The sequence below is a fragment of the Chiloscyllium punctatum genome, chromosome 19, assembly GCF_047496795.1.
Source record: "Chiloscyllium punctatum isolate Juve2018m chromosome 19, sChiPun1.3, whole genome shotgun sequence".
NCBI classification, from domain to species: Eukaryota; Metazoa; Chordata; class Chondrichthyes; order Orectolobiformes; family Hemiscylliidae; genus Chiloscyllium; species Chiloscyllium punctatum.
This window is the reverse complement of record NC_092757.1, coordinates 60,237,602-60,309,690: the sequence shown is the minus strand read 5'-3', so window position 1 is coordinate 60,309,690 and position 72,089 is coordinate 60,237,602. Positions and strand designations below refer to the sequence as shown.

The window sequence follows — 72,089 nt, the reverse complement described above, 5'->3', positions numbered from 1 at the left end:
CCTGGTACTGTAGTATGTGTACTGCCACCCTAACCTTATAGCTGTCTCTGTCTGAAGGACATTTGCTGCAGTGCTAGGTGTGCAATATATGTTGAGAGAAATAACGTGAAGGAAAATCCAAAAAAAAATTCCTGCACAATTTCAGTCAATCTGGCAGGACCTATGAAGAGAGAAACAAGAGTTAGTATTTCCCGCCCGTCCAATATACCTCTTAAGAGTAAATAATGCAGCATGTTCTTGTGAATTGTGTAAATCGAGAAATTTAGAGGATTTGAGACTGAATAATAGGGTCAAGAGATCAAATTTGGAAAGATTTTGTAAATCAAATGGCAGAGACAACGCAAAAGAGAAAGCTATTAAAGTGTGACATACTAAAAGGAAGAATATTGAGTGTACAAATCTAAGAGTAAACCAACAAATAAGACCTAGTAACTGGAAGCATGGTGTGAAACAGATGAGCTGTGCACAAAAAGAAATAAGTTAGTATGATATGGAGCTATATTAGAGACTCAGCTGCAGGGTGACTTGGATGGAATGAATATTGGAAGGTGCAAAAATATTTGTCAAACCAAAAAACTAGAAAAAGGTGGCGATGTGGAACTGTTAGTTAGGGATGATAATATAGTAAACTGATGGGCAAGGGTAGCTCAGATGAGGAGTTCAAAGTATATTTTTAGCAGTGTCTTAGGACAGATGTTCTGCAGCTGACCAGACAGGAAGCCTTACTAGAACTGTTATCATTCAATGAGATCAGATTAATTAAAAATCTCCCAGATTTTGACACAAAAAGAAGGCATTCATTTTTGTTAATTCCCAGGTACAGAAACATAGAAAATAGGAACAGGAGTAGATCATTTGGCCCTTTGAGACTCCCCTGCTATTCCGTATAATCATGGCCATTCAACACCATCACAGACATTATTGCCATCTCCAATCACTTGGCTTTCTTGATTTAACTTATTTGAAGAATGTCACATGAGTTGTCTGGATAAGGGTTCACCACTGCCTGGCCTGCGATTTAATAATCTCTTCATAGCACTATTTCTCCCCCAGTGTGTAAGCTATTTCTATTTCAAACTGACCAGCAAAAGCAACATTTTCCACATTCTCTTTTTGCCTCTGCCTCCAATTTGAGATGGTGGGGTGACCTTGGCCACACTCCAATCTGGAAGAACTGCTCCAGGGTTTCAGATATTGAAAGATGAGCACTAATGCATCCAATATTTCCAGGGCAGTTTCCTTTAGTACTCTGGAATATAGGCTATCAGATATGTCACTCCAGTAATTTCCCCACACCATTCCCTACGAATGCTGATTTCCTTCTTATCCATTCTCTCATGAGACCCCTTAGTCCCTAACATTTCTGTGAGGTTATTTGTGCTCTCTTCGTGAAGACAGAACCCATCTGTGTGTTCATTTCTTCTGCCTCTTCTTTAATCCACATGAGACACATCAGAAACTGTAAGGGATCTACATTAGTTTTAACTGATTAGTAGTTCTCCCTTCACAAGAAAATCACAACAATGATGATTCAAGTTAATAACATTAAGTGTCTATCAACAATGCAAGAAACCTCACCTGTATTGAACTTTCTGCCTGATCAAAATAAAGCATCAACTGTATTTTATAGGTCGGTAAATTTATAAAGTACGGTTCCTAAGATTTTGAACAGTTTCAAGATTGGACACCAAATCAAAAGCAAACCAGGGTAGCATTCTTCTTTATTTTATAAGAAGACTTTTATGGTCAGATCATATATAGGTAACAGGTTTATGAGAAACAAATTACACTGTCAAAACTCTTAACAGGTTTTGATCAATATTTCACTTGAAACACAAATAGGACACTGGCAAGATATCAAGTCCAAGGACAGTCTGTAGATAACTTCATTAATGACCTGTATTTACTACATGCATCATGTAAAAGACCGTAAGATATTGGAGCAGAATTAGGCAACTTGGCCCATCAAGTCTGCTGTGCCATTAGATCATGGTTGATATATTTCACAACCTCGTTCTCCTGCCTTCTCCCTGTAATGATTAGATTAGATTCCCTACATTGTGGAAACAGGCCCTTCGGCTCAACATGTCCACACCGACCCTCCGAAGAGTAACCCACCCAGACCCATTTCCCTCTGACTAATGCACCTAACAGTATGGGCAATTTAGCATAGCCAATTCACCTGACCTGCACATCTTTGGACTGTGGGAGGAAACCAGAGCACCCGGAGGAAACCCACACAGACACAGGGAGAAGGTGCAAAGTCCACACAGACAGTCCCTGGAAGCTGGAATCGAACCTAGGACCCTGGTGCTGTGAGGCAGCAGTGCTAACCACTGTGCCACCGCATATCTATCGTAAATAAACTTGATAGCTTGATGCTTTAGCTTGCTGCAGCAATGATTCCACAAATTAATCACCCTCTGGCTGAAGAAATTCCTCCTCATCTTAGTTTTAAACTGTCATTCCTTCACTCTGAGGCCATGCCCTTGGGTGCTAGTCTCACCTATTAGGGGAAACAACTTCTCCACATCCTCTCTGTCCAGGCCTCTCAATATTCTGTAAGTTTCAATCAGATCCCCTCCTTGTCCTTCTAAATTCCTTTGAGTACTGTCCCAGAGTCATCAACTACTCCTCATGTGTCAAGCCCTTCATTTCTGGGATCGTTCATGTAAACTTCCTCTGGATCCACTCTGAGGCCAGTGCATCCGCCCTTAGGTACAGAGCCCAAAGCTGCTTCAGTATTCCAAACGTGGTCTGACCAGAGCCTTATACAGATTCAGCAGTACATCCCTGCTCTTACATTCCAGCCTTTTTGACATGAATGCTAACATTGTATTTGCCTTCCTAACAGTCAACTGAACCTGGGTGTTAACCATAAGAGAATCCTGAACTAGGTCTCCTAAGTTCATTTGTTTCAGATTTCTGCAGAGTTTCCCCATTAAGAAAATAGTTTACACCTCTATTCTTTCTACCAAAGTGCAGAAACTTATACTTTGCCACATTGTATTCCATCTGCTACTTTTCTACCCACTCTTCTAGCCTGTCCAAGACCCTCTGCAGCCTCCCTGCTTCCTCAGCACTACCTGTCCCTCCACTTGTCTTTGTGTCATGAAACGATGGAAACATTGGTCTGAACAGGTGATGTCTGAACTTCCTCAATCAAAAAAGGATCTAACTCGACAGCAAGCTGTCCAAAAATCAGTTTTACCACACCTCTCCTTTTCACAGAACACTTGAGAAATCTCTCAAGTCACTAGCATGGTATTGAAATGCACATCAATAGATGGCTTTTAAGAAAGTTAAGAATATGCTCACTGCCACTCCACTGATGTCATAGCCCATTACAACTCATCATATTCTATGATTATTGTTGCAAATCCCTCAGCCTTATGTATATCTTGCTTCAAGATTGCTGTTGGATGTTGGATGTGAGAAATGTTCTGGTTGCTTTTTGGACCTCCGTGTCAACATTGAGACCAATCATCAATATTTAGTTTCTTTATTAAATGTAAAGGCATAAGCAAAAATTCACCTCTTATACACAACAATTATGCCTCACATGAAACTCAATGTCCAAGGCAAATATCAGACATCAGCTAATGCTTTTTCCACAGCTGAGGTTGATATTTATTGGCATTTGATGACAATGATTATCGAGTTGAAGTACACTCTGATGCATAGACTTGACCAGCCTCCTGAAATAAACTCAATGTCATCAGGAAAACAACAAAAGAAAGATCCTGCAGGCATCAGTGTGTGCAAATACTGCACCCAAGGATTGTCTGGAGCTCAGCAGCCTGGATGATGAATTGAGTTGACTGAGCTTTTATTGTCACGTACTCAAATGTGTGCAGTGAGGTTTGCAATGTCACCGCTTATGGCGCCATCTTAGGTACAAGACACCTAGGTACAGATAATTATGTATTTGGTATAAAATTGAATGAATAATAAATAAAGGTCCAGCATAAGAATAAAAAGGAAATAACAGTACTCGATTTACAGTCCTTTCACCTTACAGTCCATGCCAGCACCCCTCTCCTCTAGACCATACCACCTCTAATTAGGGCCTCGCCTCCCTGCGATGGCCTCTAGTCAGGGACTTGCCTCCAGGACTCACCTCCCCGTTATGACCTCCAGTCTGAGACTCGCTTCCCGTCATGGCCTGTGTCCAGGAGTTGCCTCCTCCATTCCCCTCTGAGGAAGTTTAAAAAGTTAAAAGTTTAAAAAACACATACAAGAAAAGAGAAAAATGATGGACAGAGCGGATGAGCTCTGGCATGGGAGGTCCAATCTGCCGTCATGTTGGCACTCCTCGTGCCTTTGTAGATTTACTTTGAATACAGATAATGTTTCTCTAGCATTGAGGATTTGCTGTTTTCTGGTTATGGTAATTCCTTGTTCATTTGAAAATAATATTCTTCAAAGGATTCAGCAATGACTTAGGCATAACTAAGTGCAGACAAAATAGCTTGTGGAGCTGTTTGGTGGCCTGGGATCTCAAATAGTTGGAGGACCTTGTTGCTAGTTGTATCAAGGTGCCATGTACAGAAATGAAAGAAGGTAACTTCTCAATCCTAAAGAATTCTGTTAGACCTTGAGCCCATTTAGAAATGGACTCTTTAATGTTTGAAGACTATTCTTGCCTTATTGTACTCGATTGCTACTCCAGGTGGTTTGAAGTTAAAAATCTAGCATTGTTGACTATTACAACAGTTGTGAGATCCCTACATTCCAAATGGTTATTGTTTCCAACAACAGACCAAAGTTTGCTAAGAAAATCTTTAAAGCACTTGCAAAGACACTGGGGTTTCAACAAATCACAGGTTGATTTAGATGCCCTCACTCATGGAGAGGCAGAACAAGGGTTCAGACAGTGAAAAGTTTGCAAAAGAAAAGCCCATCTATTCTTACTGATCTGCTCGCTCTCCTCAGTGTTGTCCCCATCAGAATTGTTGGTGGGGGTAGGAAGCCACTTAAAAACTCAACATTCTACATTACTGGGCCCAAGTGACAAAAATAGAGCAATTCAGATTGTTTCTCAGAAATGTATCTGTTATTTACAACTAAAGGACCTATCCATTGCAACTGTTATCTCCACATGTCATTGCTCTAGTCTTTCCATCTCCCATTCTTACTGCAGGAACTACCTACTCAACGAGAACAAAATCTGGCACCACTAGTATGGTGCCATGAAGCACCATTACCCTTGGGATATATTCCCCATTCCAGGCAAATGGAAAAGGCTTCAGGTCCCTTAAATATCTGATCTAATGAAAGGCGACAGAGAAAATATAAACTTACGAATTTGACTGTGTGTTTCTACGCCTTGTCATAGACTGTCCTGACCCACAAATCAATAAACAGGAATTAAGTTAAAGGTTTGGGAAGAGGTGAGAAATAGAAAAAAAGTTTCAATAAATATTGTAAAAAAAAAAGTAATTTAGGTAACTCAGTTCAAAATGTTTATAAATCTTAATGTTCATGACAATGGAAAAACGTTTAAGCAGGGGTTTTGTGCAAAGGGTTTTAGGCCCCTGCAGCAACCTTGAGAACAGGAGTACACCATTCAGCCCCTCGAGCCTGTTCCACGAGTCAATGAGATTATAGCTGACCTGTGGCCGAACTCTATATACCTGCCTTTGGCTCATAATTCTTAATATATCCACTTCACAAAAAATGTATCTATCGCAGATTTAAAATTAAGAACTGACCAGCATCCACTGTCATTTGTGGAAGAGTTCTCCAAATATCTACCACACTTTGTCTGTAAAAGTGCTTCCTAGCATCTCTCCTGGCCACATTCTCTGAGAATGGTGCCTACTTCTAGAATCCCCAACCCATGGAAATAATTTATCTTTACCTACCCTGTCTTTTCCTGTTAGCATCTTGAAGACTTTGATCAGATCGTCCTTTAACCTTCTAAATTCTAGAGAACACAGGCCTAATTTGTACAATCTCTCCTTATAACTTAATCCCTGAAGTCCAGGCATCATTCTTGTAAACCTATGTTGTACTCCCTCCTAAAGTGTGGTGCCCAGATCTACTCTCATCATTCCAAATGACATCTAAGCAGGGTTTTGTATAATTGCAGCATAACTCCTACTTTCTTGTATTCCAGTCCTTTCTCAGCAGGCCAAAATTCTGTTAGCTTTCTTCTTTATTTCCTGCATTTGTCTGGGACATATTAAAGACTTTCATACCTGAGCCCCTAAGCCTCTTCAGACATTCATTGTATCTAATTTCATACCATCCAGGAAGTACCCTGATCAATCCTTTTTAGTCCAAAATGGATAACTTATGCTTGCTTGCATTGAACTCCACCTGCCACAACTGTGCCCATTCATTTATTCTATCAACATCTCTTTGCAGCTTTATGCTATCAACGACACTGTTTACAATGCTCCCTAATTTTGTGTCATCAGCAAATTTGGATATATGACATTCTAATATGTGACATTATCCAAGTCATTAATTAATAATGTTAATAGATCCTCGTGGGACATCACTGGTCACATCCTGCCAATTTGAGTACCTACCCATTATCACTACTTTCTGTTGCCTGGCACTCAACCAATGTCTCTGCCATGTCAGTAATTTCCCCTCCGTTTCATGGGCTTCTCCCATAGTTAATAGTCTCTTATGCGGGACTTTAGGAAATGCCTTGTGGAAATCCATGTAGTCAGCATTCATAGACATTCCCCTGTTCATTACCTTTGTCTCCTTTATCGCTTGGGTCACCTGCAGTCTTCAGAATTGAAAATCAAGTTCAATAATTTTAGAATGTGAACACTCTTCACTGTATTTTATCCATTCCACGCTGTACTAGGTTTCTCTCAGCATAGTCAGTCCATTTTCACTTACTTATGATCCCCATTATCAGCTTTTCTTTTTCCTCGCCTACCATTATCCATCCCTTTGTCTGCCTAACTGGAATTCTGTTTTTTTCTCTCTCTGGGCTTCATTTCCATCTATCTGCTCCAACTTCCCTCCCATCTTTAGTGCATGTAAAACCTTTTTTGAGCTACTGTCAGTTTCGAAGAAGAGTCACTGGATTCAAAATGTCAACTCTGCTTTTTCTCCACAGACCTGCAAAGTTTCTCCATCAATTTTTGGTTTTGTTTCAGATTTCCAACAATCTTTGATTTATAGAATATTTTTCATTTGCCTCAATCATGGTCAAGAAGTCGATACCATCCTTAACAAAGCAACCTACTTGATTAGCACTCCATCCACAGTCTTTAATATTAATTCCCTTCACGCTGATTCGCTATGCAGTTGTGTGTGATACTGCGGGACTTGGTCAAGGCATCTCCAGAAGCACCTTCCAAACCTATAACCTCTACCATCTAGAAGGACGAGGGTAGCTGATGCATGGGATCAACTCTAAACCACACACAGCCTTGACTTGGAACTACATCACTATTCCTTCAGCTATAGCTATTCCTTCCTATAGCTAAGTCAACATCTTGGAAATCCTTTCCTAACAGCATTTTGGGTATACTCACACTCCAGAGACAGTCGTGGTTTAGGAAGGCACCTCACTATCACCTTCTCCAGGGCAATTAGCGATGGGCAATAAATGTTGGCCTAACTAGGGACATTCACATCTCTTGAATGAATTTTAAGAAGTTGAATATAAAAATAGAACATAGAACAGTATGGCACAGGAACAGTGCCTTCAACCCACTATGTTATACTGAACATGAAGCCAAATTAAACTAATCCCTTCTGCCTGCCCATGGTCCATATCCATGTTCATGTGCTTAACTAAAAGCCCTTAGATGCCCCAATCATACCTGCCTCCATCACTACCCCGACCAGCATGTTCCAGACATCTACCACTCTCTGTATAAAAGACTTGTCTCTCACATCTCCTTAGAAATCGCCCCTTCTCATCTTAACTGCCCCAGTATTAGACATTTCAACTCTGGGGAAAATATTCAGACTGTCAACCCTATCTATGCCTCTCATTAATTTAGAAACTTCTATCAAGTCTCTCTACACCAACCGCCCCCGACCCAAACCCCAAGCCTTCACCGCTCCAGAGAAAACAGTCCTAATTTGTCCAGCCTCTCCTTATAGCTCACATGGTCTAATCCAGGCAGCATCCTGGTAAACCTCTGCTGCACCCTCTCCACATCCTTCCTGAAATATGGCAACCAGAATTAAATGCAATAGTCTTAAGTGCAGTCTAACCAAAGTTTTATAAAGCTGCAACATAACTTCCTGACTCTTGTACTCAATGCCCTGACCAATAAAGGCAAGGCGCTTATGTTTCAGTTACAAAGGGCACCAGTGAAACTCACATCTGGACTGCTGAGTACAGTATTGGTCACTGTATTTAGGAAAGGTGATAAATGCATTGGAAGCAGTTCAGAGAAGGTTTACCACTCTAATACCTACAATGGGCAGTTCATCTTATGAGGAAAGATTCAACAGTCCAGGCTTGTATCCACTGATTCAGAAGAGTAAGGTTGCTAGATTGAAACATTTAAGACTGTGAGGGTCTTGCCAGGTTGGGCGTGACCTGCTGTTTTGTCTTATGAGAGAGTTTAGAACTAGTGCTTGGTGTTTAAAGACAAGTGTCATCTCTTTAAAATATGGATAAGGAGAAATACTTTTTCTCAGTGGGTTGTGAGTCTTTGAAACTCTCTTCCCGAAAAGGTGGTGGACGCTGAGTCTTTGAATATTTTAAGGCAGACTTAGATTCACATTTAGCAAAGATTTCAAAGCTTATTGGGGACTGAGTTGAAATAAGATGTTAGACCTCATCGTTTCAAATGAGAGTTTGAATCATGGAATGGTGTCAGGTAAACTTTATTACGATTTACAGCTTCATTTCTCCAGACCAATAAGGCATACAAAAAGTTTTGCAATGTCTTAAGTAACAACTTCAAGTTTAGAGTGCACTTCGCTCCTCCTCCCCCCCCCCCCCCAGTTGTTTACTGTTTTGCAGTGGCTCTGAGTTATCCCTTTGTAATGGACTCTCTGTTACAGCATCATAGAGAGTTCAAGCTTCCCTCAGCAATTTCAATGTATTTCCAGTTAAGCTAATCACATCACTGAACGACAGAGATGGGCAGTCTTGTGCTCCAACCGCACACCCCCCCCCCCCCCCCCCCCCTTTCCACAAAGTTCTTCCTGATGTTTCCCAGACTCTTATTTCCCTACTTCAGGCTTTTCGTAGTGGATACTGTATTCAAGTGACATTTGCCAGCTGCACCGTATTAACAGCCAATTAATTGAATACTTGCCCATCGCTTAAGGACCTTTTAAATTCTTTATTGCAGGAAAAACAAAAGAATATTGATTTTTACTAACTGTTATAATATCAGTTCCAACAAATTTATGCAGCTACACCTAATACTAGAATTCTTTAGCTCACAAGTTGTGTTTTAATATGTTCATTCAGTCTACATTCCAATGTCTGCTAATTTCTGGACCTCTGATTCATTTCTCCCTGTAATGATGTGGGGCTGCTTTTACTATCTGCAACTGGTTTGAATCTGTTCCCTTAATGCTTTTAGTGATTTTTTTTGTATATATGTAATCTATAACTATTTCAGAATCAGTATCTGTAATTATCTGAAGAATCTTAACTAAAACCTACTCTTAATATTGTAACAGATTGATTAAATAATTCAAGAGAAACAACTAATTAGTGTGAAATGTTCTTACCTATGTCTTATGTATAACTAGCATTCTAACTCAATCCAGTAACTTTGATTCTACAGAGCTACTAGTGTTCAACTTGTGAAGACAACATTAAACAAGTATTTTCCCAAGTGCTGTCGGCCATTTCGTGCTGTTCAGACACGGGCAGTGCTAACATGAGGATTCATGTTTACAATCAGATCAGCCATAACCCCCAAACCTAAACCTATCGCAGGAAAATATAGTATTCGAAATATGCAGGACAGCTTTCCCACTACTGTCATTGAAAGCTAGGATTAAATAATTATCCAAACAGTGAATTTGTGCAGCCTAAAGTTACGAGGGCAAGGTCATTTACAGAAAATGTAGAGTCATATAGTCATACAGCACGGAAACAGACACTTCAGTCCAACCAATCCATGCCACATGTAATCCCAAATTAAACTAGTTGCACCAGCCTGCTTCTGGTCCATATCCTTCCAAGTCTTTCTTATTCATATATCTATTCATATATCTTTGTCTTTTAAATGTTGTAATTGTACCCGCATCCGCCACTTCCTCAGGAAGTTCATTCCACATATGAATCACTCTGTGTGTAAAAATAATTACCTCTTATGTCTTTAGTAATTCTCTCCTCTCACCTTAAAAATGTACCCCCAGTCTTGAAATCCCTCATCCTAGGGAAAAGATAACTACCATTATCCCTATCTGTACCTCTCATTATTTTATAAACTTCTGTAAGGTCACCTCTCGACCTCCTATACTCCAGTGGAAAATGTCCTAGCTTATCCAGTCTTTCTTCATAACTCAAACCTTCTACACCCAGCAACATCCTGGTAAATTTCTTCTGAACCCTCTCCAGTTCGATAATATCCTTCCTATAACTGGGTGACCAGAACTGGACACAATACTCCAGAAGAGGCCTCACCAATGTCCTGTACCACCTCACCATGACTTCCCAACTCCTATTAGAGTCATAGAGATGTACAGCACAGAAACAGACCCTTTGGTCCAACGTCCATGCCGACCAGATATCCCAACCCAATCTAGTCCCAACTGCCAGCACCCGGCCCGATTTCTCCTGGAGCATCGGAGGTTGAGAGGTGACCTTAAAGAGGTTTATATAATCATGACGGGCATGGATAGGGTAAATAGACAAAGTGTTTTACCTGGGATGAGGGTCCAAAACTAGAAGGCCTAGGTTTAAGGTGAGAGGAGAAGGATTCAAAATGGACCTGAGAGGACGGTGCGTGTATAAAATGAGCTGCCAGAGGAAGTGGTGGAGGCTGGTATGATTATAACATTTAGAAGGCATCTGGATGGATATATGAATAGGAAGGGTTTGGAGGGATATGGGCCAAATGCTGACAAATGGGACTAGATTTATCTAGGATGTCTGGTCAGTATGGACGAGTTGGACCGAAAGCTCTGTTTCTGTGCTGTATATCTCTACGAGTCTATGACTGGGCAATGAAGGCAAGTGTGCCAAACACCTTTTAACCACTCTGCCTTTATGTTACACAAGCCTCAAAGAATTATGTACCTGCACCCCTAAGTCCCTTTGTTCTACAAAACTACCCAAGGCCTTACCATTAATTGTATAAGCCCCAGCCCTATTTGTTGTACCAAAATGCATTTATCCAGATTGAATTCCATATGTCATTTTTCAGCCCATTGACCCATTTGATCAAGATCCCTTTGTAATCTTAGAAAACCTTCTTCACTGTCTACTATGTCGCCAATTTTGATCTGCAAACTTACTAACCATACCTTCTATATTCTCATCCAAACCATTTATAGATATGATAAACAAAAGAGGACCCAGAACTGATCCCTGTGCAACACCGCTGGTCAAAGGCCTCCAGTTTGAAAATCAACCTTCCACATTAATCTCTGTCTCCTGCCATTAAGCCAATTAGGTATCCAGTTGGCAAGGTCACCCTGAATCCCAAGTGATCTAACTTTACTAATTAGTCTACCATTCAGAACCTCGTTGAAGGCTTTACTAAAATCCAAATAAATAACGTCTACTGCTCTGTTAACATCAATCTTTTTCGTAACTTCCTCAAAAATCTCAAAAAACGTTTGTGAGATTTGATTTTCCTTAAGTCAAGGAAAACCATGCTGACTATTCCTAATCAATTTTTATAATCACCTCCAACAATTTAACTACAACTGAAGTTAGACTAGGCACAGATCTTCTGCAAATCACCTGTCATTATTTGGAATATCCTTCTGCTCGAATATTTTGTCCAACTCTGACACTGCTCTTCACTTCTTCCTAGATCTTAGAAATCTGGTTGTTTCATCAATATAGAGCAAAACATCTCTCCAAAAGTTCTCCCACAGCATTGTAATATCAGGAAGAAGACTGGACGAGTCCTCTTTCTATGGCAATAGCTAGTGTATGGCAAGTTTAAATCTGCAATGTGAACATTAGAGCATGAATGAAAGGGAAGGGTAGGTGGTTGGATGAAGTAGGTGGGTATGGTGGCAAGTTAACAGAATGAGTGGGCTGGGTAGGTGAGAAGGAGGTATGGATAGGGCTGCCTGGTCAGTGGTTAGTATGGTAGGGGAAAGGAATACCTGAGGGTACTGGAGAGATCCAAGAATGAGTTGGGATTTGTGTCAGTATCCGTGACTGGGAGTCACTTCTGTCATTAAATGTTACAATTTTTCTGTCTAACCTTTCCTGAGTAACTATCTATATAAGTTATTTGGAACTATCAAAAGTCTCCAACTTTAACTCGGATTTGGATACTTCTGCAGATGTTCCTGGGGAGTAGGGGAATTGCTTGTTAGATGTTCAGACACGCTGAGCAATTTCTAAGGAAGTCAACACAGCAGGAATTTCATGGGATCACGATGTGCAGTTTGGAGTTCATGTTCAGTTGATGACAATCTAGAGACATGACAATCCAGGCCATAATGTAGATCAGCAAAAGATGGATTAGCGAATTGAGTAGCAACAACATTAGAATCAATTCACAAAAATTCATACAGAAATAGAAAAAATGTCAATTTCCTGATGAAGGGCTTTTACCAGAAACGTCTATTTTCCTGTTCTTCGGATGCTGATTGACCTGCTGTGCTTTTCCAGCACAACTCTAATCTTGATTGTCAACATCACCCCATGGTCTGCTGGGTTTCATGGGGTGAAACAACTTTGGAAAAGAGGAAGAGAACTCTAATGCAGCATTTCCAGTTTTTCTGCATGTGATGTAAAATGTTCGAGAAACAAGTGAAGGAAGGTTCATTATAATATTTATTTGAGAGTTCTGAATAACAATTACCATCAACAGTTAACATTTGTCAGTCAGTAGTCAAACTGAGTTTTTATGGTGATTCAACAAACATTGGCCTAGAGAACTGTTACAGCATGAAGAAATTGTGACCACTGTCAGTATGCCAGTCATGATCCTATGTTGAGAGTGTGCTGCTGGAAAAGCACAGCAGGTCAGGCAGCATCCTTTGCTTGTGATGACACATAGAATCCCTATCAGTTTGTAACTTGAGACGTTTGTTTGGTGCCTGAACATGGAGTTCATCCTGACTGGGTGTTGCAGACTGGCATAGTCCAAGGTCCAGCTCTACATGTTGAGGGATGCAATTGGGGCAGCTGCTGCCAAAGCACAGTGGGGAAAGACCACTATCTGAGGTCTTCCTGCTGAAAGTAAATGTGAGCTCAGTTGTTGGACTCACCTAATGCCTCAAATTGAGGACCTGGAACCTGAATACAGGCTGAGGTAACTAGTTGTTGTCAGGAACAACCACTTAACACATGCTCTTACTAACTTAAGTGGCAACAAAATGGCTTCTCAATGCAAATAATATGATAAAATGGCATTTAGGCTGCAAATTGACAAGTCTGCTAAAAGCTGCATAAAAATGGCTTTAGGCTCTGTTACAGCGGCATAATTGACTAACCACAGTCTGCCTCAACAGAGATTAGCAGACAATGCTTCCTTTACTGCATAGCAATAACTAGACTAGATAAGATATTATAGTCATCCTAACTGACCCTCAAGTGCAGGTGCAAAGACTGTGTTAGTGAGATAAGTGTTGGAAAACAAAGTTGGTTCCAGGAAATGTCATTGGATGAGTAGGTGTCAGTTAAGATTATTTTGAAAGTTGATTGGTAATTGTCTGAATGTACTGTATGATTATGGTCTGTACCTTTCTTTAAGAAAAGTATAAAACAGTCTATGTTTTAAGCCATGTGCGCAGATCCTCTGAGGAACACGAAAGTGTTTAATCTCTGTGTTTCTGCACAATCTGTGCCCGGCCGTATGAAAAGTAAAGTGTGAAGTCTTAAAGAAGCAAACCAATTGTGAGTACTTATTGACTGATATGGAACAGAGAGACCCCTCCCCGGGGGCCCAGATCTTCATTTGGTACCATGACTCAGACTCGGCACAGACGGATTGTGGGCAGCGGTGTAAAAGCCTTGAGTCCTCCAATATTGAGTTTAGAGGAATTGGCCAGCCAGACATGAGTATTTTATCCATTTGGTTTTCCTCTCATTCAAGTCGTGGTTGACTCGACCCCCTCGTTACTTATCATCACAGTCCAGCCTGAGAAGATTTGGCCTTGGTAAGAATTCATTCAGAAAAGATTACAGAGCAGTCAGGGACTCCAGGGAGTCGGGGGCTCCTGCTAACAGATTGGGGACCTGCGGATCCAAACAGAGTCAGGGACTCTTAAAAAGAAGAGAGAAGAGGGTTCGGGGACCCCAGGGAGTTGGGGACTCCTACTAATAGGTCAGGGACCTGTGGATCCGAAATAGAGTCGGAGACTCTTAACAAAGAGAGAGAGGAGTCGGGGATCAGATTCAGTCGGATTGGTGTTGTCTAAATCAATTCTCAAGTTGTTCTGTGAAAGACAAAACAAAGAAGTATCACGATATAACAAAACTGTCAGGGTTTTAGAATGTCGAGAATGTTTTGCAAAAATCATTAGTCTTATTGTTCGTTGTCAGGTTGTTGATTAAGTGAAAGTTTTAGATCAAGATTATCTTCTCTGTTGTATCTGTTCAGCTTGGCTTGTCTTGCTTTGCTGGTTTGTCTTGTCTGTCTGCTGTGGTTTTGTTCTGTTTGTTTTGGGTTTGTTCTTTGTTTATGAAATATAGAGGGTGGTTGCTGCCTTTGTTGTGTTAAAAAAAAAGCTGGCCAGTGATACAATTCTTGCACACTTGGTTAAGTAGCGATGTGCCACATCCAGGATTTATGAGGCTAAACTCCCTAACTTTGACTTCTAGAATGTAAGTGGTTCCTTACCCTTAAAGTGTTCATGTGTGTACACAAGAGGGAGAGAGCATGAGACAGACAAACAGGGAATCAGCACTGATTCACTGCAGCTTGCAGAAAGTTTTACCCTTTCAGATTCGGTTTGAAGGCACATTTGCTTATTGGTGATTGAATGCTTGTGTTTTGTTCCCTGGAGCTCGAGATCTGGGACTGTTTTGAATTTGATTTGCATTTTGGAAATTCAACATGATTTCTTTGAAGGTTAAGGATCCATCAGTGATTATGAAATGAAATATTAACCCCAGTTCTTCTTACAGGCCGTGTCTGCCCTATTGTCAATTTCTAACTAATCACTTTTATGCTTACATGAAAGCCAATCTTATTCAATTTCAAATCAGTTTAATACGGAGGAAGACAGCATTATAATCATTTGAAACAAAGTCTTCTCCTTTGATTCTGCACCATCTGACATCAGTATAAACTTGCTCTCAAATTCCCCATTATTTCATGCTACTGCCAAAGGTCATTATCATCCCCCTCACCCCAACGTGTTGTACTAATGAAAGAATTGACTCAAGGAAGTAAAGCAGTAGCACTAAATCTGGGCCTCGGGTGCAGAATCATTCTGTTCCAGGATGACAGCAGGTCTCTGCTCAATTTTAGTCATAATCTAAACCTAACATTGAGGAAAATCACTTCAGACTTTAACATTTGCTCATTGAGTGGAAGAATTGCATGAACCTTGTTTAATTTAGTTAAATTTTGTAAAACTGTAAGTAATAAAGATAGATCCAAAATATCCCAAACCAACAGCATTGTTTTCAGAAAAGGATACTAGCAGATTTAATTTTATTTTAGACTCATTTGTTTCCACTTGATTTTAAGACTGCTATGTCTCATTGGTGATTATGGTGTGCCAGTCGTAGCTTTATTTTATATCAATTCCCCTCCCTCAATAACAATTGAAGTTTCAGTTCAGCATTAGGTTGTGATAAATCATGTAACAAAATTAACATCCTATGGTTAATATCTGTGTCTTTGGATTCAGCCATTATTCATGCTTTAGAAGTCTTTTTGTTACCATGTGACTAGACAAGACCTCTTAAGGCAGCTGCAGTCATTACATGGCCTATGGCATAGTAAATGAGCAATGACTGGTCAGGAACGCTTAAGGAACCTTATCGGGGATTTAAATTAAGGGACTAAAACCAGGTAATTATAATGGATTTCAGAATTGGAAACTGTATACATTTAAATATTGAATAATGAACAAATGAATTTCCAGTTTATATTGATGACTTTTCAAATGTCTTAGTCACTTGTTCAGTTTCTACCTCTGAATTACAGATCATGATTATTTTATTTATTATTTATTAATAATCAATTGTATTAGCCCTGAATCACAAAATCTGAATGAATTGGCAGAATCGCGTGGTTTTATTCCTTTACATGTTGTCAGTGACCTGCCTCAGTGCCTCATGGTTAATTTGAAGCATGGCTGCATTAATTCGTTGCTAACTAGAGAATGGAAAGGTACGTTACTGGCCAGTTGAAGGAATTCTGCCTGTGATTGGGGGATAGAGGTACGTATAGCAGATGGAACTCCCAAAAGCTGGGAGGTGTTCAGAGCTGACTGTGAATGGGTAATGAAAAAAAGAGGGACATGAGAAACAGTGTAAGGTCACTAAGGCTGAGCAATATACAAACAGGGTTAAAGCAACAACGCTGTAAAATAAACAACTTAGATTCTACTCAGAATCCTGAGCCTTTGTCTGGCATACCGACCCTATTTGAGGATGGGGATTTTATTCCTGGGCAATCTCCTGATTGTCCCCCGCACACCACCACCCCCCTCCCCCATCCCATTACAAACCTTTCCTTCTTTTGAAAATGAAGCATTCAGTCTTCATAGCCGATATTATGGGGTTGAGTGGCCTGCGCCATCCTAAACCAGGGCCAATCCCAGCAATTAGAGTAATGTTAATGAAGCATGTCCCTGACCGCAAGAACAAACTGACCCAATTTGATTAGATTCCCTACAGTGTGGAAACAGGCCCTTCGGCCCAACATGTCCACACTGACCCTCCGAAGAGTAATTCACCCAGACCCATTTCCCTGTGACTAATGCACCTAACACTATGGGCAATTTAGCATAGCCAATTCACCTGACCTGCACATCTTTGGACTGTGGGAGGAAACCAGAGCACCCGGAGGAAACCCACACAGACACAGGGAGAAGGTGCAAAGTCCACACAGACAGTCCCTGGAAGCTGGAATCGAACCTAGGACCCTGGTGCTGTGAGGCAGCAGTGCTAACCACTGTGCCACCGCATATCTATCGTAAATAAACTTGATAGCTTGACGCTTTAGCTTGCTGCAGCAGTGATTCCACAAATTAATCACCCTCTGGCTGAAGAAATTCCTACTCATCTTAGGTTTAAACTGTTATTCCTTCACTCTGAGCTTCAATTTGAGCCAATGTGCTCAATATGTCCAAGGGTGATACGGATGTAAATGCAGCAAAATTCTGGGAATAGCCTGAATACGAATGGCTTGTGTTACAAGACTGAAATATGTGGCTATCTTTCTGACGGAAGTGGTATACAATTGAAAAATAATCAGGAAGCTCAATTACCATTGTTTAACCCTCTGCTTTTGCAACATTTTCCTCTTGGTGTCACTGACATGATCCAGACGAACAGTATGAACTAGTCCAGGAATTTCCAGTTGCAAATGAAGTGATGGGTGGTTTTCTATTGGGATGGTCACAACCAGACTGAACCACGATGCAAGTTACATGTAAAACCAATTATATGCAGTGCCCGCGTGATCCCAAACGCCGTGTGCCAACCTTGACAGGGTTGATTGGGACCAGGATACCCACTGGGGCGGAACCTACCTCGGATGCCTGCCCTGCGACCACTGCCGAGCAACTTTTTCCCGAGGGGACCCTGGGAATAGGGACAGGCAGGCCCCAGTATTACATCTTAGAGACTGGGAACAAGACAGCAAAATCCCCCAGGGACAAATGGCTGGCCCTTGCTTTAACTGTGGAAATGTGGCCACTGGGAAGTGATGTGTCTTTAATGTTACCTTGGAGCAAATGTGGGGAATTGACATGCTTGTGTCCTAACAAAAGGAAAATCTGCTAATATACACTGACTCTTCATTGTGCTTTTGGTGTGACCCACGATTAAGGAGCCTTGTGGGAACATAGAGGATCTTTAAGCCCCGTGGGGGCAGCTTTAGAGTAATGCTGTTTTGTTCAATCAATCTGGCAGTTATCAAGATGTTCGGCTCATACTGAGGCAACTGATTTAGTTTCCAAAGTAATGGCAGGTGGATGCAGCTGCCAAGCAGGCAGCCTCACACCCCAAACCTCTGGTCCCATTGGGCCCCCAGCAAAACCCGGATAGAGAGAATATTGGGATAGGTATGCCAGACCTGGGTAAAGTACAGAAATTACAGGGGAAGGCCCCTGCTGAAGAGCACAAACTATGGCTTCAAATAGGGTTCTCCCTCGATACTCAAAATGTGGGTAACCACTGCTGGACAAGTTTGTGTTCCTTCTTTGCTGCTGCCTATTTTAATTATGTGCATTTTTGTATATACTTGGGCAAGGAGGGAATGGTTGATACTCTATTACAATGGACACGCTGCGGCCTCCAACCTCAATGGGAGGGGACCTTCCAGGTTCTTCTCACCACTCCTACTGCTAATAAGGTCACTGGGCACCTCCATCATTGCAAGGTCATCGAACGAGCCCCTTGCAAGGGGGGGAGATAATGAAGATTAAACTTACTCTGTTAAATAGACTCTTCGTCATTGGCATTAGTGCTCAAGAAAGGCCTCTTCCTGTTTACCTGTGTGATCCTGATCAGCCAGAGACTGTGTACCATCTATGCCAAAAAGATGTCTTTGTGTGCCAAGAGACTGATACTTTTGATGCACGGAACGATATCAAGAATGAGTTGCAATGGTCAACTCATCAAGAAGATCGGACAGTTCGCTAACAGTACAAGTCTTAATGGTCTACCCTGTCAAGGTGTTCGATGCCAGTTTGATTTCAGTTGTGCTATGGCCAGCCCTGGCAAGCCTTACTCCTACCTAAAGAGGTCTAAACCTGCATGCCGCAAAACAGAAAAGGGGGAAATGTTAGCTTTCACTAACAATCTGTTTCTTCAATGTCAGAACAAAATATTTGGCCGGGAGGAAGTGGTCTGTTACGCCCTCACATCAGCAAAGGACTCTTTGCCCCCTTTCCCCTTTCCGAATCCCAATGAAGGAGTATGGAATGTTTCTAAGGCACCTACTGGACATAATGTTTCTATTGACTATTACTTATCCCCACCCGCTAGTTGCTTGTGGACTTCCTCTAATAAGTCCGGGGTAGCCTATCCAAATTGTGACAATGGTAAGGGATGGGGGTGCATTTACATGAATGTGAATAAGACTATTCCACGTTTTTTGATCAAATGTACCAACCTCTGAGTCCTTGTGCCTACTGGAGGAGTGTGTCTCTGTAATTGCTGGTATTCAAGCTTTTTGTTGTATGGGTAATGGCACCCACCTTCACAATGTGACCCCCAATGACACCTCCATCTTCCCAGTTGTCGAAGGAAGGAACCAGTCTGGGACAATAACCACATCTCTTACCGAAAGACCCACCTCTTTTTACTGAACAGCATTCACCCTAAGCGGTCAGGCCAACCATACTTTGTAGCCATGGACTACCCATATGTTCAGGGAAGTCACTAAAACAGGCCTGAAGGATATGCTTTCAGAATTACGTCTGTTCTCCCAACAAAACCTACTTGCCAAAGAGGGTGGGGTGTTAACCATAATTAAAAGCAAGTGTATGATGGGGGTTACTGATCTCATTGAGAATATTACCAAGCATGTAGATGACGTCTGCATCTTTGTCAATCAAATGACAGAAGGCACTGGATGGGGAGATTGGGGTTTTGGCTCATGGTACAACTGATTGATAAATCTGGCCATGTATATGCAATTATTTTAATTTGTCTCTTTGCTGCCATTGCTATTATTAAATGTATTATTGCCAAGCTAATGACTTCTTTTGACAACATCGGCTCCCCCCAGAAAATGCTTCTTCTCCGTCCAAATGAAGATGAGGTGTGGTTGCAAATCCCTGCTTCTTCCTCAGAGGAGGAGGAGAAGGTACGGCAATCTCTAACATCCATTCGATTGGACTGATCTAATCTATGCCCTCCTATGGTGTAGTTATAGGATGACCAAAGAGGGGGGATGAAGATCTGGAACCTGAATACAGGCTGAGGTAACTAGTTGTTGGCAGGAACACATGCTCTTACTAACTTAAGTGGCAACAAGATGGCTTCTCAATGCAAATAATATGACAAAATGGCATCTAGGCTGCAAATTGACAATTCTGCTAAACGCTGCATAAAGTGGCTTTAAACTCTGCTACAACGGCATAATTGACTAACCACAGTCTGCCTCAACAGAGATTAGCAGACAATGTTTCCTCTACAGCATAGCAATAACTAGACTAGATAAGACATTACTGGTCATCCTAACTGACCCTCAAGTGCAGGTGCAAAGACTGTCTTAGTGAGATAAGAGTGGCCTAAGTGTTGGAAAACAAAGTTGATTCCAAGAAATATCATTGGACGAGTAGGTGTCAGTTAAGATTATTTTGAAAGTTGATTGGTAATTGTTTGAATGTACTGTACAATTATGGTTTGTACCTTTCTTTAAGAAAAGTATAAAGATGTCTTTGTTTTAAGCCGTGTGCGCAGCTCCTCTGAGGAACACGAAAGTGTTTAATCTCTGTGTTTCTGCACAATCTGTGCCTGGCTGTATGAGAAATAAAGTGTGAAGTCTTATAGAACCAGACCAATTGTGAGTACTTATTGACTGACCATGGAACAGAGAGACACTCCCACCCCGGGGGTCCAGATCTTCAAAATATATGTAAATATTAATATTATTATATGTGCAAGAGAGGTCTTTAGTTTATTGGATAGAGTCAAAGTCCAATGTTTTGTTTATTTATATGATATGCAGTAGTATAGACCCAAACTGCTTTTGTGACCATGTGTATATACAAGATTTTTTTTTGTGAATATAGTATATTTTTGAAATAAAAAATAATATATTTGCTGGTGCCTGCAGTCAGTGACATCCTATGGTATTGGAAAAGGCTGCAATGTGTAGACACTGATGCTTGCTTTGCAAGCTCATCCCCAGGAAGTGAGAATGAAAGAAAGTATTCTCTTTCCATTGAGAGCCTCCGTGACCTCCATTATACAACAGCTTATTGCAAATCATGAGACATTTCTTATACCTCTAGCACCTTTTCTATTATTTTCACATTGTTGAACGGATTTTGGTGTGCTGTAATTTGAGTTGTATAAATAAATCTGTGTAACTGAATAGAATTGAGTGGTGTCCATCTGGGACATTGCACATGATGGGAATCTCAAAAGTCCCATATCTGTGAATGTGATGTGTTTCCATTCCTGACATTAGCTATTCTATGTATTCTTTGAGAGAGATTATCAATTTAATGTCATCAATAAAGAACACACTGTTTTAATGATTCGGTTTTAGAAGCAGTTAATCCTTGTTTGTATTCCAGTCCCATAGAAAATTGCATTCAAACTATCAGCAAAAATTTAAGTAGATTTTATTGTAATTAGAATCATTTTAATCATTTTTAAACAGAATGAAATACAGTTTTGTAAATAGGTATGTAGCTCTTTACATTTTTGCATATTATTGTATATTTCAATCCAGATTCTTATTCCTTGCCTTTATGGTGACAAAAATAAACAGTCACAAAGTAACAGTGCATTTTGAATGTGTTAAAACTTTTGACAACTGTTATAAATGTTGTAAAGAAACTGTAACTTCTCAGAATATATCAGAAGACATGCAACACCAGGTTTTAGTCCAACAAGCTCATTTGAAATCACAAGCTTTCGGAACGCTGCTCCTTCTTCAGGTGAAGAGTTCTTGGACTAAAACTAGGTGTTGTGGTTGTCTACCCCAGTGCAACACCGGCATCTCCGCATCTCAGAATATGGATCGAGATTGGTTGAAGCTTGAGGGTGACCTTAGGCGTATTTGTTTGTGAGGATTTCTAGACTTTTAAGTTATATAGTTACAGCCAGGTAACAGTTCACAAGTTTAGCTTCACTTTACTGTAAATCTGGCATTACACAGAAACTCAGCTCCCAAAAAGTGAATATAGATCAATCCCAATCCACAAGAAACACCTATCCCAAGCTGAAGGATCACCAGGAGTGTGTCAGCTTTAATCTACTTGTGTAAGTATGCCCGCCTACACACATCAGTAGGTTTGATGAGAATCTCAGAAGACCGGCACAAACTGCAGAAGCCTTTCCAAACTATTGTCAATGTATTCAAGTTAACCCATTGACAGCTATTATACCAGAAGCCTCCTTTACTACTTTGTGCACAGTTGAGACGTGACCTATCCTGGTCTCGGTCAAGTGTTGAAAACTTCATGTTGTCATGTACAAGACTGCTCGAAGTTGATACCATTGAATTGCCCGCATTTCCTATGTATGCGCCTAGATGCAGCCTGTAACCACTTGCTTCATTCCCTATAGAGAATAGATCGTATTCAGCAAAACGGTGCTGGTTGTGCTTGCCTACCAGCAGGAATTTTACTTTGTAGGTTCCCTGACTTGTGATGTCATGTATATATTCATTTCCTAACCAGTGATCCTGAAGGACGTTGCCAAAACCATACTTGTAAGCTGTCCAGTATTCTGTCCAGGTAATTTTAGAAGGATAATTATTCTTTTGAATCACAGTCCATCCACCACCGTCTGTCCTCATGTTGCAATATACAACAATTGGAATGGAACCGGTGGGTTGGATAACGTAAACTCCACTTTTACCCCTGACTTTGCTGCAATCCGTGGGATAACCTGCAATATGGAAGATTGTTTTATTGATTTAATCATGAGATGAGAGTTGAAGAAAACTAGCATATAGAAGGTCAGGGCAAAGGGAAGTGGATGAAAGCAGGAAGAGATGAGTAAAGAGGATGAGAGATGGAGATAAAAGAAGGAAGCTATCAAGAGAGAAAAGGACAAAATATGGATGGGATAAAGGAAAGGGACAGAAGGAATGGGTGAAGTAAGTTGCTGGGAGTCATGAAGAAAGCGACTCAAGGGGAGAGGTAAGAAAGAGAGCAGGGGAATGAATACAAGTGTGAAGCTGGAGATGACAGGCAGAATGTAGGAAGGAGAAAAAAAGGCAAAGCAGGACAGAAGATAAGAACCAAATGTGGAGGAGGTATGTCTAAAAGGAGGAAGATGAGGCAGGCAGCTGTAGGGAGGGGAATTCCAGATCTTGGCACTGTTAAAACAAAGGCTGCCCAAGAGACCAAATCAAGGGGAACATTGATGCAAATTTTAAAATCAAAACTTGGTGCATGTTAAGACAGGGCAAGTAGAGTTTTGGATAACCTCCAGTTTATGGTGGATACAGCAGTAAGGAGTGCATTACAACCATCAAATCTAGGGTAATAAAGACACGAATAAGGGTTTCAGCAGCAGAGCAGTGGAGACAGGGATCAAATCAGGCGATGTTACTGACACAATCTAGGAATATAGGATTACAATTTCATATAAAAGTCAGATGTGACATTAATGTGTCAAACACACTGACTTCAGCTTTGATTGGTGCCAGGGAAAGAGCTTAAGTCTATTGTGTATTAAACTTTTAACAGAGCTTATTACAAGGTCCCTAAAAAAAAATATTGACCGCAAAGACAAAGCAGAATAATAACCTGATACGGGTTTTTTCCCGAAACTTCTTGTGATTCTTTCTTGTACATCTAACATATGCATGTTCCCGATTTCTTCTTCACAGTTTGCAGCACTCAGTGCTAAAAAAATGACTGCAGTCAAGACAGAACCTAAGGTTCATAAAACAAACAGCAGTAAAAATTGAGACAGTTGCAAAATCAAAATTAAGACACAAAGTGTAAGAATCAGGAGAGAGTCAAGGGGGTGACAATGCAAACTTTTATGAGAGGCAAAACACAAGAAACAGGAAAGGATGCCAAGAGGGCAAAGGTTAGAGTGAGAAAGTCTAGAGAGAGCATGGGAGTGAGACAAGCATTACAGGAGTCACAAAGAATATGAATGTGTAACAGGCCAAGAGGGTAAGACACTCCTCAAGGGTCAGAAAGAAAGCCAGACAGTATGTACTAGGGAGAGTATGAGGTGAATTTTCACCTCCTGTAGGTATGAGTCTAGTGAGATAAATATTTTTGAAATTGCAAACAAGACCCTTCTCATCTGCCCCTTTTCAACTTTAATGGAAGATAGTAAAGGTGCAGCTAACTAACTTGCTTCTGAAGGCAGGTCGGCTATTTAATTATTATAATAAGGGCATGAGCATTATATTTAACTTTACTAACACATTTAACTACCCATGTTTCTCAGAATCCCAACAGTTCATAGGAGGGAAAGACAGCTCTAGGGGAATGCCTTTTCAGCACTGGCTTATGGCCCAGGAGGAGTGCTCCACATTGGCCTGCAATATTTTTGTATCTAGAACAAACTCCACTCACCCCAATAGGGCTTCCAAAACCTGTCTGCAGGTTTGGATGTCAGACTCATTTAGATTGGAGATTGACTCCCCTAAAGGTCTCTTGAGCAGCTATAGGCTACATTCCCCCAACTGTGGCTTGCTCTGTAGGGTTTCTGTATTAGAACATTTATCTTAAGACTGAGTGAGACATATTCTGGGTTGACAAGTGAGTGAAAGTAAAAACAATGACTGCAGATGCTGAAAACCAAATACTGGATTAGTGGTACTGGAAGAGCACAGCAGTTCAGGCAGCATCCAACGAGCAGCAAAGTCGACGTTTCAGGCAAAAGCCCTTCATCAGGAGTAAAGGCAGTGAGCCTGAAGCGTGGAGAGATAAACTGGAGGAGGGTGGGGGTGGGGAGAGAGTAGCATAGAGTACAATGGGTGAGTGGGGGAGGAGATGAAGGTGATAGGTCAAGGAGGAGAGGGTGGAGTGGATAGGTGGAAAAGAAGATAGGCAGGTCGGACAAGTCCGGACAAGTCAAGGAGACAGTGCTGAGCTGGAAGTTTGAAACTAGGATGAGGTGGGGGAAGGGGAAATGAGGAAGCTGTTGAAGTCCACATTGATGTTCCGAGGCGGAAGATGAGGCGTTCTTCCTCCAGGCGTCTGGTGGTGAGGGAGCAGCAGTGAAGGAGGCCCAGGACCTCCATGTCCTTGGCAGAGTGGGAGGGGGAATTGAAATGTTGGGCCACAGGGCGGTTTGGTTGATTGGTGCGGGTGTCTCGGAGATGTTCCCTAAAGCGCTCTGCTAGGAGGCGCCCAGTCTCCCCAATGTAGAGGAGACCACATCGGGAGCAACGGATACAATAAATGATATTAGTGGATGTGCAGGTAAAACTTTGATGGATGTGGAAGGGTCCTTTAGGGCCTTGGATAGAGGTGAGGGAGGAGGTGTGGGCACAGGTTTTACAGTTCCTGCGGTGGCAGGGGAAAGTGCCAGAATGGGAGGGTGGGTCGTAGGGGGGTGTGGACCTGACCAGGTAGTCACGGAGGGAACGGTCTTTGCGGAAGGCGGAAAGGGGGTGGGGAGGGAAATATATCCCTGGTGGTGGGGTCTTTTTGGAGGTGGCGGAAATGTCGGAGGATGATTTGGTTTATGCGAAGGTTTGTAGGGTGGAAGGTGAGCACCAGGGGCGTTCTGTCCTTGTTACGGTTGGAGGGGTGGGTCTGAGGGCGGAGGTGCGGGATGTGGACAAGATGCGTTGGAGGGCATCTTTAACCATGTGGGAAGGGAAATTGCGGTCTCTAAAGAAGGAGGCTATCTGGTGTGTTCTGTGGTGGAACTGGTCCTCCTGGGAGCAGATACGGCGGAGGTGGAGAAATTGGGAATACAGGATGGCATTTTTGCAAGAGATAGGGTGGGAAGAGGTGTAATTCCAGGTCGCTATGGGAGTCGGTGGGTTTGTAAAAAATGTCAGTGTCAAGTCGGTCGTCACTAATGAAGATGGAGAGGTCCAGGAAGGGGAGCGAGGTGTCAGAGATTAGATTACTTACAGTGTAGAAACAGGCCCTCCGGCCCAACAAGTCCACACCGCCCCGCCGAAGCGTAACCCACCCATACCCCTACATCTACATCTACCCCTTAACCAACACTACGGGCAATTTAGCTTGGCCAATTCACCTAACCTGCACATCTTTGGACTGTGGGAGGAAACCGGAGCACCCGGAGGAAACCCACGCAGACACGGGGAGAACGTGCAAACTCCACACAGTCAGTCGCCTGAGGCGGGAATTGAACCCGGGTCTCCGGCGCTGCGAGGCAGCAGTGCTAACCACTGTGCCACCGTGCCGCCCAGATGGTCCAGATAAATTTAAGGTCAGGGTGGAATGTGTTGGTGAAGTTGATGAATTGCTCAACCTCCTCGCGGGAGCACGAGGTGGCGCCAATGCAGTCTCAATGTAGCGGAGGAAGAGGTGGGGAGTGGTGCCGGTGTAATTATGGAAGATCAACTGTTCTACATAGCCAATAGAGAGACAGGCATAGCTGGGGCCCATATGACGTCCCCAACAGTACCCTTCCACTGACACTCATTCGTTTGGCCGAACTGGTCCTCACCCTTAAAAATTTCACCTTTGAATCCTCCCACTTCCTCCAGACCAAAGGCGTAGCCATGGGCACACGTATGGGCCCCAGCTATGCCTGTCTCTTTGTTGGCTGTGTAGAACAGTTCATACTAGCCCATCAATCAGACTGATTTGCCAACTTAAAATCCTTTCAAAAGAATATTCACGTAGTCATGTCTGGTGTAACCTGGATTCCCAGTTAAAAGAATCTGCATCCATCAATTAGGGTCCTGTTGTTTTCTGTCCTTGCTTATTGGTAGATGAGTAAATATTATACAACAGGCTCAAGTTTTTGACACTTTAAGTATTTGCCACATATGAATAAGTTCATTAAATTCAACAGCTGAGTTGGTATCAGAACATTCAGCTCAAAGAGTTTCCAAAGTGACACGGTTATGTGAAGCAAGCGGCAACAATTTGGTAAGTGGAGCAGAATATAGGAAAAATGACAAGTAAGAAGAATGGGAGATGAAAATTTTATTTAAATAGACAATTATCACAGAATGCTGCAGTGCTAAGTGATCTGGATGACTATGTATTTGTAACATAAGTTATTTATGCAGGTTCAGTAAATAATTAGGAAACTAAATTAATGTTGCCCTTCATTCCAAATGGGGTGAAATATAGAAGTGGAATATGATGGTCATGATTGTAAGACAGCACCTAGAGTACTTTTTATGAAAGTATTTTTTATGGTTTTTTTTATGAAAGAACTCATTTGCATTTCAGATTCTGAGGAAGCTTGATAGAATTGATGCTGAAAAGATATATCCTCTGTTGGTCAAATCTAGAACTGGACGGCCTAATTTAAAAGTTGCTTATTGTTCCTTTAAAGCAGAAATGTTGAGGAATTTCTTCTCAGGATGTTGTGAATCCTAGAAGTTTCTATCTGGATAGCTCTGAGGGATGAATTATTGAATATATTCAGTATATATGCTGAGTTGGACAGAATTGTAAATTACAAAGGAGTCTAAAGCTAAGGGGTGCACATAGGAGAGTGAATTTGAGATTATGTTCATATTTATTGGTACAATAGTTTGAAGAGACCCTAACAGCTACTCCTATTTTTGTTGCGATCCTAGGCTACCCTGTAAACTCCACCCCAACCCCCACCCCACAATCTGCCTAATTGTGATCTCCCCCAAGACCGTCTAGCTCCCCTGATCTTTCCATCTCTCTGTGATCTCTTCTGCCTATGATCCCCGTGTACATCCAATGATCTCTTCCCCAACATTGCCTTACCCCACAACCACCTTCGACCTTGTTCTATCTCCATTCCCTTCAATCTCTACCTACATACTACTGATACACTTACCTGTTTGGCTGCTGAATTCCTTTTTCCAGTCAATCAGGCTGCTGTGACAAAATCTGAAGAAACAAATTAAAACAGCACCCGGAGCCAAACTTTCATGGCTTTTCAGAAACCTGCTCTTCCAGGTTTCCGAAACATAACTCCTCTCACAGATTCAAACTTGTGCCTGGGTGCAAAAAGCCCTAAATGTGAAAGTGAAGGAAATACTGTATATCTGAAAGAGAGAAAGCAAGGCAGGCAGAAAGAATGGAATAAGAAAGGAGCAATAAGCAAAGCAATGAAGGTAGACATAAGGCAACCTGAGAGAATTCAGTTTAAATAATAGGTTCATAGAATTACATGTTAAATTTCACACATTGTTTAGCCAATGTTTTTAACTTAAACAATCTTTACATTCTAAACACAAATGAATAGAAGAACTTTCTTTGGTCGTAGGCAGTTTCATTCTGTGATACAGTGATAGCAATTTCCCAGTTCACATCTTTTTACAGTTGTGAGATTGAAATACCAGTACGATGTCCTTTACTTTTACACTGCTTCCTTCTCTTTCTGCTCTTGTGAAAATGTATCACTCACAGGTGCCTTTCAAGCTTATCATCTAGCTCAACTGGTCATCTTATCCGAGCCTGGAGGAAGGGGTCTAACAGGTCAGTTAGTGTGGAAACCTAAGTCCTTTCCATTTCCATCCTTGATGACATTTGAACTTACCAGTTGGATCACATGTGCAGGGGCAACTGATTGTGACATTAATAATGTTAGTAACATTTAGTTCCATTTACAGCTCCACTTGCCAGCTACGTCTCCTGCTTGTTGTTGTTCTTCAAAATGGTTACATTCAGCGATGTTGGGATGATTATCGACTGATGACACGTACAATCAAATAGACTGAGGTACCAATTAAAAATCAACTGACATGGAAGAAATGACCCTTTGAGTTAAGTACTGAGGAGCACTCAATCTGCAGAGATGAACCCTACAAAAACCAGAATTTTGGGAGAAGAGAAAGCTGGAAACAAATAAATTCTGTTTTGAGCTTTTTTTTTTGTTTTGCAGAAAGCATTGAAATTTGGACTCACCTGCTTTGGTCGCCATCCTGGCTCAAACTGTGCAGAGTAAACTCAGCAATGCAACCTCTACATTTATACTGATTGAAATCAATGTATTTACATAGACACGCCTACACAGGAGTTTCAGCAGCCCTGGTTAGTGCTCATGCTTGAGATTCTTGGTAATTTGATATTGGTGCCAAGACAGAACTGACTAAACATTTTATTTTTAGAATTCCTCTTCACTGCTTAAGCTCTGCAATGATGATCGCTACCAATGAGGGCATAAGAGAGATGATTAGGAATGAGTAAAACGAATTGATGGAAGCCAGAGTATGACCGTGAACAAAGAAATGGTTACCTTCCAATAGGCAAGGGTTAAAGAGATGAGGGCAGGGATAAATTGCATATGTGTAAATGCGCAGAGTATAGTGAGCAAAATTAGAGAACTGGAAGCAGGAATTGTTCTTGGGAAATATGACATAGAAACATAGCTAAAGCCAGAACAGGGCTGGATACTTAATATCCTGGATTATAGTAGTTATAGTAGAAACAGGGTGAGTAAAAGGGAAGGAGTTGGTCAAAGGTAATATCATTGTCCTTGACCGAGATGCAGTTTCTGAATTGAATATGGTTGAAGCTGAGGAACAGGTAGGAGGCGGTGACCTTGTTGAGTATTTATTACAGACCTCCAAATAATAGGGAAGAAGTAGAAACGAGCATTCGTTGGCAGATTATGGAAACCCGCAGGACAAGCAGGGTTGTGAAAGTTGGAAATTTTAATTTACCTAGGGTAGATTGGGAGAAAGGTAGAGAGTGGGATACAGAAGGGAAGGAATTCCTGCATTTTGTGCATAAGAACTATCGGGAACAGTAAATTTCCAGTCCCATCAGGGAGGAAGCTACACTGAATCTGTTCCTAGGAAATGAGGCAGGCCAAGCGGAGAATGTCAGAGTGGGGGAGCACTTGGAAATAAACCATATAATAAGATTCAATATGAAACTGGAAAGGTTAAAGATCAACCAAGGATTAAGATCCCAAGCTGGAAAAGGGCAAATCTTAGGGTTCTAAAAGTTGAATTGGAGCTGGTTGATTGTAAACACAATTTGATGGATGAAATAGTGTTTGAAAAATGGGAGACTTTCAAAAGAAAGATGAATAAGGTACAACCCACGTACATACTCATGAGAAATAAATACCGGGTATCCAAAGGTATATGACTAAGTATGTTGATGAGAAAATAATGAAAAAAAAAGGAAACATTTGATCCAAATCGGAATAATAATTGCAATAAAAATCAGGAAGAGTATCTTAAATGCAGGAGAAAGGCTAAGACTGGAATAAGGAAGGCTAAGGGGAAGCATGAGGAAACGATGGAAGGCAGCGCTAAAACAAATAGTAAAATGTTCTTTACATGTATTAATAGTAAAAAAAATTAGTGAAGGATAGAGTGGGGCACATCAGGAACAAGCAGGTAAACTGTTCACTGAAGCAAAGGGTATGGTAGAGGTACTAAATAAGTATTTTGTTTCTGCCTTTACAAATTAGAAAATGGTGACAATGGCCCAGTTGAAAATGTGAGTATTGAGCAACTGAGTGGTATAGTGATAAAGAAAAAGTGCTAAAAAGGCTAACACCATTCTAGTTAGTGATGTAACTACATCTAGATGCAACTAGATTGCTGACAGAGTTTAGGAAGTAAATTGCAGAGCCTTGACAGAAATGTTCTAAGCCTCTCTGAACACAGTTTTATTCATAGACAACTGCAAGATTGTAAATGTGGCACCATTGTTTAAGAAAGGGACAAAGGATAACCCAGGAAACGACAGACCAGTCAGCTTGACATCAATAGTGGGAGTGCTGATGGAGGTCATAATATGGGATAAGGCAAATATGCGCTTAGAGAAAAAAATAAGTTAATACTGGACAGTTTACAGTGCTTTGTCAAGGACAGGTCATGTCTGAAAAATGTAATTGAGGTCTTTAATGAGGTAACACAGGCAGTGGATGAGGATAGTACTGTGGATATTGTTTATTTGGACGTTCAGAAAGCATTTGATATGATGTCACAAAGCAGAGGTTGGTTTGCAAATTAGAAATGTTTGGGATTGGTGAGTCGTTGGCAACATGGGTTAGAAGTTGGGTGAAAGATAGGGAGCATAGAACAGTATTGATGGGCTAGAGACAGGTTGAAAATGTTGTTCCCAGGAATCGGTGATGGGGCCTTACTTTTTCTGACTTACAAGAATTATTTGCAGGTGTATATTGAGGGCAAAATCTCTAAATTTGAAGATTATACCAAGCTACAGAGAACAGTGAATTATGAGGATGATGCTGAGCGACTTCAGAGGGACACTGGCAAGTTGGCTAAATGGGCAAACACCTGGCAAATGAATTTCAATGCAGAGAAATGTAAAATGTTACACAAAAAAGAAGAAATGTAGAGACACAATACAGGCATAGATGGTACAACTTGGAGGGGAGTATAAGAACAGAGGGACCAAGTACATAATTCTTGGTGACCAGGCAAGTTGAAACAGTTGATAAAAAAGCTAATGGGATCCTTGGGTTGAGAATAGAAGCATGGAGAATAAAAGCAAACACTGTGGTTTGTCTTCTTTGTCTTACTCTATATGAAAATGCTGTGAAAAGTAAATAACTGTAATCTCATTAGCTCAAAATTAACTCTTAATCCATCTACTGATAACTATATTACTACATGGCAATATTGGGATCTATACTCCTTGAAGATAATGTGGAAAATGCTAGTTTTGCTGCTCAATGCTAAAAGAGAATAACTTACACTGAGGGAAATATTTGTGTAGAAATGGTGCTATGCAGGCAATGTCATACAGTCACAGAGCTGTACAGTATGGAAGCCGACCCTTCAGTCCAACTCGTCCATGCAAATTGGATATCCTAAATTAATCTAGTGCCATTTGCCAGCATTTAGCCCATACCCCTCTAAATCTTCCCTATTCATATACCCATCCAGATGCCTTTTAAATATTGTAATTGTACCAGCCTCCATCACTTCCTTTGGCAGCTCATTCCATACACCAGCACCTTTGTGTGGAAACGCTGCCCCTTAGTTCCCTTTTAAATCTTTTCCCTCTCAGCTTAAATCTATCTCCTCTAGTTTTGGGATCCCCAAACTTGGGGAAAAGCCCTTGACTATTTACCCTATCCATGTCCCTCGTGATTTTTCAAACTTATAAGGTCACCACTCAGCTCCCAACGCTCCAGGGAAAACAACCCCAGCCTATTCAGCCTCTGCCTATATTTCAAGCCTTCCAAACCTGGCAACATCCTTGTAAATCTTTTCTGAACCCTTTCAAGTTTCATAACATCCTTCCTATCGCAGGGAGACCAGAATTGAATACAGTATTCCAACGGTGGTCTAACCAATGTCCCGTACAGCCTCAACATTCCCTCCCAATCCCTATACTCAATGCTCTGACCAATAAAGGGAAGCATACTAAATGTCTTCATCACTATCCTGTCCACTTTCAAGGAACAATGAACCTGTACCCCAAAGTCTCTTTGTTCAGCAACACTCCCCAGGACGTTACCATTATGTGTGTAAGTCCTGCCCTGATTTGCCTTTCCAAAATGCAGCATCTCACATTTATCTAAATTAAACCTTCTTCACTGTTGATTACATCTCCAATTTTGGTGTCATCTGCAAACTTACTAACCATACCTCCTATATTCACATCCAGTTCACTGTCAGTTAACCAGGGCCAGGCAGTGGTGGCCCCTTGCCCAGACAACTCATGTGGCATTCATCAAAGAAGTCAATGAGAAAGCCAAGTGATTGGAGATGGCAACAATGTCTGTGATGGTGCTGAATGCCCATGATCATACTGAGCAGCAGAGCAGTCTCAAAGGGCCAAATGATCTACTCCCATTCCTAATTTCTATGTTTCTGTACCTGGGAATTGACAAAAGTCTGCTAAGTGATGCTAGAAAACCTTTCGTATTGAAATCTGGGAGATTGTTTATACTGGCAATAGAGAAATTACATTTGTGTTCATGTCACCATCATAAATCATAAAGTTAATAATAGGGTGGGACACCTTTCAGGGACATCTCTCAATTTAATCAACCATGAAGTTAATTTTCATCACATATTCGACATGTCACTGATATAGATTGTTTGCCGTAAATTATTTGGTAAAAGCACATTCCACTTACTGGAAAGATAATTATTTTGTGGTTTTCTGATCTGTCAAGAAAGAAGTTCCTATATAATTCACTTGCCTTCAGGCAAAGAGGTTTGCATACTGGTTTGAATTTCCTTCTAGTGTCATTTCAGGGAAATAGTATACAAATCTATTGGCCTATGCATTACAGTAATAAGAAAAAAGTAGCATATTTCCTGTCCCAATTTTGCCCCTGAAAGATAATTAGAAATTGCTGGAGAAACTCAGCAAGTCAGGCAGAACCTATGTTGAGAGAAACAGCATTATGTCCAACATGACTCGAGGGGTGACCTTACAGAGGTTTATAGAATCATGATTGGGCAAGGATAGTGCTAATGGCAGGTGTCTTTTCTCTAAGGTGGGGGTGTTCAAGACTAGGAGGCATATTTTTAAGGTCAGAGGAGCAAGATTTAAAAAGGACACAAAGAGCATTTTATTTTCCCCCACACAGAAGGTAGCCCATGTGTGGAGTGAACTTCCAGAGGAAGTGGTGGATGTGGGTATAGTTACAACGTTTAAAAGACATTTGGATAAGTACATGATTAGGAAAAGGTTTGGAAGGATATGGGCCAGGAGCAGAGCAGGTGTGTGGGACCAGTTTAGTTTGGCATGGACTGGTTGGACCATGCTGTATGACTCTACAAATCCTCTTCAGAAAGGTCTAGTTCCAGGGTTCTGACTGAGCCTTGATTTCAGACCCCTTCTCCCAAATAGACAAAATATGGTAAGTTATTATCTGACTATAGTTAAACAACCCAGTCAAGAATTTCAGTGATTTCAACAGCTACCACTACATAGAAAACTCTCAAAACGTAGACTGTGCAGGTAAGCAACTAGAGGACAGTGCTGTACAACGCTGATGTCCAACTCAGTTACAATGCCAAAATATTCAACATCCTTTTCTCTGGCCAGTGCTGGAAGAAATACTCCATGGTGACAGTGACCTGTTGTCAGAAGATCCTTAAGAACTTTAACCACTACACTTCTATCCCAACACCTTGTATGTAGTCATTTTGGTCCTGAAGCCAAGATATAGCTTTCATGTGACTTTGTAGCCAATCTTCCCTCGTATTGCTGAGCTCACAATCCAGAGAATATTTACACACCCAATCAACTATGATCATTTTGATCAATTGCTGAAGTTGGTTCACTAGTAGGAACCTCCACAGCTACAGGAAAAGAATAATTGCTATGCTGGTCCAAGCAGAGTGAGATATTGCTTTAGAACTTAATGTTGCTCAAGATACAGACTGGAGTAACCATATAAATACAGCGGCCACAGGAGCAGGTCATAAGTTAAGAATACTGCAGTGAGTAACTTATCTTCTGATTCCCCAAAAAAGGCAGAAAAAAACATTGACTATCTAGATAGCTTGTGTCCCAGCAGGAATTTTTAGAATAAAAATAATGTACTGCAGATGCTAGAGATCAGGAATAACAATAGAAAGTGCTCAGGAAATTCAGACAGCCTTACAGTATCTGTGGAGGGCGAAACAAAGTTAATATTTCATGTCTGATATAATTTTCAAGGGTCTTTTTGGACTCAAAACATTAACTCTGTCTGTCTTTCTCCTTAGATGGTGATTTCTCCAAATCTGCTGAGTTTCTCCAGCATTTTCTGTTTTCATTTCAGATCTGCAGCATTGCAGCATTTTGCTTTTACTTAAGCCAGTCCTCTTCCAAGTATTCTAGCCTTGACAGTTCTGCTCTTCTTTCCAATGAGATTTCTATTTGAACATTTCAGTTTGTTCAACCTCATTGCTTTCTGTTTTGTTACTACTATTTGAGAAGGTGTGCACCATGGGCTGGTGTTGGAATCAGGACTGGCAGCAAGGCAGTGGGGTCAGATGCAGAGTTGGGGAAGGGAGATTGTGTCCAGTGGAAAGGAGGAGTGGGTGCAGATTGAGATATGGATATCATGGTCCTGGGGGCCTTTGGCTCCTGGGGTGTGGGCTGTTGGGTTCCATGCAGGCTGTGACCTATGTTAGGGCCAATGTTACTACCAAATTGCCACATTCATACCATGCCTTGCAAGTGAAAGTTTTATATTGAAGTTTTGAATGAGCTCAATTAAATACATTCAAAACAAATATTTTTAATATTATTCCTTTTCATATTTTCTGAGGAGCAGTACAGGAAACTGGTGCTAGACCCTTCCTCAAAACCACTGTTGCACTGCCGAAATATAAACTGTCACAAAATCATCCATCCTGGAATTGAAATGGCTTGAATTAAAATTAAAAACACCAGTCACCCGGAAACTGGCTTCAACTTTTCCAGAAACCAAGAGGCGAACCAAATTGTGAAGCATGAGATAAGCATGAATTGAGCTGTTTAATTATGGTCTGTTATTTCAGCAAGACTTAGAGCCAGATGATGAATGAGCAGCGACGCTATGCCATCTGTTGATCTATGTTTAATAAAAATTGAAAAACCCAATGAATCATTTCCTTCAGCGATGTGGGCTTTTTAAAAGGTGTCAATTGGTTTCTTTGTACAGTTCAGTCCTGAAGAGTACAGTGAAAAGCTTACATAGTCACCATTCTCCAGCACCATCTTGGTCGCAAAACCAACATTAAAAAAAAGGAAAAAATAAAACAGAACTGAAATGAAAGAAAACAGTCCACATCTTCAAGTTCCATCACAAAAAGGGTGTATGGAATATTCAACCAGCCTATAAGTTTCATATCGATCACTGGGTGGAGTCGCATTCTACTGCTGCTGCCACGTACTCCGATCACTGAGAGGAGCTTTGCCGCCACCACTACTGACCCTGATCGCTGAAGTAGTTGTGACCTTGCTGCCGCTTCCATTGCTGCCTCAGATCGCCAAGAGGCTGCCGCCATTCCGTGCACGGCCTGCTCTCGTTGCTGTGCCGATGCCAATGACCCTGCCACAAAAGGCTTCAAATAAAAGAAACAGAAAAAGAAAGAAACAGAAAAAGAGCAAAAGAACAAAAAAAAGCAGATAGGAGTAGACGAATCCCAGGCACAGGAGCCCCAAGGAGCCCTGCTATTCTGCTTCCATCTTGGTAGCTGTAGGAGAATATCCAGCACTGGTTGGCAACAACAACAGCCAGTGTTGCTTCTGTATTTTTTACATTAGATTCCCCACAGTGCGGAAACAGGCCCTTCAGCTCAACCTTCGACCCTCCGAAGAATAACCCACCCAGATCCATTTCCCTCTGACTAATGCACCTAACACTATGGGCAATTTAGCATGGCCAATTCACCTGACCTACACACCTTTGGACTGTGGGAGGAAACCGGAGCACCCAGAGGAAACCTACACAAACACAGGGAAAATGTGCAAACTTCACACAGACAGTCACCTGAGGCTGGAATCGAACCTGGGTCTCTGGTGCTGTGAGGCAGCAGTGCTAACCACTGAGCCACCATGCTGACCATGCAGTTATACAATGTGTAGAAAACAGTTCAGAGATCTGACCACTACGATTGTGAATGTTAACAATTTGGCCTGAATTCATGGCTAAGTGAGAGGTACATTGAGTTCTTTGGAGGCATTTCCACTGGGAGACCTAATCAGATTTCTCACTGTTCCTTACCAAATATGCCTCATTATCTACCTACCTCACCCATGGTGTCTTCATGCCCAATTCTATCCCCATCTTGCCACATGCTGTACCTGGAACAACTTGCAGAGATCAGCTTAAAGACCAGCATCCCTGTGCCACCTTTAAAATGCAGCGATGTAACTCGGCAAGCACTGAGATTTCGAAGCTGCCCTGCTTGGTCAAGGACGTTTACAACAATGTCTGAGAAGGGGGAGATAGTACCTTTTCCCCAGAGGATGAACAGAGTAGGCCATGACACGAGAGCATGGCAGCCTGAAGTTGCCACCTGGGTCACTGCCATCCCCACAGTGCAGAGGAATGGCTAGCAATGTCAGTGACATTTTCTGCTGTGCTAGGGGAGGAGCTACACTTTTCTCTCCAGTACAGCAGACTCACCCCAGTCTCTGCCACTGCACCCAATTCTCACCAAGGCTACCACTCTCACTGTTCCCTGCAACATCTTCCTGTGGTCACTCTCAACACTGCTCCTCCAAAATCCCCTACAGGCTGCATGGCCTCTGAACAGCTTACTCACTTGCTTGTGACATCACACCAGCATTTCCATCATCTCCACAGAAAACAGCCAGCTCCACCAGCCAACCAACTCCTTGACCTTTCAGGACTAAAAAGGTTTTAGAGGAAACATTGATAAGGCTGCCTCATGCACCCCACCAGCTCAGATACTGAGATCTCATGGGAATGTTAGCTTTATAGAGTGTGAGCACAATCTGGCGAGCTCCTCACAGAAACCCCTCCCCATAGGTGCCCAAGGAAGAAATGCATCAGATCACTGGCATTCAGAGGTCTGCTAGAGACCAGTTACCTGTTCAGCCCCAGGCAGGAGAGGGCCCTCAGCACAAGGAGCACAAGGAATGACAGACAGGGCCTCATTGTCCAGGCGATGCAGCAGTGCAGTGCATCATGTGCTGTCTGGCTGCACCCATGGACAGGTTTGCAGCTGGCATGGAGAGCCAGGCCCTGCACACCCAGGGACAGCTGGAGAGGAACGCATAAATCAAAAGGACTGAAGGTATGCTGGCAGGGGGCAGAGTATCTGGCAAACACTCTGCCCTTCTTCACATCCAGAGGAGGAACCACACACAGCCCTCCTCAGAAGTCTCCATTCAGGACACTCCAAAGGTAACTGGCCCCTCCACCTTCACCCAGCCTGCCCCCTTCTGACTCTGACCCAAGGAGGGTCAGCTTGTCTCTGACAAGAAAACCCTCAGCATGTCTGGCCTGTCCAGACACAAGCAGTCCCCGGGATTGACTGAACAGACCTCCAGGGCCACTGCTGAGCAGAGTCCCTCCAATAACAAACTACCCGAAGATGTAGTGGAGGAGAAAGGAAGGAGAAAACGTGTTGAGGCACTTTGATGGTACAGATGATGGTGCACTGTGTATTATTTGACACAGATTTTATAAATGATACTGCTCTGACCTAGCATTTGGTTGCTTGGTTATCTGTGTAGTTCTTAACCTAAGTGTTCCAGCATGAGGCATAATTTATAGCCTTACAGGATGGATCATTGATTGAAGTGACTGTTGAGGGACAGCTACACCATCTGGAAGCAAGAGGAAGTGGGCATACTGCCCCTTGTCCTTCAATATCATTCTTCCTTCCCCTGGCTTCTGTATTGATGTTGGTGTGAATGATGTGGTCAGCGATGTGTGAGGCAGGGAGCACACAGGGAGCCAATCCATTCAAATCCCAGGGATTAGACACCCCACAGGTCTGTGTCCTCTAAAAGCACGACTATAAGAGTAACCTTTTCCTTTAAATGGCCTGACATTGGTTTGTCTTGCAGACTCCTCCCTGACAGTTTGAGACACTTGCCCCTCCCAGTCCGAGTTTGATCACAGCCAGTTTCTTCCCTATCGCACACTTTCGATTTCCAGCCCGATGGAAGTCCACAGTGAGCTCTCCTCACTCAGTGACTTCCAGCATCCACCTATACCTGTTGGTGAGTCTGCAAACATCGAGATCCTCTTCCTAACAGCTCTATTTGTAAACCCCCTAGCTTTCACAACTCCCCAAGCCCAGACCCCCCCAACCCATCTAGATCAGCCTGCACCTGCCCATCTTTCCCATATGGTGTAACCATGCCAGGTATGGTCATTCACTGACCCCCTTCCTTATTGAAGCCAGGGCGGTCCTTACTGTGGATGGGCTTCCCTCCTACATGACCCTTCCCCTTTCCACCCATACCATACCCTCAACCCTTGCAAATTCAGTAGTTCCCACTTCATCATTGTTATCATCCCACACGCCAGACTGCAGCCACAATCCCCAGCAATAACTCTCCAAGTCTCCTTCCGGTGGCTGTGGCATCTTTACCATATCCCTGGCACCCCCATTTTCTTTTGCTTCTGTGGTTGGACCTGAATGACTGACCATGGCCCATCTGTTTCAGGAACCTAACCACACAGCCCTGATAAGAATAGACCAGGCATCTATTGCCTGGGAATCTCTATGCCAACTTTAGCTCTGCTCCATGGTGGAGATACAGAAGTGGCCATGAGCCACTGCGTGGACTGCAAAGCTACAGACCCCGTGATTGAGATCACCCTGACCATGGTCCGTTTCCAGGACTGGTATAGGGCACTGCCCTTAATTACTATGCCAAGATCCCCGATTGATGGGCACTACTTTGGACTTTGATGAGACTATTACCCTATTTGAGACATGGCTACTGTGTGGTGTGTTCAGTGTATAAGCTGCTGGCACATGGTGCGGTTGTAAGATTGACATTGCATATCGCCACACAGCAAGATATATGGCCCCTTGATTGAGGACTCCTGCCAACAAGGCAAATTGCCTGGTGCTACACCTGTGCTAATTGGCACCACAAGGCAAGGCACAGATGTGAGCATACGGGTAGGCACAAATTAAGTGAGTGCTAGAAGAATATTATAAAGGCAAGTTAGACTGCTAATAAGGCATATTAATCAATAACAAGCAATAATCGCTCTCAATTGAGAAACATGCCACATTATTGTATAAAAGATGGAGTGAAATGTTCCTGACTTCGAGATAGGTCTCCCTTAACTTCTCATCTGATTCTCCCACAAATCCTACCATAGCTCATGTTACACGGATCCCTGCCGAACCTTAATGCTATAAGGAGCCACTCATGGTGTCTCTTAACATGGGAGAGCCACTCTATAATCTCCCATGGAGGATGTGAGAACCATCAGGAACATGCCAATGGCATCTCACATCAGGCATTCATGTGAGCATCCTTTGCAGGTTTGGTGGAAGCTCAAGCATTTGACATGCAGTCTCTGGGATATACAATGAACAGAATGTCTGATTGAATAGAAAAGACTCTTTGGTGGGAACAATCATCTTCTACAATATTGTCTTCCACAGATTACTCAAGTGGAAAAGCTTTCAGCTCTGTGAGTGACAGTGACATAACAGAACATTTCTGCAATTCTGCCCCTCCAAACTAATGCCCACAGTGGCATCTCCAGGCTAGCTCTGCCAGATTGCTCTGGCAGCAGCTGAATTGGAGCAGACATTGGCCAAACCTCCTCACGTTGTTGAGTGTATGGAGACCATTGTCTATAAACAATGAGGCTCTGTACATAAGGAACAACAGCCATCTACCATCTGTGACTAGACCAGTAAGAACTTTGTTGGTGTAGCAGACTGAAGAAAACTTCTCTAAAGAATATGACCATTGGGGTGATCACCTGAATACGAAATACTTGGAGGATTTGGAATGCCACAGTTTGACTTTATTACCTTTGGAACTTTTATAATGGTTTAATGTGAGCCTCTAAGACGTTTTGCTCAGAATATCATTTTTAAATGGTTCAAATCTCCACAGCATAATGGAGAGAATGATGAAAATGGTGTCAATGGCTTTCTGCAGGAGCAATCTTTGTAAGTAGTTAGCAGGCAATGAGATGCTCAGAATGACTGAACTAAAAACTGAGCACTGGTACCTCTTAGTACAAGGTGCTGAAGTTCAGTTGGTGGATGGCTGGTTTGCAATGCACCATGATGCCAGCAGTGCGGGTTCAATTCCAACACTGGCTGAACATACCATGAAGAACCCTCCTTCTCAATCTCTGCCATTGCCTGAGATATGATGACCCTCTGGTTAAACCACCACTGGTCATTTCAATATAATGAGAGAGCAGCCCTGTGGCCTGGTAGGATTTTTTGATTTTATCTGGGCAAGTTGGTTATAGCTTAGCTGGCTGATTTGTGATACAGACTAATCCCAACTGCGTGGGTTCAATTCCTGCACCAGCTGAGGTTAATATGGAGGACTCTCCCTCAACATCTCCCTCTGCATGAGACATGGTGACCCTCAAGTTAAATCACTATCAGTCATCTCTCTCTCATGAGAGAGCAGCCCTACAATCTGGTCAGACTATGGTGGCTTTACCTTACATTGCAGGTGCTCTGACTCTGCTTTTCTGACATTGGGATGAAGAAGCATTGTATTGGTGCTGCTTGGAAAAGGTTTAGTTCAAAGCTGATCCATGTTTTTGCTTAGAAGTGCTTGTTTCTGACACTGAATATGGAAAATAGAAAAGTGCTTTATTCCTCAATGCTGGTTTTACAGAATTGAGCACAAAATTATCCAAGTGCACAAGTTTAATTCCTCAACACTTCTCCAAATGTAAGAATGAATAAAAGATTGCCTGTGATGAAATTTTGTCATTATTCTTCAGCCATGTACTTCATACAGTGAGCTGTGATCTCACGTCTGTGACTTTCTTCTCCATATGGCTAAAATTAAGACAATTAATGAAGTAGTGTTGAACTAACTCATCATGTTTGGCAATTTGAAGCCACCTTTTACAGGAAATATTCTGAAAATGCGACTCGCTAAAAATAAATCCTTCCTTATATTCACAATTTTCAGTTAAAGAATGTGGCATGTTGGGAGATCGTTACTATATCCTCATTGATTTACTGACAAGCCTACTGTCAAGTTAAAATTGTCCACAAAGTTAAAATGCTAAATATACAAATTACCTTCCAGGTAATTCTGTACATTTTTCTTCCTTATGAATTAATAAATAATTCAACCAATAGAGTTTTCTTGGAACCTGACAGATTAGTTGATACATTCTTACTGGAAAATAAGGTGAACACCCAGAAAGTAAATATTAATTATTCCAAATACAGTGTTGAATTAAGGAATGTAACATGCTAAGATATTTGTCTATATGAAACACACCTTGTAGATATGAGACATTTCTGCATTTTAATGAGGGGAATAAGTGGTTTACGTGTGGAATGAACTTCCAGAGCAAGTGGTAGATGTGGGTACAGTTACAATGGTTAACGCTCTCAACGCAAACATGAAAACCATTTGGACAGTAAGGTATAACAAATTGTGAAGAAATGATTAGAGACCAGTTAATAGTTCAGAAATAATTAGCATGAAAAATGTACACGAGAGTCTTGAAATGTTCACCTTCTTCCTCAACGATGATTCCCTAGCACCATTGTTATTGGTGCCCTCAGCCGGGTTCGACCCATCACCTGTGCTTCGGCCCTCACCTCTTCCCTCCCACAACAGCAATAGGTTCCCCTTGTCATTAGCTACCATCCCTCCAGCAGCCACATTCAGAGGATCATCAGTTGCCATTTCCACCACCTTCAGTGAGATGCTACCAGGCACATACTCCCCTCCCCTCCCTTGCCAGCCTTCTGCAGGGACTGTTCCCTCCGGGACGTCCACTTTTCAATCACTCTGAACAACCCCCACCAACAGCCTCACGGCACCTTTCCCTGCAACCGCAAAAGGTGCCTGTCCGTTCTCTTTCTCCCTCCTCAGTAGCCAATGGCCAAAGCAGCGCTTTACTTGCACTTCACAAACTCAAGTCTAACATATTTGCTGCTCACAATGTGGTCTTCTCTACACTTATGAATCGAAACGTAGACTGGGTGATCACTTTGCAGAACACATACATTCTGTCTGCAGAAAAGATCCTGAGCTTCCAGTTGCCTGCCATCTCAGCACAATACTCAGGTCCCTGGCCAATATTTCAGTCTCAGGCTTGCTGCAGTCCTGTAGGGAAGCTCAACGCAAGCTGGAAGAACAGCACTTTATTTTCTGCGCGAGGGGGCCCTCTTCTCCCAGGACTGCTCCCCTTTGTCTTTCTTATCAACTGCAGTGTGTCCTGGAACTTTTGTGTGTGGCTGACTCAATGTTTCATTATCCACCTGATTGAATGGTTGATTGTGAAATCATTCAAGGATATCAAATGTAGACAGATTACATGTCATACTGACCATGGGGATAAAAGCAACAGTGAGACAATTCCAGCACCACTCCAATCTTGACTCTAACCTCCAACATCTGCAGTCCTCACTTTCACTTAACAAACTGACATTGTATGGTGCTAAGATTAGGTATCTGTTAAGGCTTCAGCCAGCATATCATATCTGGGTGCTGTGCTGTGTCTCATGATAGCCAACAGCTTCTTAGGAATCCTGAAGAATCTCCTTTTGACACTTCTTTTCAGGTGAAAGAGAAATATTTTAAAAGGACGGGCAACTATTTTACATAGGGAGTGGTTTACATGTGGAATGAACTTCCAGAGCAAGTGGTAGATGTGGGTACAGTTACAATGGTTAAAAAATATTAGAATAAATTCATGAATAAAAAAGTGTTTAGAGGGATATGGGCCAAGTGCAGGTAAGTGGGAATAGTTTAGTTTGGGATTATGGTCGGCATGGACAGGTTGGCCAAAGGGTACTATATGACATTATGACCGTGCGAGTAACTCCATGTTTCAGAGTGCACATGGACTGCTAAGTTGCTCTGAAATGTTTCAGCATCCTCTGGAGAAGAGTTGAACTTGAGAGATTTACAGCTTTTCTCAACAGACCGATATGCTGTGAGAGAGAGTGGACATATGAACTGTCCAGTAGTGTGTATCCTTGAAAATCTGACAGATAAAGTGAACCATCCCCTACAATGATTTGTGAAAACATCGCTTTCTAGTTTCACTTGTCAAAAAAGTGTAAGTGTGCAGTGATGTGGAAAATCTTGCAAAATCCCTGACCATTGTGACTAGTCTCAATGGTGTCCATGTTAACATGCAATACCTTAGCTGCTGTCCTTAACATTATGAATAAGGAACAAGATTTGGCCTTTCAATCCTGCTCCACCATTCCGAAAAATGGCATCATCACTGATCTGAATTCAGCTTCAACTCGACATTTCTTATTTTTATCCTATGACCTCTAGTTCTAGACCCTTGAACAAGAGGAATCATCCTTTCCACATCCACTCAGTATCTTATATGTTTGAATTAAGTCAATTCTGCCTCCTCGAAACTCAGAGGATACAGATTTAGCCTGTTATAGTTCTTAATGTCTGAGGCTATCTGCAGTTAAGGAGTCAATAGCTTGTCACAGAGAAGCAATGCTTGGTCATTTCAACTTCTTTCATCCTGAGGATCTATATAGAGACTGCCCATCTTTCACTTATCATTTTAAGATGAGAACATCTTAAACAGGTCTGACAGTAAAAATTACATTAGGGTGGACATTTAATCAGCGCCAATAGTTACAAAAGTGAAAGTTTATTTACAATCATGTCTCAACTCCCTCTACATCTAAGTGTAGTCCTGACTTCAGCAGCAAAGGTGGATGGAACCTCCTTTGTGATTTTTCCTGTTGGCTGGAAAACTTAGGGGTTATCCCCAGTTGGCTGCTGAGAGTCTCCAGCTCAGACACACACTCGCTCTCCTTCATTTGAATTTCTGCAATCTTTAGGATCACAGGCAGTGGAGAAGGCAAAGGGCTGAACATTCCTCGAAAGTATCTTGAGAGGAAGCTTCTGGAGACACTGTCTGATGCTCCAACTCCTCCCTGTTGGTGCCTCTTGAGGAAGAGGCAACTGGGGTAGGCTTGAGGTTCTTTGTCTCCCACATACATTGTCATTGATGCTGAGCAATTATGGCTGGTGAAATGAAATATAGGTCCATGCATAAATCTGGAAGACACCGAGTGTGCTGGAACTGATTCTATAAGGCAATCTTCTTCTTGTCCAATGTTCTTTGGCCCAGTTTACAGAGTGCCTCTCACAAAAGTGCCTGGTGTTGCTGTGCCTTCCTGTGCTTGGGTGTGCCTTCTGCCTGGGGCTGAGCAGGCACCAGATCTCTGGCAGTCCTCGAAGTGCCAAACGTCTGGGGAGTTTTTCTCTGTGAAGATGTGGTAGTGGTGTGTTCAACAAACTGTGCTTCGAAGTCTAAACTAAATAAGGAACCAACGTAGGTGGAAGAGTCTAAGCCAGTGGAGGGTGTAGGTAAAGGCCTTGCTGGTGCATCCTCTGAGAGCTGATTGACCTCTTCCTCAGAGGTGGAAGTGGGGCTGAAAATCTTTGGCATGCCCACTTTGAAAAGGCTCGCTGAGTATACCTACTGCCTCCGTATGAGAGGAAATTAATTGTCTCAGAGGGATAAATGCTGTGGACATTAAGAATTCATTTGCAGTGTGTTAATGGGAGAGCAGTGCAGCACAGCACAGGAAGGCTTATTCAGTTGGTTTACCATTGAGGACTCCTTGACCCTATATCAGTAGTCACGCTCTCTGGCTAATTCCAATACTTTCTCTTCACATGCAGTGTGGTATATGATGAAGGTGGATTTTCCAATCTGTTGTACTAAAGGAACGTTCACTTACATTTCTGCAATTCAGCTGCATAAGCCCCTGTTAAGAAGCATTTCAAATTTCTCAACACAATACCTCTGGACATACAGTATAAATCTATAAAAGCAATGATAAAAGTTCACAGACAACTTTCAATTTGGCTGGCGGGGAAAGGATAACGTTTCTATGGTGTCATTTGGATTGGGAAAATTGAATTTGGTACTGCACATTGAAGGTTTGGTTGCAATCACAGCCATCTGAGGGTGACTTGAATGTTTGTGTTTGTGGCTGACAGTGGGTGTGTAAAGTAGAAAGAAGTTTTCACTTCTTAGCTTCCTTCAGCTGAACACAAAATTCTCTGAGCACACACACACATTTAACAGTCTTGTTTATTTTCACAGCAATTTTCAAATATAAAATTTATCAGAAGATTGATTGCTGTGAAGCATTCTGTTATTATTCTTTACTATATTTTACACATAATATGATGGTGACTGGTGAAGACTTCAAGTTCTGTACTAATCAGGCATCGTGACCTAAACACATTTTAACTTTGAATGCGGCATGGGCAATGACCGTATTGCAGTGGCAGAGTATGAAAATAGAAATTCAAATTGGGAGAGATTTCAGTTAATTCACTATCATAAACTAGCACATAAAATTCAAATTGTCCACAAAGTTTAAATGTTTCTGGACAGTTTTCTTCCTTACATGACGATAAGTACTGAAATTGATAGGGTTTTTGGAACCTGACAGGTTAGTTGACAATTCTTACTGGATAAAAAGGTGAACAGCCAGAAGGTAAATATAAATTGTTCTATACACAATGGTGAGTTCAGAAATGTAGCAGGATAAGATTTTTAATCAAGTCCATCATCATAGCTGATTGTTTATTTTATCTATATCAAAACACATCTTGTTGTTAGGTGACATTTCTGCATATCAATGAGGGGAATTTGCTCTCAACCATCTTGTTTCAGAAACAAACTTAGATACTATTTTGGACAGTAAGGCATTACAAATGCTGAAGAGTTGATTAGAGACCAGTTAACAGTTCAGAAATGGAGGGCATGATAAGTATACACAAGAGTTGTGTAGCACGGACATTTTGATAAACAATTGACCTGCTGCACTTACGAATTACACAGTCAGCACGGAAAATCCATTTAAAAGATTATTGGATGCACCCACGCTACCCATGATGTCTAATGGTTGCAAAGCATGATGCCGGAGGGGGAATATTGAAGGGCTACAGCGCAATTTAAAGGCCCCCAGAAATTCTAAACTGGGAGGAGCATTTTGCCTGGAAAAACTGTCAGGGTACCTGATAGTCAAATTGCTGTCATAGGAGCAGAGCAGACACTGAGATTCTCTGATGGCAGGAAGACAAGGTGAAGAGGCGGAGTTTTCTTTTTCATGAAAAGCTAATGGAAGGCAAATATAATATCAACGATGACAGCTTGCTGGAATAAAACTCTGAATGCAGTCTCTTCTGCAGGGGACTCAATTTCACACTAGTTTAGGCCTTTATACTGAAGAAGGTGAAGAGACATAGACCAGGGAGTAACTGGTACACTTGGCAGATTACTAGTCAACTAGCCCACAAGGTGATGCAGCATGCAGGAGGTCATCTTCAATTCACTATTTCAAACCTGCCATTTAATGAGATCAGGGCTGATCATACTTGACACAACCTTGCTGCCCAGTCCTTTGATGCAATGGAACTCACTATTGAACATAAGTAATGAGTGGCCGTTGCATTCCATAACAATGAATGAATTTTCCCATTTGCAGTTGAAATCTGGTGATAAGTGAGTTTTGTGGCACCCATTCTACCATGCCCCGAAGTGAATTTTCTCACACAATCGTCTGTTGTTCTCCACTACACAACTACACAACTGAGGTGATATGTGCAGATCCACCAGTTCCGATCTACAAGCCATGGTTGAGCCCTCACACTGTGGTACCAGATTCTTTGTCTGAGGAGGTTTCCCAGCAGAAAGCCCTCAGGACCATGGTGAGGAGGTGATGATGTAACAGTGGAGAGGGGGATACTTTCTATCCCAGCAGTCTGCCACAGAAGATCATGCCACCAGACACAGCCAGTCTGGATAGAAAATAAAGCATGTTCCATATCAATCAGGACACCCACCACAGGAAGGTCAATCTGCTGGTTCTGCAAAGGTAATGTCCACCATCTTCTCTCTCACTCTCAATTGACCACCACTGTAACTTAATTCTGCCACTGCTAACATGCATCTCACTGAGACTGATTGACGACAATCCTCAGCATCATATGTATCATGTCAACTTAAGAGCTGTCACCCACCTCACCCTCTATAATGAGTGTACCTGCCCTTCGTATTCACTGAGGGCACCTCATCATGTCTCCTGCCTATTCATAAGCACTAACTGCTCTTGCTTCTATTTCCATCGTACTCAGTCTGTCCCATTAACATACCCCACAATCTGGCTGAAGGTCCAAGACTAGTGGGTGGAGGTGGGGGTGGAGGTTATGGACCTCAGGCTCCTCACCCACTATGAGGAGAGAATAGGACCTTTCCAGCGAGGATGGAGAGCCACCAACGGCCAATCAACCAGAGGAGCTCCACCTCCCATTACCATTAGTGCTAAATCATTCTTGTTCTGCACAAGCCTTTATCCATCTTCTCCAAATATTTCCCACTTTTCTTTCATACACTCATAGAGCCATACAGCTTGGAACCAGACCCGTCGGTCAAACCAGTCCATACCAATCAAAATAAACTCGTCCCACTTGCCTGCTTTTGGTCCATATTCCTCCAAACCTTTCCAAGTCAAGGACTTATCCAAATGTCTTTTAAACATTGTAACTGTACCTGCATCCACCACTTCCTCTGGCAGTTCATTCCGCACACGAACAATTCTTTGTGCAAAAATAGTTGTCCCTCATGTCCTTTTTAAATCTTTGTATTCTCACCTTAAAGATATGCCCCCTTGTTTTGAACTGCCCCATCCTAAGGAAAAGATACCTGCCATTCATCTTATCTAGCCCCTCGTGATTTTATAAACCTCTATGAGGTCATCCCTCAACCACCTATGCCCCAGTGAAAATACGTTCTCGCCTATCCAACCTATTTTTAGAATTCAAGCCCAATTCCCAGCATATCCTGGTAGATCTTTTCTGATCTCTCTCCAATTTAATAGTATCCTTCCTATAGCAGGGCTATCAGAACTGCAGCTAGTTCTCCAGTAGAGGCCTCACCACTGTCATGTACAATCGCATCATGACGTTCCCAACTCCTTTACGCAAAGGTATGAGCAATGAAGGCAAGTGTGCTAAATGTCTTCTTAACTACCTGCCTACCTGTGATACAAATGTCCAAGAATTACATACTTGAACCCTTGGGTCTCTCTGTTCTACAACTTTGACCAGGGCCCTACCATTATTTGTATAAGTCCTGTCCTTGTTTGGTTTACCAAAATGTAATACCTCACATTTATCCAAATTAAACTCTATGTGCTACCCCTCAGCCTATTGACCCAATTGATCAAGATCTCTTTGGAATCTTCGATAACATTCATCACTGTCCACCATTGCACCAATCTGGTGTCATCCACAAACTTACTAACCATGCCTCCCATTTTCTCATCCAAATAATGTATATGAATGACAAACAAAAGTGGACGCTTCCAGCGACTCCCAGTGAACCTCCACAAACAGGCCGGTATGGATGAAGTCAGTAAATCATCAGAGGATGCAATGGAAAGCCATTCACATGCACACACAGCTAGTACACAGACTTTTCCCTCAATGGATACTCTGGTCTGTGGTGTTGGTCACCAGGTACCTGCTCAGCCCCCAGTAGATGATAAGCTAATGTTCTCAGCAATGAATGACATGATCAGTCTGTGGGGATAAGCATAGGAATCGCAGATAGCTTTTCCAAAGGCAGTCAGTAAACTGAAACAAAGGATGCAGGAGTTCATTGAGTTCTTAGTTCAGTGCAAGCTCTGATGTGCATGCACCTCAATATCTCCACGGCAGGTTTGGTGACTGCCTTTGGAACAAGGTCCACCAGAATGTTCCATGTTTGTCAGATATGCATGTACAAGCTGAGGAAAGTAAACCTGTAACTGGGCAGGAGACTGTCAGCTGGACTGGGCCCACAAGGTTCAAAGGCCCAGAAGATGACCTTACAAGTCTTTCAATATAAAATAAAGAAAGACTACACAGGCTCCCTCCACCTTGGCTGCAGAAGTAGGTATTGTACACAGATGTAGTGGGAAGGAGAGGAGGAATGAAGCACATTGAGGGCATAATAGTGGCATGACTACCAAAGCATACAAACGGATACTTTAATGATTATACTTTTACTTGCATAGTCATGATAAGACCACAAGACATAGGAGCAGAAATTAGGCTAATCACCCATCAGGTCTGCTCTGACATTCAATCATGGCTGCTATGATTCTCAAGGAGAAAGTGAGGACTGCAGATGCTGGAGGTCAGAGCTGAAAATGTGTTGCTGGAAAAGCGCAGCAGGTCAGGCAGCATCCAAGGAACAGGAGAATCAACGTTTCGGGCATAAGCCATTCCTGAAGAAGGGCCTATGCCCGAAACGTCAATTCTCCTGTTTCTTGGATGCTGCCTGACCTGCTGCGCATTTCCAGCAACATATTTTCAGCTCTGATATGATTCTCAACCCCATTCTCCCTCTTCCTTCCCATAACCCTTGAACCCCTTGACAATCAAGAACCTATCTATCTCAGTTTTAAATATACTCAATGACCTGGCCTCAACAGCGTTCTGTGCCAATGAATTCCATAGATTCACCACTCTCTGGCTGAAGAAGTTTCTCCTCATCTCTGTTCTAAAAGGTATTCCCTTTACTCCAGATTTGGTGATGCCGGTGTTCGACTAGGGTGTACAAGGTTAAAAATCACACAATACCAGGTTATAGTCCAACAGGTTTATTTGGAAGCACTGGCTTTTGGAGCACTGCTCCTTCATCAGGTGGTTGTGGAGTATAAGATCGTAAGACAGAATTTATTGCAAAAGTTTACAGAGTGACGAAACTGAAATTATATATTAAAAAAGACCTGCATTGATTGTCAAGCCTCTCATCTTTTAGAATGAACATCTTGATTTCAGTTCTTTCATATGTAAATTGCAGAACACTTAAAAATTACATTCTCAAGTGAACTTTAACAATTGGTGTAATATGCATTGAAGGTGTGAGCTGCCTTGTGTGAGGTTGTCTGTGTCACAATGGACAGACTGATTCTCATCTAAAAAATGGATTTGCAGACTGTTACATGGATTCATGCAGTTTCTGAGCAAAGTAAAATGTAATTCTGCAAGAACAAATTCACCCCATAAACTTATATGTGTGTGTGTGTGTGTGTGTGTAAAATGGGGTGTGGGTTATGAGAGTCTGTGAGAGAGTGTGTGCGTGTAAAGGGGTATAAGTCTGTGAGACAGTGAATGTGTGAGTGTGGGAGTGTATGTGTGAGAGTACGAGAGAGGGTTTGCGTGAGAGTATGGATCCGTAGGAGTGTGTGTGTGTGTGTGTGTGTGTGTAGGAGTGTCTATGTCTGTGTGTGTGCATCTATCTATGTGTGTGTGTGTATCATGCAATGGGGTCACCTGTAGAGTCATAGAGTCATAGCGATGTATAGCACGGAAACAGACCCTTCGGTCCAACCTGTCCATGCCGACCAGATATCCCAACCCAATCTAGTCGCACCTGCCAGCACCCGGCCCATATCCCTCCAAATCTTTCCTAGACATCCACCCATCCAGATGCCTTTTAAATATTGCAATTGTACTAGCATCCACCACTTCCTCTGGCAGCTCATTCCATACACATACCACCTTTGGTATGTGTATGGAAAAGTTGCCCCTTACCTCTCTTTTATATCTTTCCCCTCTCACCCTAAACCTTTGCCCTCTAGTTCTGGTCTCCCCGACCCCAGGGAAAAGACTTTGTCTATTTATCCTATCCATGTCCCTCATGATTTTATGAACCCCTGTAAGGTCACCCCTCAGCCTCCGATGCTGCAGTGAAAACAGCCCCAGCCTATTCAACCTCTCCCTGTAGCTCAAGTCCTCCAACGCTGGCAACATCCTTAAGTCTTTTCTGAACCCTTTCAAGTTTCACATCTTTCCGATAGAAAGGAGACCAGAATTGCACAGAATGTCCCAACAGTGCTCTAAACAATGTCCTGTACAGCCATAACATGACCTCCCAACTCCTGTACAGCCAAAACATGACCTCCCAACTCCTGTACTCAATACTCTGACCAATAAAGGAAAGCATACCAAACGTCTTTTGCACTATTCTATCTATCTGCGACTCCACTTTCAAGGAGCTATGAACCTGCACTCCAAGGTCTCTTTGTTCAGCAACACTCCCCGGGACCTTACCAGTAAGTGTATAAGTTCTGCAAAGATTTGCTTTCCCAAAATGCAGCACCTCTCATTTATCTAAAAACACTCCAACTGCCACTTCTCAGCCCATTGGCCCATCTGATCAAGATCCTGTTGTAACGTGAGGTCACCTTCTTTGCTGTCCACTACACCTCCAATATTTGGTGTCATCTGCAGTGTGACATGAACCCAATGTCCCAGCTGAGGTCATCCCCATGGGTACCGAACTTGGCTATCAGCCTCTTTTCGTTGTTGCCTTTACCGAAGTCTGCCTTGGAGGATGGTCACCCGAAGGTCTGAGGTTGTGTTGAAGTTTTCCCCGACTGGGAGGGAACATTCCTGTTCATTGATTGTTGTGCAATGTCCATTCATCCGGTGCCGTAGCCTCTGCTTGGTTGCCAATATACCATGCCTTAGGGTGTCCTTGCCTGCAGTGTATGAGATAGATAACATTGGCTGAGCTGCATGAGTACCTGCTACTTACATAGCGGGGGGTGTCCCCACGTGTAATGGTGATATCTGCGTCGACACTCTGACACATCTTGCAGCATCCACCATGACAAGGTTGTATGCTGTTGTCCTGAAAGCTGGGCAGTTTGTGACCTCCACCCCCACCCCACACACACGCATACACACACACACATACACATATACATTTGTCGGGGTGAATTTGTACTTGCAGAATTACATTTTACTTTGTTCAAAAATTGCATGAATCCATATAAGATTCTGTAAATCCATTTTTAAGATTAGAATCAGTTTGACCATTGTGGCACAGATAGTCTCGCACAGGGAAGCTCACATCTTAAATGCATTATCTGGGCCAAAATGTCACCAATTGTTAAAGAGAACGTATCTTTTAAGGGCTCTGCAATTTACATATGAAAGAACTGAAACCAACATGTTCAGTCTAAAAGATGAGAGACTTGACAACAATCCAGGTCTTTTTCAATATATGATTTCAGTTTCATCACACTGTAAACTTTTGCGATAAATTCTGTGTCTTACAATCTTATTGAGTTCTTTGAGAAGGTGACCAAACAGGGAGATGAGAGTAAACCGGTTAATGTGGTGCATTTGGATTTCAGCAAGGCATTTGATAAGGTTCCCCACAGTAGGCTATTGTACAAAATGCAGAAGAATGGGATTGTGGGAGATATAGCAGTTTGGATCAGTAATTGGCTTGCTGAAAGACAGAGGGTGATGATTGATGGGAAATGTTCATCCAGGAGTCCACTTACCTGTGGTGTACCACAAGGATCGGTGTTGGGTCCACTGCTGTTCGTCATTTTTATAAGCGACCTGGCTGAGGGCATAGAAGGGTGGGTTAGTAAATTTGCAGACGACACTAAGGTCGGTGGAGTTGTGGATAGTGACAAAGGATGTTGTAGGTTACAGAGAAACATAGATAAGCTGCAGAGCTGGGCTAAGAGGTGGAAAATGGAGTTTAATGCGGACAAGTGTGAGGTGATTCACTTTGGTCGGAGTAACCGGAATGCAAAGTACTGGGCTAATGGTGAGATTCTTGGTAGTTTGGATGAGCAGAGATATCTCGGTGTCCAGGTACACAGATCCTTGAAAATTACCACCCAGGTTGACAGGGTTGTTAAGAAGGCATAGAGTGTTTTAGCTTTTATTAATAGAGGGATCGAGTTCCAGAACCATGAGGTTATGCTACAGCTGTACAAAACTCTGGTGCGGCCGCACTTGGAGTATCATGTACGGTTCTGGTCACCGCATTATAAGAAGGATGTGGAAACTTTGGAAAGGGTGCAGAGGAGATTTACTAGGATGTTGCCTGGTACGGAGGGGAGGTCTTATGAGGAAAGGCTGAGGGACTTGAGGCTGTTTTCGTTAGAGAGAAGAAGGTTGAGAGTTGACTTAATACAGACATATAAGATAATCAGAGGGTTAGGTAGGGTGGACAGGGAGAGCCTTTTTTCTAAGTATGGTGACGGTGAGCACGAGGGGGCATAGCTTTAAATTGAAGGGGTGATAGATATAGGACAGATGTCAGAGGTAGTTTCTTTACTCAGAGTGTAGTAAGGGTGTGGAATGCTTTGCCTGCAACAGTAGTAGATTCGCCAACTTTAAGCACATTTAAGTTGTCATTGGACAAGCATATGGACGTACATGGAATAGTGTAGGTTAGATGGGCTTACGAGGGCCAAAGGGCCTATACTGCGCTTTAATGTTCTATGTTCTATATATTCCACAGCGACCTGATGAAAGAGCAGTGCTGCAAAAGTTAGTGCTTCCAAATAAACCTGTTGGAATATAACCTGGTATTGTGTGATTTTTAACGTTGTACACCCTAGTCGAACACCGGCATCACCAAATCTGGAGTAAAGGGAATACCTTTTAGAACAGAGATGAGGAGAAACTTCTTCAGCCAGAGAGTGGTGAATCTATGGAATTCATTGGCACAGAACGCTGTTGAGGCCAGGTCATTGAGTATATTTAAAACTGAGATAGATAGGTTCTTGATTGTCAAGGGGTTCAAAGGTTATGGGAAGGAAGAGGGAGAATGGGGTTGAGAATCATATCAGAGCTGAAAATATGTTGCTGGAAATGCGCAGCAGGTCAGGCAGCATCCAAGAAACAGGAGAATTGACGTTTCGGGCATAGGCCCTTCTTCAGGAATGGCTTATGCCCGAAACGTTGATTCTCCTGTTCCTTGGATGCTGCCTGACCTGCTGCGCTTTTCCAGCAACACATTTTCAGCTCTGACCTCCAGCATCTGCAGTCCTCACTTTCTCCTTGAGTTCAAAACAAGGGGGCATATCTTTAAGGTGAGAATACAAAGATTTAAAAAGGACATGAGGGACAACTATTTTTGCACAAAGAATTGTTCGTGTGCGGAATGAACTGCCAGAGGAAGTGGTGGATGCAGGTACAGTTACAATGTTTAAAAGACATTTGGATAAGTCCTTGACTTGGAAAGGTTTGGAGGAATATGGACCAAAAGCAGGCAAGTGGGACGAGTTTATTTTGATTGGTATGGACTGGTTTGACCGACGGGTCTGGTTCCAAGCTGTATGGCTCTATGAGTGTATGAAAGAAAAGTGGGAAATATTTGGAGAAGATGGATAAAGGCTTGTGCAGAACAAGAATGATTTAGCACTAATGGTAATGGGAGGTGGAGCTCCTCTGGTTGATTGGCCGTTGGTGGCTCTCCATCCTCGCTGGAAAGGTCCTATTCTCTCCTCATAGTGGGTGAGGAGCCTGAGGTCCATAACCTCCACCCCCACCTCCACCCACTAGTCTTGGACCTTCAACCAGATTGTGGGGTATGTTAATGGGACAGACTGAGTACGATGAAAATAGAAGCAAGAGCAGTTAGTGCTTATGAATAGGCAGGAGACATGATGAGGTGCCCTCAGTGAATACGAAGGGCAGGTACACTCATTATAGAGGGTGAGGTGGGTGACAGCTCTTAAGTTGACATGATACATATGATGCTGAGGATTGTCGTCAATCAGTCTCAGTGAGATGCATGTTAGCAGTGGCAGAATTAAGTTACAGTGGTGGTCAATTGAGAGTGAGAGAGAAGATGGTGGACATTACCTTTGCAGAACCAGTAGATTGACCTTCCTGTGGTGGGTGTCCTGATTGATATGGAACATGCTTTATTTTCTATCCAGACTGGCTGTGTCTGGTGGCATGATCTTCTGTGGCAGACTGCTGGGATAGAAAGTATCCCCCTCTCCACTGTTACATCATCACCTCCTCACCATGGTCCTGAGGGCTTTCTGCTGGGAAACCTCCTCAGACAAAGAATCTGGTACCACAGTGTGAGGGCTCAACCATGGCTTGTAGATCGGAACTGGTGGATCTGCACATATCACCTCAGTTGTGTAGTTGTGTAGTGGAGAACAACAGACGATTGTGTGAGAAAATTCACTTCGGGGCATGGTAGAATGGGTGCCACAAAACTCACTTATCACCAGATTTCAACTGCAAATGGGAAAATTCATTCATTGTTATGGAATGCAACGGCCACTCATTACTTATGTTCAATAGTGAGTTCCATTGCATCAAAGGACTGGGCAGCAAGGTTGTGTCAAATATCATCAGCCCCGATCTCATTAAATGGCAGGTTTGAAATAGTGAATTGAAGATGACCTCCTCCATGCTGCATCACCTTGTGGGCTAGTTGACTAGTAATCTGCCAAGTGTACCAGGTACTCCCTAGTCTATGTTTCTTCACCTTCTTCAGTATAAAGGCCTAAACTAGTGTGAAATTGAGTCCCCTGCAGAAGAGACTGCATTCAGAGTTTTATTCCAGAGTTTTATACCCTGACAGTTTTTCCAGGCAAAATGCTCCTCCCAGTTTAGAATTTCTGGGGGCCTTTAAATTGCGCTGTAGCCCTTCAATACTCCCCCTCCGGCATCATGCTTTGCAACCATTAGACATCATGGGTAGCGTGGGTGCATCAAATAATCTTTTAAATGGATTTTCCGTGCTGACTGTATAGTTTGTAAGTGCAGCAGGTCAATTGTTTATCAAAATGTCCGTGCTACACAACTCTTGTGTATATTTATCCATTTCTGAACTGTTAACTGGTCTCTAATCTACTCTACACCATTTGTAATGCCTTACTGTCCAAAATAGTATCTAAGTTTGTTTCTGAAACAAGATGGTTGAGAGCAAATTCCCCTCATTGATATGCAGAAATGTCACCTAACAACAAGATGTGTTTTGATATAGACACAATAAACAATCAGCTATGATGATGGACTTGATTAAAAATCTTATCCTGCTACATTTCTGAACTCACCATTGTGTATAGAACAATTTATATTTACCTTCTGGCTGTTCACCTTTGTATCCAGTAAGAATTGTCAACTAACCTGTCAGGTTCCAAAAACACTATTAATTTCAGTACTTATCGTCATGTAAGGAAGAAAACTGTCCAGAAACATTTAAACTTTGTGGACAATTTGAATTTTATGTGCTAGTTTATGATAGTGAATTAACTGAAATCTCTCCCAATTTGAATTTCTATTTTCATACTCTGCCACTGCAATACGGTCATTGCCCATGCCGCATTCAAAGTTAAAATGTGTTTAGGTCACGATGCCTGATTAGTACAGAAATTGAAGTCTTCACCAGTCACCATCATATTCTGTGTGAAATATAGTGAAGAATAATAACAGAATACTTCACAGCAATCAATCTTCTGATAAATTTTATATTTGAAAATGACTGTGAAAATAAACAAGACTGTTAAATGTGTGTGTGTGCTCAGAGAATTTTGTGTTCAGCTGAAGGAAACTAAGAAATGAAAACTTCCTTCTACTTTACACACCCACTGTCAGCCACAAACACAAACATTCAAGTCACCCTCAGATGGCTGTGATTGCAACCAAACCTTCAATGTGCAGTACCAAATTCAATTTTCCCAATCCAAATGACACCATAGAAACGTTATCCTTTCCCCGCCAGCCAAATTGAAAGTTGTCCGTGAACTTTTATCATTGCTTTTATAAATTTATACTGTATGTCCAGAGGTATTGTGTTGAGAAATTTGAAATGCTTCTTAACAGGGGCTTATGCAGCTGGATTGCAAAAATGTAAGTGAACGTTCCTTTAGTACAACAGATTGGAAAATCCACCTTCATCATATACCACACTGCATGTGAAGAGAAAGTATTGGAATTAGCCAGACAGCGTGACTACTGATATAGGGTCAAGGAGTCCTCAATGGTAAACCAACTGAATAAGCCTTCCTGTGCTGTGCTGCACTGCTCTCCCATTAACACCACTGCAAATGAATTCTTAATGTCCACAGCTTTTATCCCTCTGAGACAATTAATTTCCTCTCATACGGAGGCAGTAGGTGTACTCAGCGAGCCTTTTCAAAGTGGGCAATGCCAGAGATTTTCAGCCCCACCTCCACCTCTGAGGAAGAGGTCAATCAGCTCTCAGAGGATGCACCAACAAGGCCTTTACCTACACCCTCCACTGGCTTAGACTCTTCCACCTACACGGGTTTCTTATCTAATTTAGACTTAGAAGCACAGTTTGGTGAACACATCACTACCACATCTCCACAGCTGGTTCAGAGAGAAATTCCCAGGCGTTCAACCAGAACCTTGGGTTCATGTCACACTACAGGTGACCTGATTGTACTTGCACTATACACACACACACTCCTACACATACTCCTACAGACCCATACATTCACGCAGACCCTCTCTCGTACGCTCACACATACACTCAGACATGAACCCTATCACAGACTTTTACCCGTTCACACTCTCACTCATACACATACACACACTGTCTCACAAACACTCGTAACCCCCAATGCCCCACACACATACCCATACAAACACATACACATGTAAGTTTGTGGGCTGAATTTGTACTTGCAGAATTACATTTTACTTTCCTCAAAAACTGCATGAATCCATGTAAGATTGTGTAAATCCATTTTTTAGATGAGAATCAGCCTGACCATTGTGGCACAGACAGCCTCACACAGGGCAGCTCTCACCTTCAATACCTTATCTGGGCCAACATGACACCAATTGTTAAAGTTCACTTGAGAATGTAAGTTTTAAATCTGCTGTGATTTACATATGAAAGAAATGAAACCAACATGTCCCTTCTAAAAGATGAGAGACTTAACAAACAATCCAGGTCTTTTTCAATATATAATTTCAGTTTCATCACATTATTTATTTTGCTATAAATTCTGTTTTACAACCTTATACTCCATAATCACCTGAAGAAGCAGCGCTTCAAAAGGTAGTGCTTCCAAATAAACCTATTGGATTATAACCTGGTGTTGTGTGATTTTTAACTTTGTCTTCCCTTTACTCTAAGGCTGTGCCTTGGGTCCTAGTCTCTCCTACAAATGAAAACATTTTCCCAACATCTACTCTGTCCAGGCCATTCAGAATTATGTATGTTTCAATTAGATCCCTCCTTATCCTTCTTAACTCCATCGAGTATACACTCAAAGGCCTTAAACATTTCCTCATATGTTAAGCTTTTCCTTCCTGGGTCCATTCTTGTGCATCTCCTCTGAATACGCTCCAGGGCAAGTATATTCTTCCTGAGATATGGGGCCCAAAATTGCAAACAATACTCCAAATGTGGCCTGACTAGAGCCTTATAGTGCCTCAGAAGTACATCTGTGCTTTTATATTCAAGTCCTCTTGAAATAAATGCCATCATTGCATTTGCCTTCCTCAGTACTGACTCAACCTGCCAGTTAACCATGAGAGAATTCTGGACTAGGACTCTCAAGTCTCTCTGCACTTCAGACTTCTGAATTTTCTCTCCATTTAGAAAACAGTCCATGCCTCTATTCTTCCTACCAAGGTGCATGCCCTCACACCTTCCCACGTTGTACTCCATCTCCCACTTCTTTGCCCACTCTTCTAACCAGTCCAAATTCTTCTGCAGCCTCCCTGCTTCCCAATGCTCACTGTCTCTCCAACTATTTGTATCATCTGCAAACATAGCCAGAATGCCCTCAGTTCCTTTATCTAGTTTGTTAATGTATAAAGTGAAAAGTTGTGGTCTCAACATCACTTGTCACAGGCTGCCATCCTGAGAAGGACTCTTTTATCCCCACTCTCTGATTTCTGCCAGACAGCTAAGCTTGTATCCATGCTAACATGTTGCCTCTAACACCATGAGCCCTTATCATAGTCAATAACCTCCTGTGCAACACCTTGAAGTCCAGGGAGATATCTATGTCTGCTGTTGTACAGTTTTTACTGTCAGACTTGCTTAAATCACAACCATGTGAGAGATTATCAGCCTCTTAAGATATCCTGAGAATTTCCAGTTATCAAGCATTGCTTATCTATCAGACCATCAAACATAGTTGCAAAAACAGGGCATTCAGTCCATATAACATGCTCCACTATTCATCGTGATCATGGCTAATCTGACAATCCTCAAGTCCACTTTGCTGCAATTTCCCCATAACCTTTGATTCTCTGACAGATTAAAATCTATCTCAGCCTTGAATATACTTAAATGACTCAACAGTCAACAGTCTTCTGTAATAAAGAATTCCACAGATTCATTGTTCTTGCAGAGAAGAAATTCCTCCTCAGCTCTATCTTGATCCCTTATGCTAAGATTACGCTGTCTGGTACTAGATTCTCCCATAAGGGGAACCAACCTTTTCCTACCTATCTGGTCAGTTCCCAAAAGAGTCTTGTAGGTTTCAGTAAGGTCTCCTCTCAGTCTTCTATATTCCAGCGAGTACAGGCCCAACCTACTCAAGCTCTCCTCATAAAACAATCCCTCCATACCTGGTATCAGCCAAGTCAACATTCTCAGAATTGCCTCCAATGCTGGAATATCTTTCCTTAGATATGGGACCAGAACGTTTCACAGCATTCCAGTCATGATCTGACTCATGCCTTGAATATGTTTCAGCAAAACCATCCTTCTTTTATATTTCATTCTCTTTAACATAAAGGCCAACAATTCATTTGCCTTTTCTATTACTCACTGAATTTGGAAGTGAATTTTTTGTGATGCATGAATGAGAACTCCCAAATCCCTCTGTTCCAAAGCTTTTTGCTGTCTTTCTTTATATAAATAATAATTAGCTCATCTATTCCTGCAAAAGTGCATAACTTCATACTTACTCACATTATATTCAACCTGACAAGTTTTTGCCCACTCACTTAAACTGTCTACAGCTCTCTTTGTGTTATCCAAATCAATTACCTTCTCAGATAGTTTTGACTATGGTATAGTCACTTTCCCCATTCAACTAATTTGTATATGTTGTAAATAATTGTTACCCCAGCACTGATCCATGTGACATATCATTGTCGTTCCTAAAATGATACCCCTCCCACCTTATCCCAACTCTCTTTCTTCTATTCATTAACCAATCCTCTATCCATGCTGACAGGCTACCACCAATACCATGGGAACTTATTAAATTGCCTGATGTGTAATACCTTCTCAAATACTTTTTGAACATCTAAATATATCCACTTCTTTCCTGCTTGCTACCTCTTCAAAGAATTCTAGTAAATTTGTCAAGCATGACTCCACTCATGAAGGCATGTTGACTACTTGATCATGTTGTGTACTTTTAAATGGTCTGGCTTTATAATAGACTCTAATCTTTCCCAACAACAAAAGTGAAGCTAATTGGCCTATAGTAACTTGCTGCCTTCTTCCCTTTTTAAACAAAACTCTTACATTGGCAGATTTACCTCCCCTCCCCCCCAAACCCCCCAACCCCAAACCTCTGGGGCTTTTCCAGAATCAAAGAGTTCCTGAAGGATTACTACCAATGCACCCACTAACTGTAGCTACTTCCTTTAATATCCTAGAATGCACAACATCAGATGCAGAAGATTTATCAGTCTTTAGCCCCATTGGTTTCCTTAGCTTGTTTTCTCCAGTGACAGTTAATGAACTCATTTTCTCCCCTTCTTTTGTCCTTTGAATTTTTAATAATTTTGGGATGCTATTTGCGTCTTCTACTGTGAGGACTGAAGCAAAGTGTTTATTCAATCTCTCTGTCACTTTCTTGTTCCACATTCTTTTTCCTCTGCTTCATTCACGAAGGGATCTATGTTCACCTTGGCTTCTCTTTTCCTTGTTATATACTTCAAGAAGCTCCTACTAACTGTCTTGATATTCCTTAAAAGTTTACACTTGAAGTTTATTTTCTTCCTCTTTTGTTTTGGTTGTCTTTTGTTTGTTTTCAGAACTCTCCCAATTCTCTGGTTTACTACTAAGCTTTGCCACATTACATCTTTTTTCTTTCAATCTGGTGGTAACTTTAACTGCCTCGGTTGACCATGGTTTGCTTATTCCTTTTGTAGAATTCTTCTTCCTCACTGGAATATGGATTCACTGTGAGCCATCAATCTTTTCTTAAAAGGCTGCCATTGTTCCTCAACTGTCTTTGCTGCTAAACCCCTTCCACAGTCCACAGCAATCAACTATTAAATTTCTTCATAATTAATCTTTGCATAGTTGTTTCTGGCCCAAATTTCTCACTCTCAAACTGAATGCTAAATTCTACCATGTTATGGTCACCATTTTCAATGGGATCTTTTACCTTGTCCTCATTTATTGAACGTGCCTCATTATACATCAATAGATCCAACATAGATCCATTATACATCAACAGATCCCTGGTTGGATCCACAACATATTGTTCTAAGAAACTGTCCTGAATACACACTATGAATTCTTCCACATGGCTTCCTCTGACAATCTGACTATTCCAAACTACATGAAGATGAAAGTCACCCATGATTAATATACTGACTTTTTTTTACATGCCCTCATTATATCCTGATTTATTGTCTGTCCTGCCATAAAGCTGCTTTTAGGAGACCTATAGACCACGCTTACCAGAATATTCTTCTACTTTTTGTTTCTTACCTTCACCCATATGAATTCTGCAACTTCCACTTTAACCCCAGTTCTTGCTAGCATTCCTATTCCGCCCTGTCATGCTGTCCCACTACTCTTTCCTTCCTGCCTGTCCTTTCAAAAAGTCACATTTCTGAATATTTACTTACCAGCCTTGATCTCCTTGTAACCATGTTTGTGAGATGGCGATAAGATAATACCCGTTAACCTGTATCTGTGTGGTGAATTAATCTATTTTGTTCCACACACTATGCACATTCAAGTAAACGGATATTAATTTTGCCCTTTTACCATTATTTCCCTTTAGACCCTATTTACTGGTGTTTTTCTATATTTGCACACTCTGTCCCTTCCTATCATACTCTGCTAATTATTATGCAAGTAGCTGCCCTTTAATTCAGTAATATTCTCTTGCTTTGTAAGCCTAAGTTTCCCATCTTCCAAACCATAATGCAACAAGAGCACAAATTCTCCAAACATGTAAACTTAGTAATCTTGTTCATTTAGTAGTTTTCCCAGTGCTAAAGTGCCTAAAATATTATTTGCATTGGAACTTTCTGTTATTATTCTTTGTTGTTTTCCCTATTGGGCAGGGTGACTGGTAAAGACCATTGTTTTGTGCCATTCATACATTGCATGGATCAGCTGTCACCTGGATATGGAACTGGAGACATTTGACTTTATGCAGTATTGTAGAATCAGATTAGATTAGATTACTTATAATGTGGAAACAGGCCCTTTGGCCCAACAAGTCCACACTGACCCTCCGAAGAGCAACCCATCCAGACCCATTCCTCTACATTTACCCCTTCACCTAACACTACGGGCAATTTAGCATGGCCAATTCACCTAACCTGCACATCTTTGGATTGTGGGAGGAAACCGGAGCACCCGGAGGAAACCCATGCAGACACGGGGAGAATGTGCAAACTGCACACAGACAGTTGCCTGAGGCAGGAATTGAACCCGGGTCTCTGGCGCTGTGAGACAGCAGTGCTAACCACTGTGCTCACCATTATCGATGATAATGAATGGAGAGTTGTGAAATAGACTGCCAATCAACTATCACCATTTTAACCACACCCAAAAAAAAAGTTCCACTAGATTCCAATTCAATGCTGGTAAAATTAAATATTTTCTTCTTTGAAATTCTTTTGAGTTTTCTTCCTCATATTAGTAGAAGTGATAGGTATTGAATGAAACATGTCATTTTAAACATTCCTTCCTGGAGCCACTGAAAAGCCACAAGACAAACAATAACTCATATCTTTCCATTCTGCCTTTCAAAGGAATGTGCCACTGAGTTTTTTTTAATCAGGTCCATCACTTTGTATTTTTATGACAATGCCACAAATCATTCAGGACGAACTTGCTAACATTTGGATGTCCACCTCCAATGTTTCTGTTTGAATGGATCATGAACTGAAATTCATCAAATTCATCAGGTTATGTCTTAACATTTTCAGGATATAAACAGAATTCTGGGTATAAACAGTTGAAGATTACTGTCTATCATCTGCAAACACAGGAAGCTTTGGACAGGTCCTTCAGACCTCCAGAATAATGATTAAGATCTATTATCATGAGTACCCACAGGAATGGGATGAATTTTTGTTTTGCCTTTGTCATAGAGATGCTAGAATTAATCTACTAGATTTAGCCCTTTTGAATTGTTCTATGGCCAATCCACAGCCTCTGTTTGGAGGAATGTGTGCTTTGCCTACACTCCTTTTGGATATGCAGTACATAAAATCATAAGAAGGAGCAGAATTAGGCCATTCAGCCCATCTAATCTGCTCTACCACTTGATCATGGTTGATGTTTCTTGATACCTTTCTCCTACCTTCTCCCTGACACCAAAGATCCCCTTACAAATCAAGAACCAATATATATTTGTCTTAAAGACACTCAATGACTTGTCCTCCACAGCCTGTTGTGGCAATGAGTTTGACAGATTAACCACCCTTTGCCTGGAGAAATTCCTCCTCATCTCAATTCTAAATGTTGTCCCTTCATTCTGAGGCTGTACCCTCAAATCCTAGCCTCCCCTACAAATAGAAACACCTTATCCATTCCACGCTGTCCTTCTAAAATCCATCGAGTATTGAATTAGCTTTATTGTCACATGTATTCAAATGAGTAAAGCCAAAAATTTACAGTCACTGCATTACAGCATCATCTTAGGCATAAAGTTACCTAGAAACAGATACTCAAACAGATCAAATCCTTAGGAAACAAAATCTTAGTAAAGGAATAAATAGTTTAACATTCAAAGTCAAAGGAATAAATTTTTAAAATAAATAACAAGTTCAGAATACCAGTCTTTCTGACCCCATCAATGCTAGCACATAGCCTCAAGGGAGACCTCCACTGCCTTGCCACCGCTTAAGCCAATCCCACCAACATAGGAATTGCCCCACTTTTGGCAGCATCTCTTTGCTGTTGGGCTCACTTTGTGATGCTGCTGGACCCACACTCATATCACAGCCAAGCATCTCTGGCTCTGGTGCCAGACTAAACCACTGCCAGGCCACATGTCCCGTGCTGGCTACAAATATTGCTTAACCAGTGCTGAGATCTTGAAGAGTCCACTGCCGCCGGTGCTGCCGTCCCTATTTGCCAGAGAATAGTTTCTGCTCTATCCCCGAACACTGGGAGGACAATCCCACTGCTGCTGCCTCTGTCCCCAAACACCGGGAGGACAATCCCGCTGCTGCTGCCTCTATCCCTGAACACCGGGAGGACAATCCCACTGCTGCTGCTGACACTGTCCCCGAACACCGGGAGGACAATCCCACTGCTGCTGCCTCTGTCCCCGAACACCAGGAGGACAATCCCGCTGCTGCTGCCTCTATCCCCGAACAGCGGGAGGACAATCCCACTGCTGCTGCTGACACTGTCCCCGAACACCGGGAGGACAATCCCACTGCTGCTGGCACTGTTCCTGAACACCAGGAGGACAATCCCGCTGCTGCTGCTGGCACTGTCCCCGAACACCGGGAGGACAATCCCACTGCTGCTGCTGACACTGTCCCCGAACACCGGGAGGACAATCCCACTGCTGCTGCCTCTGTCCCCGAACATCAGGAGGACAATCCCGCTGCTGCTGCCTCTATCCCCGAACAGCGGGAGGACAATCCCACTGCTGCTGCTGACACTGTCCCTGAACACCGGGAGGACAATCCCACTGCTGCTGCTGGCACTGTCCCCGAACACCGGGAGGACAATCCCACTGCTGCTGGCACTGTTCCTGAACACCAGGAGGACAATCCCGCTGCTGCTGCCTCTGTCCCCGAACACCGGGAGGACAATCCCACTACTGCTGCTAGCACTGTCCCTGAACACCAGGAGGATAATCCCGCTGATGCTGGCACTGTTCTCGAACACCGGGAGGACAATCCCACTGCTGCTAGCACTGTCCCCGAACACCAGGAGGACAATTCCGCTGCTGCTGGCACTGTTCCCGAACACCAGGAGGACAATCCCGCTGCTGCTGGCACTGTTCCCGAACACCAGGAGGACAATCCCACTGCTGCTCCTGCCACCGACCCCAAACACCGGGAGGAAAATCCTGCTGCTGCTGCCTCTGTCCCCGAACAGCGGGAGGACAATCCCGCTGCTGCTCCTGCCACCGACCCCAAACACCGGGAGGAAAATCCCGCTGCTGCTGCCTCTGTCCTCGAGCACCAGGAGGACAATCCCACTGCTGCTGGCACTGTCCCTGAACACCGAGAGGACAATTCTGCTGCTGCCGCTTCTGTCCCCGAGCACCAGGAGGACAATCCCGCTGCTGCTGGCACTGTCCCTGAACACCAAGAGGACAATCCTGCTGCTGCCGCCTCTGTCCCCGAGCACCAGGAGGACAATCCCACTGCTGCTGGCACTGTCCCTGAACACCAAGAGGACAATCCTGCTGCTGCCGCTTCTGTCCCCGAGCACCAGGAGGACAATCCCGCTGCTGCTGGCACTGTCCCTGAACACCGAGAGGACAATCCTGCTGCTGCCGCCTCTGTCCCCGAGCACCAGGAGGACAATCCCACTGCTGCTGGCACTGTCCCTGAACACCGAGAGGACAATCCTGCTGCTGCTGCCTCTGTCCCCGAACACCAGGAGGACAATCCCGCTGCTGCTTGACAAGACTACATTGGACAAACAGGCAGAAAAATAGCCTCAGGATACATAAACATCAACTACCCACAAAAGAACATGACCCTCTCTCACTAGTATCTTTATATACAGATCAGGAATGATACCACTTCGACTGGGACAACACATCCATCCTAGGACAAGCCAAACAGAGACACACACGAGAATTCCTTGAAGTATGGCATTCCAAAAGGAGCTCTATCAACAAACACATTGATTTGGATCCCATTTACCACCCCCTGAGAAAAAGAACAGGAAATGACATCACCGTAGGAAATGATGCCACCACAGGAAATAACATCACCCATCCAAGGTAACTCAACATATGAATAAAAAGCAGGCTACACCACCAGTGCTTCATTCAGAGGCTCACTGAAGATGTTACCTAGTATGGTGACGAAACGCCTGAAAACGAATGTTCCAACTCAGCGAGCAAACCTACATCCAGATCCTTGAAAATCTTTTTGGTATACTTTCAAGTTTCACAACATCTTTCCTATAGCAGGGAGATTAGAATTCCACACAATATTCCAAAAGTGGCCTAACCAATGTACTGTACAGCTGCAACATGACCTTCCAACTCCTATACTCAATGCTCTGACCAATAAAGATAAGTATACCAAACGCCTTCTTCACTATCGTACCCATCTGTGACTCCACTTTCAAGAAACTATTGGGAACCTGCACTCCAAGGTCTCTTTGTTCAGCAACACTCTCTAGGACCTTACCATTAAGTATATAAGTCCTGCCCTGATTTGTCTTTCCAAAATGCAGCACCTCACATTTATCTAAATTAAACTCTATCTGTTACTCTTTGGTCCTCCAGTCCATCTGATCAAGGTCCCGTTGTACTCGGAGGTAACCTTCTTCACTGGCCACTACACCTCCAATTTTGGTGTCAACTGCAAACTCCCAAGTGCATATCAAAATCATTTATAGAAATGATGAAAAGCAGTGGATCCAGCACTGATCCTTGTGGCACGCCACTAGTCATAGGCCTCCAGTTTGAAAAGCAACCCTCCACCATCACCCTCTGTCTCCTACCTTCAAACTAGTTCTGTATCCAAATTTCTTGTTCTTTCTCTATTCCAAGTGATCTAACCTTGCTAATCAATCTACCATATAGAACCTTGTCGAACGCCTCACTTAAGTCCATATAAATCACGTGATTCTGCCTTCATCAATCTTCTTTGTTACTTCTTCAAAAAACTCAATTAATTTAGTGAGACATGATTTCGCACACACAAAGCCATGTTAACTGTCCCTAATCAGTCCATGCCTTTCCAAATACATGTCAATCCTGTCTTTTGTTTAAATTTGCTCTAATAAAGCTACTGTAAAAATAGTAAATTGTTCATTCTTTTGTTTAAGCTATAAAGTTGGTGTCTGCTATTGATTATTCACAAAGTCCAATCTTGGTTATTCAGAATGTCTGGTGAGGAATCACTGGGGTCAATTTTAAGAATCTTTGAATGTTTTAACTTTATTGTGCTGTGCATACACAGACAGGAACGCTAATTTGTTTTGGCTCCCTATCTTTGTGTCATAACACTATTAACTGGAAATGTCTCTGCTCTTTGCCATTTCCAGTCCCTTTCTATGTTTAAATTGGCATTTCAATTGGGTTCCAAAAAACAGATGAGAGGATGGATTCCTCCCTACTGAGTTATATAATGTCACAAAAAGTACAATATGTCCCTCGTACCAAAAAGGAAAGTGATTGTTTGGATTAAAAATTCAACATGTTACCTTCCTTCAGAGAACATTGTGATGAAAGATAATTTATGTTTATTCTCTGGGCTGCTTCTCATAAGAAATGCTTAAAATAACATGGCAGGCTAAAACATACCTCAGTGTTATCACTTGTGTTAATTATAGAATTATGAGGAAGAAAAAAACAATTCAAAAGAATTTCCAAGAAGAAATATTTCATTTTACCAGCATTGAGTTTACAATCTATTTGAAAAAAATCTTGCATTTCTGGTTGAGTTTTAAAATAATAGTAATAAATTGTAAGGATACATATTCACGGAGACAGATTGCACGAAATGCCCGACTGATTGTGCCCAACCCTTTGCAGATAATGCCTTTGACTGACTGTGAAGGTACTTTCTGATTGATCATAGATTCCTTGACTCAAGCAAAGACTACCCTTTGATTTTAAGGCATGACCATTTGGTTGAAACATATGCAGTGTGTTTGCTGTGTAAGCTGTTGGGACATGTTTGTCCAACTCGTCCATGCCGACCAGATATCCGAACTTATCTAGGCCCATTTGCCAGCGCTTGGCCCATATTCATCTAATCCCTTCCTATTCATATACCCATCCAGATGCCTTTTAAATGTTGTAATTATACCAGTCTCCATCACTTGCCCTGGCAGCTCATTCCATACATTCCATTCACCCTTTGCGTGAAAACGTTGTCCCTTAGGTCCCTTTTAAATTTTTCCCCTCTGACCCTAAACTTATGCCCTCTAGTTCTGGACTCCCCCACCCCAGGGAAAATAGCTTGTCTATTTATCCTATCCATGCCCCTTATGATTTTATAAACCTCTATAAAGTCACCCCTCAGTCTCCAATGTTTCAGGAAAAATAGCCCCAGTCTATTCAGCCTCTCCCTATAGCTCAAACCCTCTAACCCTGGCAACATCCTTGTAAATCTTTTCGGTACACTTACAAGTTTCACAACATCCTTCCTATAGCAGGGAGGTTAGAATTCCACACAATATTCCAAAAGTGGCCTAACCAATGTCCTGTACAGCTGCAATATGACCTCCCAACTCCTATACTCAATGCTCTAACCAATAAAGGAAAGTATACCAAATGCCTTCTTCACTATCCTACCTACCTGTGACTCCACTTTCAAGAAATTATGAGCCTGCACTCCAAGGTCTCTTTGTTCAGCAACACTCCCCAACACGTTACCATCAGGTGTATAAGTCCTGCCCTGGTTTGCCTTTCCAAAATGCAACACCTCACATTTATCTAAAATAAACTCCATCAGCCACTCCTCAGCCCATTGGCCCATCTGATCAAGATCCCGCTGTACTTTGAGGTAACCATCTTCGCTTTCCACGACGCCTCCAATTTTGGCATCACATGCAAACTTATTAACTATACCTCCTATGTTCACATCCAAACATTCATATAGATGACAAAAAGCAATGGACCCAGCACCGATCCTTGTGGCACTCCACTAGTAACAGGCCTCCAATCTGAAAGGCAACCCTCCACCACCACTCTCTGTCTTCTACCTTTGCGCCAGTTCTGTATCCAAATGGCTAGTTCTCTCTATATTCCATGTGATCTAATTTTGCTAACCAGTCTACCGTGAGAAACTTGTCGAACATCTTTTTGAAGTCCATATAGATCACGTCCACTGCTCCGTATAATTCCCTTCAGCTTTCAACTTTATCCTTCACTTATTATTTCTACAATTTTGGAGTTTTTAGCTACAAGATGTATTTCTGTTATGGTTGTTTTTGATTCTGTGGGAACTTGTTGAGATAAAACATGGTCAGGTGGGTGTGCTTCTGTTTACTTGTTGTGTAGCTTATGTCTATCACCATATTGTTGAGGGCAATAGCACTGAATGTGTGTGAGCACCAGAAGTATTCAAACTAGACAGATTGTAATACCAGATAGCATGTAACTCTGACTAATACCGTCTCTTCGTTGCAAACAACTGAACAGACACTCAATAACATGAAGCAAGTCCTATCAGAATGACTTCAAGTTGGCTCACTAAAGGTTGATTAAGTCAGTCAAAAAAAGTATTGCTGTATATTGGAGTGGTATCGTGTGCTTCTGTGCATACCTTACTCCTGGTCATTCAGACTATTGTTGTAATTGTCTTGGGTTGCAGGATCGAAGAGAGATAGAGCTGAGGCAACAAAGAAAATAAGCTTTTCATGGAGAAAACAGGAGGACTTTCAGCAAGAGGTTGCACCCTTTAAGGTGATTTGAAAGTACTTCTATTTGCACCTTAATCAGACCAGCTCCATTTCACAAGGAAAGATCCTAGAGCCATCCCACCTCTTTGAACAAGATCTGCAGCTTCAGACGCAGGACCTTGTTTCTCCATGCACAGATGCTGCCTGGCATGCTGAGTATTTTGAGCATTTCCGATTTATGTTTCAGGTTTCCACATTGGCATACTTTGCCAATGCTATTGTATGTTCCAAGACAGACATTTGTAAGTCTGCTCACTTCAACTCAAAAGAGAAAATGTCTATCATTCTGTTATAGATTCATAGTTATCACAGTTGGATTTAGAATCATAGAATCATACAGCATGGAAACAGTCCGTGCCAATCATGATCCCAAACTAAACAGGTTCCACGTGTCTCCTCCTGGCCCATATCCTTCCAAACCTTTCCTATTTATGTACTTAACCAAATGTATTTTAAACATTGCAATTGTAACCACATCCCCCATGTCCTCAGGTAGTTCATTCCACACATGAATCACCTTCTGTGTAAATGATTTGCCCGCAGATCTATTTTAAATCTCTCTCCTCTTACCTTAAAAATGTACCTTTTAGCCTTGAAATTGTCCATCATATGGAAAAGACAGCTACCATTAACACTACCTTGTTTCCTTTTTTGAAAATGCTCACAACTGTGGCATCTCAGAGCTCTTCCAGGATGCTCTCCTCCTTCCACAAAAGGCAGACAATGTTCTGTGAAGCAGGACCTCTTTGCCTCCACATTTCAATGTTTCAGCAGATACCATCTGGTCCAGCAGCCTCATTATACTTTAGCTAGCAGATGGCCTTTACTACTTGGTGCAGGGCTGGGGTGTTGTTCAGCTTGTAGCAGTGTAGTGTGCTGTGGAATGCATTCAAGGATGCTCGAATCTACTAGAGGCCCCTGATTGAGGAGGTCTCTGAAGTGCTCCCCTCCCCCCCCCAACCTCCCCCATGTTGTTTGATGGCTTCTTTGTGTTTAATAAGAGTCACTTCATCCTTGGCCAGCAGTGGGGTGGGGCCTTGGGTGCTTGCTCCATAAGTGATCTTAACAGCACAGTAGAAACTCTGCAGACCATGGTTGTCAGCCAATTTTTGGGCTTGCAGTGCTTTTTCCACCCACCATCTGTTCTTTATGTCGCAGGTTTGTTGTTGGATCTCGGCCTTTAGTCACCTGTAGGCCTTCCTTTTCTGTTCCAAGTGTAGTTGTTGTTTTACAATCAGAAATACCATCTATCTCTGACTTTTAACTACAGGGGAATCTCAGCTGTCGACCGTTGTAAAGTCCTCCTCAAGCATCTTCTCCCTGTGGCTGAGGAACTCCCAGCTCATTGGTGCAGATCAAGATTCTTCAATAATTTTCTTCTCTATCTACTACACCACCAATTTTGGTGTCATCTGCAAACTTAGTAAGCCATGCCTCCTATATTCTCATCCAAATCATTTATGTAAATGATGAACAACAAGTGGACCCAGCACCTATCCTTGTGGCACACCACTGATCACAGGCCTCCAGTCTATCACCACCCACTGTCTCCTACTATCAAGCCAATTTTGTATCCAATTGGCTAGCTCTGCCTGGATCCCAAGTAATCGAGCTTTACTAACCAGCCAACGGTTACTGTTTTACCTTCATCTATCTTCTTGGTCACCCTTTTAAAAAATTGTATCAAATTTGTGAGTCACTATTTCCCAACTCAAAGCCATTCTGACTATCCCTAATCTGTCCTTGCCTTTCCAAATGCATGTAGATTCTGTCTGTCTGAATCCCCTCTAATAAATTACCCACCACAGACATTAGGCTCACTGGTGTGTAGTTCTCT

The 72,089-nt window shown here is 42.3% G+C and overlaps 1 protein-coding gene and 1 long non-coding RNA gene across 2 annotated transcripts; one reads left to right on the top strand and one right to left on the bottom strand.

The window, feature by feature from the left end:
* The first annotated feature begins 13,770 nt into the window (after positions 1-13,770).
* LOC140491392 (uncharacterized) lies at positions 13,771-35,589 on the top strand. Its single transcript, XR_011963304.1, has 3 exons — positions 13,771-14,250; positions 28,680-29,100; positions 35,282-35,589. It is a non-coding gene; the product is annotated as an uncharacterized lncRNA (long non-coding RNA).
* LOC140491391 (fibrinogen-like protein 1-like protein) lies at positions 21,558-29,051 on the bottom strand. The gene is made up of 3 exons (XM_072589500.1): positions 28,975-29,051; positions 23,713-23,841; positions 21,558-22,846 (listed from the first exon to the last, which is right to left on the bottom strand). The coding sequence occupies exons 1-3, from the start codon at positions 28,988-28,990 to the stop codon at positions 22,209-22,211; spliced, it is 783 nt and encodes a 260-aa protein (XP_072445601.1). The 5' UTR covers positions 28,991-29,051; the 3' UTR covers positions 21,558-22,208.
* Positions 35,590-72,089: the final 36,500 nt, after the last annotated feature.

Bases quoted from the DNA above. Each gene is read 5' to 3' on its own strand.
- LOC140491391 (XM_072589500.1), bottom strand. The intron at 22,847-23,712 runs GTTATTATTCTG...TCCATATTGCAG, and splicing joins CGGGAAAAAACCCGTATCAG to GTTATCCCACGGATTGCAGC.